Genomic DNA, 72,089 nt, shown 5'->3' with positions numbered 1-72,089 from the left:
AAGTTTTAATTACTGGACTTAAGAGATCTGTAAACAAAACTTCCTCTAGCCTGCAAGACACACTTGTCCAAGGCTGGATAAACCTAGAAGCCCCATTTGTCAAGGACAGATAACTTCCTAGAGTGCTGGGGGCTGTTCATGTAAGATAACAAATTGTGTGTTTTCACTTCTGTAAACAAGGTTGGTTGACCTGACAGCACAGGATGTGTTTGATCTCACATAGTTGAGAAATAAGTCAGGATGTACACTTTTCCCTGTTTGGATGAAGACAGGAAGGGTTTTGTCTTTGTAAGTACCAGACCAATGCAATCTGTGGCCATTCTCTGGAAATCCCTGGAGAAGGGACTTGGCCAGAATCCATCATCCTGGCCAGTATTTAGTAAAGCTTGCTTCAAATTTGGCTCAAAACCTGTGGTACTCATCTTAAGCTCACCTGGTGGGATTAACAGGAGTTATAGAATATGGAGTTTTCCCTGTCTTGCTTTGGGCCATTACTTCCTCACTATGCCTACTTAACACCATGTTGGAATAATAATGTATATTCTGCACCATGGTTTGGTAGAAGTATGTGGCATGCTTTTTAGTTTTGATTTTACAGGGAGCTAAAGCTAAAAGATTGTTTTGGACTTAAGGCTTTTAAACAGTATTGAGTTGGAAAAACCGTAAAGGCTTTTGAGTTGGACTGAATGCATTTTCCATTCTGATATGACTACAAGCCTGTGAGAGCCAGAGAGTGAAATAGGTTGGTTTGAATGAAAATGGGTCCCACAAGTTCATAGATTTGCATACTTGGTCCCTAGTTGGTGAACTGTTTAGGAAGAATTAATAGGTAGGGTCTTGGTACAGGAAGTCTTTGTTGGAAGATGTGTCATTGGTGGTAGGTTTTCGGGTTTCAAAAGCCCATGGCCTAGCGCTCTCTCTCTCTCTCTCTCTCTCTCTCTCTCTCTCTCTCTCTCTCTCTCTCTTTCTCTCTGTCTCTCTCTGTCCCTCTGTCTCCCTCTCTGTCTGTCTTTGTCTGTCTCTGTCTCTGTCTCTCTTTGTCTCTCTCTCAGTCTCTGTCTCTCTCTGTGTGTCTGTGTCTGTCTCTCTCTCTTTCTCTCTGTCTCTCTGTCTCTCTCTGTCTGTCTCTGTCTGTCTCTCTGTCTCTGTCTCTGTCTCTCTTTGTCTGTCTCTGTCTCTCTGTCTCTGTCTCTGTCTCTGTCTCTCTCTCTCTCTCTGTCTCTCTCTCTCTCTCTCTCTCTCTCTCTCTCTCTCTCTCTCTCTCTCTCTCTCTCTCTCTCATATGCTACCTGTGGATCAGGATGCAAAGCTCTCAGTCACTGCCCCAGTGCCTTGCCTGCCTCCCACCGTGACTAACCCTCTGAAACTGCAAACAAGCCCGAAGTACAATGCTTTCTCTCATAACTTGCCTTGGTCATGGTGTCGCTTCACAGCAGTAGAACTGTAACTAAGACACTATACTCATGTATTCATCTGTCTTTTTTCTCCTATTAATCTAACTTTTGGGGTTCCTCCAGACTCCATCTTCTTATTCCATCCATAGTTTCTAAGCATGTGATTCTAGGGTTGATGTATTTTCTGAGGCACAGCCTCATATGATGTATGACTTTCCAATGCCTATGTTTCAAGGATACTTGGTGCTAGGTCTGATCCTGATTTTGAATCCAAAACACTCTTTCTTTCCCTGGTATTCTGTTGCCTAGAAAACAGCATAGATCACCCAGTTTGTGCTAGAAAGATGGAAACCCCTTGGCCTTTTCTCACCTCGTTCCCTATCTATCCCCACCAGCAAATCTGGCTGTTTCTATACTGCAAATATCTCTTGAGTGTCTCTTCTGTAATCTCCTCCAGGCAAGACTCTCCCTGCCAAGCTAGTCTCACATCATCTCAATGGTGTGCAGGACCCATAAGGAGAGGGACACCACTTCAGTCCTTTGATGAAGCAGCTGATTATGCACCTGTGGTGGTTTAAATGAAAATGAACCCCACAGGCTCACAGGCAGTGGCACTATTAGGAAGTGTCTCCCTGCTGGAGAAAGTATGTCAGTGGGGGCGGGGCTTCCTGATGTCTGCCAATCCAGACGTAGAATTCTTAGCTTCTGACTGTACTGCCATCCTTACTGTCATGGCGATAACTAACTAACCCTCTGGACCTGTAATTCAGCCCAATTAAATGTTGTCCTTTACAAGAGTTGCCGTGGTCACAGTGTCTCTTCACAGAAGTGGAAACCCTAAGACAGCACCTGTCATCTACAGAGCCATCTCACCCTTTGACATTTCCTCTAGTATGTTGTCACCAGTTTGCTGCCGATGCTGTCATGGTCTACTCTCTTCTCCAAGTCTCACCAACCTTTTCTTCATAGTTCCTCTGTTCTATCAAACTAGCATTTGTCACTTGGCTTCCACACCTATGGACCCAACTGTGCATATTGAGAAACATTAAGCAGAATTGACTTCACTGAACAGCAACATGTTCCAGTCATTGTTGCCAATACAGTACAAACAGTAGGTTCTATTGGGCATTATAGGTAATGTTAAGATGAACCGAATACAGTATACAGGAAATACTTATAGGTTAATTGCAAAAAATACATAGCTGTACATAAGGGATCTGAATACTCCTACGTATGATTAGATGGGGCTATCAGAACCACTGTTTCCCTTTGTCCTGACTCATGTAATGGAATACCTCACTTTATACTATTGTATACTATTTATATTATTCTTCTTCTTGCCAATGGGATGCAGAGAAAGCAAGCTAACTACAGTTTTCCTAATGAAATAGCTGATGAGTCTTTATAGAAATGATGAGATGAAGTGAATGTTTTCACGTGGTGTGGTGATCAGGGTAGTGTGATATCGTCTCTTTGAGGATCAAGTCACAACATGCACCATTCATCAAAACTGCAGTGGTTTTGCTTTTAGAAATACTTTTTAAACTTCAAAGCCCAGGCGAAGGTTCATAAATAGTTATGCTACTCCAGACACCAATTTAAAAAACCCCAAACTAGAAAATAAAAGGCCTGAATCCCAACCAACCTGAGAAAAACATAATGATTCTGTCCAAGTTCAGTCATTTGGAATTGCTTCATTACACTCAGCCAAAACAATAGAATATTATTTAGTTTCAGAGCCCAAGCTAATGTGCTACCTGATCTCAAGTAAGTAAAAAGGATGAAGCTAAAACTATTTAGTCAATCAGTAGGACCAAGTGTTGCTTTCTTGATGTACTCAGGAGATCTGTTGATGGCTGCTTCTCTCTCTTCTACATGATGCTGTCTGTAGTCCTCATCTACATTGTTCATTCAACACACCAGCGTCATCATGTGCCACTCATTGTTTTAGCCATGATTGGTATAGAAATGAGAAAAATAGAACAGGTAAGATCCTTGCTTTGGGGGAGCTAAAGAGATAGGTAAAGGGTTAAAGGTGCTTATTGCTCGGGGCTGGGGATTTAGCTCAGTGGTAGAGCGCTTACGTAGGAAGCGCAAGGCCCTGGGTTCGGTCCCCAGCTCCGGAAAAAAAAAAAAATCCTAGCAAAGGTGCTTATTGCTCTTGCTGTAGATGAAGGTTTGGTTCCCAGCACCTACCTCAAGGTGGCCCACAGTCCCCTGTAACTCCGGTTCTAGGAGCCCTCTGCCCTGAAGTCACCTGCATACACATGGCACACATAAACTCATACAGGCACAAAGATACAGATAAACAAAAATAAATTACTGTACCTTTTAAAATATTCCTGTGTTTGTGGATCGTCAGCCTCACTAAGAAAATAACCCCAAAATATGTAGTTCTCTGCTTGCTGCCTGCAGGTCAGGATGTAAGCTCTCAGCCCCAAACCTCCCTGCCAGCCTGCTTGCTTCTTGCCATGATGGAAATGGACTAACACTCTGAAAGTATGATCAGGGTAAGGACCAAACTGCAGCACATGGAATAAACAATTCCTCCTTTACCTCCCACAATACCGGACTTGGTCGGGTATCCCGATGAGAGTTTCAGACTGGCACCAGTCGCTACAACAACAACAAAAATAACTTAGTGGCAACAGATCAGGGGTTTCTATTACTGCAAGGGAACACAATAACCAAAAAGCAAATTGGGGAGGAAAGAGTTTATTCAGCTGACACTTCCACATTGCTGTTCATCACCAAAGGAAGTCGGGACAGGAACTCAAGCAGGACAGGAACCTAGAATAAGGAGCTGATATAGAGGCCATAGAGGGATGCTGCTTACTTGCTAGCTTCCTCTGGCTTGCTCAGCCTACCTTCCTATAGGACTCACAATGGCCTGGACCTTTCCCTCATTGATCATTAAGTAAGAAAATACTCTACAACTGAGGCTCCTTTCTCTGCGATGACTTTAACTTGTGTCAACTTGACACACAAAACCAGCCAGTACAGATTGGCATCAAGAACAAAAATGAGGTAAAAGTTGGGAATTCCAGACATCATACAGAAAATAAAACACGCCCTGTACAACCAGCCAGTTAGTCTCAATGCTTACCATACCTTTATGAAAGAAGTCTTGAGATGCAGTCCACCACCACCCCTTCCATTTTTACCCTTTCTCAATCAAGGAGAAGAGTCAAAGAATCTCACAAACAAACAAAACCTTAATGGCCAAGTGCTGGGGTCAGCTGTACTTGTGGGCTATCTCTGAAATAAATGTTTGCTGGGACACATACACACAAAATGTGGTGTGAGCAGAAGTGACTAAGGCAGAAAATGGCAGAAAGGAGGCCTGAGGGGTACCTGTGAGAGGATGGTGGGTGGGGTTTCTCAGTAGGCAGTCATGGGCCTCACTGGAGCCTTAACATTTTAGAGGAAAGCTTAAGTAGGTGGGCACACCACATGGCTGGCTGTGCATGTCTTGTAGGCAAACCAGCAGGTGCACAGGCCACAAGACAGCAGCAAACAGCCATGCCATCTCCTACTGTCTGGGTCTCTATATCCCAAAATGTAAAGCCTCTGGCCTTACTGGAAGGTGCTGGGACGAGAGGAGGCAGGGTTTACTGAAAGCAAGTTAAGTCAGTGGGAAGGGACATGACAAAAAGGAGATAGTAAGACTGACTCTAGCTTCATCGTCTCTCTGCGCCTTTTGCTGCCACATGCTCCCACCGTGATGTTCTTCCTCACTACGGTCCTGTGGACAGCCAAGCCCAGTGGCCATGCACTGAAACTTCTGATGTTACAAGTCACAATAAACTTTTCCTCTTTTAAAGTAACACCTTCAGATGTCTTGTCACAGTGGGGAGAAAAAATGACTAACACATGGTGTCATGGAATCAGAGACGAGCATTGTTTAAAGGAAAAATACAAATATATTCTTGCCTAATTTTATAAGACCTGCTAGGCCATCAGGAACCAACTGCAACTCCAACTGTTACAAAGTCAGATAGCTATCTAAAGGCAAACACGCACACACACACACGTGCACACACACACCCACACACACACGTACACACACGCGCACACGCATGTGACAGACAGATGACTAATCGGTAGATAACAAATAGATGATAAAGATAGATGGTAGATGATTTATAGATTATAGATAGATAGATAGATAGATAGATAGATAGATAGAGAGATAGATAGATAGATAGATAGATAGACGGATGGACAGACAGATAGATATCACAAGGAAAACCAAACAAGTAACTTACATCCAGCAAAAGTGACCATATAGGAGTTATCTTTAACTTTTCTCTAATTGCTTCCTATAAATTCCATCTAGGAACCTAATTACTGTGAATTTCAAAAACAGAGTAATAGCTTTGCTTTTGAAAAAAAGTTTTTATGAAAGACGAACAAATTTTATTTCAGAAAGGAGTTAAATCTCAAACAACAATAACAAAAAAAATATCGTTTGAATTGAAAAGATTTTTAAAGTTATTTCTTTCCATTCCGTTCTCGGCCTGAAGCTGGAATTAGCCGGACCACAGCGGACGCTCGTCCTGGCCTTCCCGGTGTGTAGGGACTTGCAGAGCAGATGAGAACAGGACCACCGTGGCCCACACAGAGGATCCAGAGCACACCTGCTCGTGGATCTGCTCAACACCATGCAGAAACTTTTGCTTAGAGAAGAGCTAGGACTTTGCCAACAGGAAGACTAACCCACCCATTTCTCATAGACTTGTTGGTTCTCTTGAAGAGAGGTCATTCGTGGGGCGCGGAGTGGGGCGCGGAGTGGGTGAACGCTTGGCTGGTTTTATAGTCCTGTCTGGAGATAAGGAACCAGCTGCAGCTTCAACTGGCACAAGGTCAAGACTCAAAACAAAACCGAAGGGAGCAGAATATTGCAAACAAAGAGAAATGGCAAGGAAGGGGCAATCTAAAAATCTAAAAGTCAACCTGCCACCTATCTGTGCCGAAGAAGCTGTGTGGTTTCAGTTCTGTCTGGTTAGACTCCTCTGAAGTAAGTCCCCACAGCGTGTTTGTAAGTAAAGCAGGCCGTGGCGTTAGTTACGCCTCTGCATTTATTACCATCCTCTTGAGTATTATTAACTTTTACACTCCCCATAAAATATAATTTATCACTAAAATAATTTGCTTTGTGTCAGGGTTCACTGTGCTTCAGTGCCTTTGTGCTCATTAAATGAGATATTTTTACTTAATGAGCCAAGATGGCCTTTGTACTTAACATTTGAATTGATTTCTAACGCTTCGTTTTTGTAATAGTTTGTTGTATCCTTCCAAAAAAAAAAAAAAAATGTGAGTTCCTGCTTCACAATGTCAAGGAGAATCAATTCGGAAACTTGTTAATTTTGTGTGATACTTTTAAATGCTAAGAAATGGTTTATCCTTAACTAACCACTAAGATTGCGTGAAAAATTATTTATCTGTGCAACAATAAAACAAAGTTCTTATCTTTATACCCATAGATTAGAGCTTCTCCCAGCCCTCATGGGTGAAGCTTCTTTTTGCAATGGATGATGATGAATGCAGGAGCTCACCCTGATCAACGGGCAGAGAACAAGGGACTGTGGGGGTTCTTACCTGTAAATGTGACATCTATGTCACAGCCAACCCTCCTCCAAAGCTTGGGGGCCAGCATGGAAGGCAAAGTAGCAAGACTGTAAGGGCCCCAGGTAGTAAACGCCTGCAGCAAACGGTATCCGCCAGGCAGGAGAGGAGTCCTGCACGTGGGTCTCACAGCAGCTGTGGCTGCGAACACAAGACCTGCAGAGAGAATTATTTGTTTGTACTAGGGAGTAAGTAAAGACATTTTGGGATGGACGCCATCTATTGATAAACCAAACATTCATCTAAGAGAAAGTTATACTCTGATTTTAAAAAAGAAATATGAGGTCAAGGTTGCTATGCTAACTGAACAGCCATCCTGTTTCCGGCACAACGGTCACTGCTTTGTGATCTGTCACTAAGAGAAGGATGATCTCTTTAGGATGGAGAACGGAATAGTCTAATGCATGTTTTCATTTTGTAGAGTTGCGAGAATCTGAGTACTTCCCCCTATTTTCACACTCAGAACTGCTTTCTGTCCTAGATTCCCCCTCTATTCTTTCAGATTCATGAATATGGCCCATCAGTCTTATCAGCTCTGGACAGAAGTATCGAGACCTTCCAGGCTTCAGGACCCAGGTACTGCATACTCTGTCTGCAATTATTGCTAGAGTGCTAAACCTCAGAAGTAACACCCACCACAGTCCTCACTGGTAGATTCACAATGCATTTTAAAGCTACTCGAAAAGCTGGGGCTGTGGCTCAGGGGACAGCATGCTCTCCTGGCATACACAAAGCCCTAGGTTCTAACCCTAGTGTGTCACACACACACACACACACACACACACACACACACACACACACAGACACGCAAACACATGGGAGACTCTACAGAAAATAAATTTGTCTATGCCAAAGTTTCTCATGAAACTTCTTGTCTAGTCTCACTTTGCATATCACCCTTAGAAAGAGTTTTCTCAAACTGCGTCTAAGAGATAATAGGCAATCAAATTAAATACCCGTTTATTGATGAAAGATAATTTAAATAAAAAAACCTGGATTGCAGACTCAGAAGAGCCACTACTCACAACTCCATGGACTGATGCTTCTCAGAGGGAGGTTATGAGAACGGAGTCCACTGCAGCAGTCACTCTGGGAGTTAGTTGTACGACTCCCATCTCTATTTGGACTTCTCTGACTTTGAGGATTATAAGCATATAGACCATATCTGCCCTATATCTAAGGCCAACCAATTGGTTTACATATTTGATGATATACATATATATACATATTATATATTAATTAATTTTAAATTAATGTATATGAAATTCAGCTAATAATTAACACTGTTCCTCGTTTGTTGTAAGATTTTATTTTTTTAATTACATCCATAGGGGGTTGCATGTGAATGCAGGTGCCTAAAGAGGCTAAGAGCAGGCATCAAATCCCCTGGAAGTAGAGTTACAGGAGATCACAGGCCTCCTGACAGAGACAGGACAGGACACAGATCCTCTGCAAGAGGAGTACATACATAGCCTTAACCACCGAGCCTGCTGCCCTACACCCACACCTAAGTGTGATCCTCACCTTCCATCAGAGAAACTTCTCTTCTCATCAAACAGACTATAAGGGAAAACCACAGCCAGTCAAAATACAGAGTTGTGGAGCCCAGAGCCAAATGATCTATCTACAACAGAATTCCTGTACCTGACTATGGAAAAGGGAGAAGAAAGAGTCTAAGAGCCAGATACAGGGGAAGAGGAAGTTTGCGCTGAGATAGTGTCTCCTAGGAATGTCAGAAGTCTCATCAACACGACTGCTTAAACACAGGACAGACAAGGATGACCCCAACGCACATGCTAGCATGGTCGGAGTGCTGGGAGACGCTCATGAGTCCTCAGCCAAGAACGACAGGCAACTAAGGATGCCGAGAGGAGAAATAGTCTCCATCCCAAACGGTCAGCCCTGAAAACATGTATGCAAGTAATAGTATATGGACTGAGCAGGTCATAGTTATGTGTTTAGAAGTGTGTGTGTGTGTGTGTGTGTGTGTGTGTGTGTGTGTGTGTGTGTGTGTGTTTAAATATCATGTAACAACAATTAAAGAAAAAGAAGCCATAAATTTGAAAGAGATCAAGAAGGGGTATATGGGAGAGTTTGAAAGAAGAAAAGGGAGAAATGGAACAATTACATTAAAATCTTTTTTAAAAAAATGAAAATACTTGATAATAAAAACGTCCTGATTCAATTGTTTCCAAGGATTAACATGAACCAAAATGATAAAAATTTAGCAAATCTTGAGAACTTGATCCAAAACATAGGTTAAAGAAAAACAGGTCTCTTATAAATCACTTGAATCATTTTTTTAGCAAAATTGATTCTTAAGCCCTAGCTTCCTTTGATCATTGATGAATTGCTTTTCTAATATAAACAGAAGCCCCTTTCAGTGGCATACAGCAAAGCCATTCTAGAAAATGAAGATTGATTATTTTTAAAAGGAAAACTTGTAGTTATCCAACATACTTCTGTCTCGATCCTGTCAAGCTACTGCTCTGTTTCCTTCACTCCGATATATGCAGTTCCAAAACGCATTCAGAGCCTAGTGTGATGTCTATAGAAATGACTACAGGTGGTGTCACTGGGAACACGTGGGGGGGGGGTATTTCCGCAAGGGTGGGGTAGCCTCTCCTCCCTCTTTAATCCCTTTATCCTCCAGCCAAACTAGCCCAGGGGAGCCTCTGGCGAATCCTCCTGCTCTAAACTGGTCAGGCACTTATCTGCCCACCTCAGCAACGTCCCAAGCAGACTTTTCTCTTACTTCCCACATGCTACCATAATTACGTCTTTACTCATTCATCTGTGGGAGCTCAAAATTGTGGATAAATGAATGGGTAAACATATGGCCAAAGTCTCAGATGTGACATTAACATGCCATTCCCTCGATTGGGAAAGATAAAGGAACCTAGGGATGACAACTTTTTTAAAGAATGGAACAGCTTTTCAGAAAGAACATGGAAATGAGGGGTTGTTTTGGAAAATATTTCTTTGCTGTTTTTAAGAGGATGTGTATGTTATAGCCATTAATTTTTCCAGGATGGTTTATGTTTAGTTATAATTTAAATCAAATACGTGAGTTGATAATATTTTTCGTATTTCAGAAAAGATCCTTAACAGTTGATAAATCACAGTTGGACATGAGGAATAACTTCTAATGTTCTATTGAACAGTAGAATAATTATGAGTAATAGCAATTAATTGATTATTGCAAGAGAGCTAGTACATAGGATTTTTATATTCCTCATACAAAGAAGTAATACATCTAGAGGTTTCCTTGTTGTTTGATTCTGAGACATGCTCTCACTATATAGCCCACTGTGGCTTCAAAGCATGATTCTTCTGCTTCAGTCTTCCAAATGCTGGGATTATTGGTGTGTGCCACCACACCTAAATTTGCATGCATGTATTAAAATGGTAAAATATGGCTCACAAATGTATAAATTTCCATGTGATGATTAAACAACTACATCACAGTGGAAAAATACCCTCTTCAACAAATGGTGCCAAGTACATGCCTATAGGATTTAAACTAAATCTATTGTCTTTCACCCTGTACAAAAACAATTTTTTTAAAAAGAAAAATGCATCTGAAATCTTAAATAAGACAGGAAATTCCAAAACTGCCTGGAAACACCTCGAGATTTAGGAATATACAAGAACTTTCTAGAAAAGACTCCAACAGTTCCAAAAATAATTCCAGGAACTGAAAAGAGAATTTCATGAGGCTGGAGAGATGGTTCAGCAGATAAAAGCACTGGCTGCTCTTCCAGAGGTCCTGAGTTCAATTCCCAGCAACCACATGGTGGCTCACAACCATCTGTAATGGGATCTGATGCCCTCTTCTGGCCGGCAGGTGCACATGCAGATAGAGCACTCACATAAGGACGGTCGGAAGGAAGGAGTATATAAAGTGAGAAAGCTTCAACACAGCAAAGGGAAAGATAAGGCAGAGGCAGCCTTCAGTATGAGAGGAAACCTTTGCAGCTACAAATCTAGCAGGTGAGGAATATCTAGATCTATAAATAATAGACAGGAGTGGGTGCGGAGATCCATAGCTGGACATGTCCAGTGTAGAAAGACGGAGGGAGGAAGACGGAGGGAGGAAGATGATGGAGGGAGGAAGATGATGGAGGGAGGAAAATGATGGAGGGAGGAAGATGATGGAGGGATGAAGATGGAGGGATGAGGATGGAGGGAGGAAGATGATGGAGGGAGGAAGATGATGGAGGGATGAAGATGATGGAGGGATGAAGATGATGGAGGGAAGAAGATGATGGAGGGAGGAAGATGATGGAGGGATGAAGATGATGGAGGGATGAAGATGGAGGGAAGAAGATGATGGAGGGAGGAAGATGATGGAGGGATGAAGATGATGGAGGGATGAAGATGGAGGGATGAAGATGGAGGGATGAAGATGGAGGGAAGAAGATGATGGAGGGAGGAAGATGGTGGAGGGATGAAGATGATGGAGGGATGATGATGGAGGGATGATGATGGAGGGATGATGATGATGGAGGGATGATGATGGAGGGATGAAGATGGAGGGATGATGATGGAGGGATGAAGATGGAGGGATGATGATGATGGAGGGATGATGATGATGGAGGGATGATGATGGAGGGATGATGATGGAGGGATGAAGATGGAGGGATGATGATGATGGAGGGATGATGATGATGGAGGGATGATGATGGAGGGATGATGATGGAGGGATGATGATGATGGAGGGATGAAGATGATGGAGGGATGATGATGGAGGGATGAAGATGGAGGTCTTCATCAGGTCACTCCCCTAGGAGTCTGTGAAACTGGGTGGAAGAGGAGGAAGAAATATTTTAGGATCAGAGGGGATGGAGGACCAGGTCAGAGGGGATGGAGGACCAGGTCAGAGAGGATGGAGGACCAGGTCAGAGGGGATGGAGGACCAGGTCAGAGGGGATGGAGGACCAGGTCAGAGGGGATGGAGGAGGACTAGGCCTACTGAATCGACTAAGCAGGTCTCACATGGATGCTCAGAGGAGTCAGCAAGCACAGGGCCAGCATGAGTGTTTGCCAGGCTCTCTGTGAACATTATAGCTGTCAGTTTGGTGTTTTTTCCGTGGGGTGAGCCTCTGATTCTTTACCTGCTCCTGAACTCCTTTCCTCCTACTCGGTGGCCTTGCCCAGCCTCCACGGGAGGGCTTTGCCTTGTCTTACTGCATCTTATTTTGTTGTATTGGGTTGTCCTCTCTCGGAGGCCTGCTCTTTTCTGAAGGGAAACAAAGAGAGCAGATCTGGGGAGAGGGGAAGTGACTGTGAGCTGAGAGGAGGGAGAGGAAACTGTGGTCAGGATGTAATGTATGGAAAAATTCTACTTTCCATAAAAATTTAATCAATCAATTAAAAAACAAGCAAACACCAGAAAACTAAGCCATCCAATCAGTGAGTGAGCAATCGAAAGGAAGAAACTGTTCACAAAAGATGATGCATGAATGGCCAATGGATACTGGGGGGAAAAGACTCAACATCCTTTGCCATGAGGATACGGAAATCAAGACTACAGTGAGAATCTACCTTACTCCTGTCAGAATAGCTATCGTTGAAAACAACAAATGCTGGGGAGATAGGGAGTGGGTAGGGGGAGTTTGCTCCTTGCTGTGGAGAATGTGAAGTAGACCAGACACTATGAAAATCTGGATGCACATCCTTCAAAACACACAGAGAGGAACTAGGAGATTACCCAGCTGGACCACTCCTGGGCACTCCAGAGCCTCTGATTCAGCACAGCACAGAGACTGGCTCAGTCTGTGCTTCCTGCATAAAGACAGGTCCACGGGAGACAGATTACAAACTCAGCTTCAACAGATGAGTGGCTTCTTAAAGGGTGATATATAAACACGAAGGAGCTTTATTCCACCACAAGTAAGAACAAAATCATGTCGTTTACAGCAAAGTGGATGAAACCAGTGATTGTCACGCTGAGCAAAATAAGCCAGACCCAGAAACATGAACACCCTGTTTTTCCATGTATCAGAATCTAGGAAAAGGTAAATACACTTGTATGTGCACGCACACACACACACACACACACACACACACACACAGAGAGAGAGAGAGAGACAGACAGACAGACAGACAGACAGACAGACAGACATAGACAGAGAGACAGAGACAGAAATGGGAGTAAATATGGTCAAAATAGGTGACACACCTGTACAAAAATGTCACTAGGAAACCCACCACTTTGTAAAACAAATACAAATTCTTTTGAAGTAAATAACTTTATTTTAACTTCCCTGGCTCACCATGAGCCATCCTGACACTTGACTCAGTGTCCTCTCAGCACATGGAGACCTTTTCCATGACTTTAACTTTCCCAGGAGGAAGAAACATGGCGATCACTATTCTAATCCATCCCCAAGGTGACAGCCCCAGGATACTCTTTGTGGACTCCAGGTCCTCTCCTCACAGTCACTGCGAAGAGGCCCACTTAGTCAGATGGGATATAAAAACATCTATAAACTTAGTCAGCTTGGGGAGGATAGCCAACCTTGGCCCCTGGAGATCACAGGAAGCAGAGGTAGAGGAGAGGCCCATCTTTCTTAGTGATGGAATATCCTTCTCGGAACTCTCTCTCCCTTCTCAAATTCCACTAAGGAACAGTTCTGAGCCTTCCTAATGCTGCAACCCTTTAAAGCAGTTCTTCAGGTTGAAGTGATCCCCGACCTTAAAAATATTTTCGCTGCTATTTTACAACTCTAAGTTTGCTACAGTTATGAGTTGTAATGCAAATATCTGTGTTTTCTGACTGTCCTGGCAACCCCAGTGAGAAGGTTATTAGAATTGCACAAAGGGCCTGCAACCCTCAGGCAGAAAACAGCTTCACTAAGGCCTGCTGGGAATGGAGTGCCACACTGTTACCAGAGCACTGGACTGTTTCCATGAGCTCGATTTCATTGGAGTTACAGAAACAAAACTAAAAGAAAAAAGAGAAAAACAAGATATCTCTAGTCGCGTCACAGACTTTCTTCTATTAAAACTGGAATGTTACCAATACCATTTTCTGACCTCTCACAAAAAAATAAAATTAAAAATAAAAGTAAAAAACCTGAGTCTCTATAGAGTCTTGAGGTGGCAGAGGGACAATATCTGAGACATTGTGTCCGATGGATTGACTAATCGAGCCATGGCTTTGCCTCTCTGATGTGAATCTGGTGTGTTTTCAGGGTGGCCAAGAGTGTTATAATGAACTCTTGCAGCTCAGTATTTCACCTAGGGTAGAAGAAGCCATTTACCCAGCCTCACATGAAGGAAAGGACAAGGACAAAAGTATCCAAATGTATCTGAGTGAAAGTCGCTAAAAGTATCAAGGGAGGGAAGTCAGGGGCCTGGCTGCCTCTTGCTTTCAGGTGAAGCTGAATGGATGGTAGTGGGTGACTGACTGATCTTTCTACCCTACATGCCACAAACTCCTGTGCTGCTGAAACAACGTGATACAAGAACACAGTGCTCTCAGGATGCAGAGTGGACCAGCCTGGGGCAGAACCGTGCCATTTATAAGGAAGAGGTGGAGGAGACACTAAAGCAGAAAAGCTAGCCAAGGCTACCCTGGCAATCTGGTTCTGATGACTCCTTACTAGGTCTGAGATGCACAGTAGGAAATCAGGAAATTGACTATTCTAGGTCTCACAGTACTTTGTGACGTTTTTTCCTCTGCACAGATAAAAGTGGGGTTCCTAATGCTCGAAAAGAAAGGGTGCAAGTCAATGAGAGCATCCAAGAAACAGAATAGAGCTTAGGTTCCCCTGGGATAGCTCTTGTGACTTCATTCACAGAACTAGTAGGTAAGTTTAAATTGGGTATTTTATATCGTTAAAACATCCACACACAAATGTGTTTTGCATAGCAGCTGTGTAACCCTGCAGGAAGAACAGAAATTGAAGCTAATAACATCACCCGCATGATTAAAATTAATTAAACACGCATTAGTACCTTTGTGCAGTTACACACTACTGCTTTAAATCTCTGGATTGGGAAATGCTATAATTTAACTAGCCAATTGTTTTAATATTTTCCATGAATTACATATGCACCACGGCTGTGTTCGCTGATGCTGTAAACAAAAGATACCGTTGAAAAACACATGCTGTAATAATTAAACTGTTATTATGCTGACACCATCTTTCTTCTAGGGTCTTGTAACATCTGTATTGACTGTGATAAGCATTGATTATCTGGAGTGATGTAAATATTTGGGGAGTTAATGACGATCAGGAATTCAGGGGATGCTAAGACAGCAAGGATAAATCACAGGAAATCCAGATCAAAGCGGGATTGTGAATAAGCTTGTTTTTATAGTTAATGACTCACTATAAAGTGCACAGACACGTCTTTCCTCCAATGAAATGCACAAGGAAATGCCATAAAGCAGCAGCCCGCCCCGCACGGCGTTTTCTGTACATCTGTCGAATTTCCATATGTGGAGAGGAGGATGTCGACACAGAGCAGTACAAAGACGGAATTGATCCAATCCATCAAGTACTTAGCATGCACTTTCAAAATCATTACAAAGTTCTTTGAATTATTAAGACCTTTTTTCAAAAGAAAAAAAAGCCCCCAACTTATAAATCTTGCATTTCCTGAATGGTTAATTTAAGGATGCTAAGGTCAGCAGTAATCCGGTTCCAGGGAAGATTCTGACATTTCCCTTCAAATATGGCCTGATATTGAGCCACACCAAATTATATATATATGTGCACATACATGCACATATATATATATGTGTGTGTGTGTGTGTGTGTACATACATATATATACATCGTGTGTGTGTGTGTACATACATATATATACATCGTGTGTGTGTGTGTGGTGTGTGTGTGTGTGTGTGTGTGTGTGTGTGTGTGTATCAAGGGCCAACAAAATGGGTAAAGGTGCTTGCTGCCAAGACTGATAAACTCAGTTCAAAACTGGAGCAAACCAACTCCCACAAACTGTCTCTGACCTTCACACTGTGACATGAGTAGCTCTAGGTACATGCTTGCACATGCATGCCTACACACAATAAATGTAATTTAAATGTCATGAAAAGTCTTAACGTCACCAGCACCAGCCAGTAGACATACTATATTCACTGTGAACCTTCCATGAGTAAACACAGACTCATGCTGCACTGGGTTCTTCCCGACTTATCAGAATAAATACAGAAATAACTGGAAGTCTGTTCCTCACATGGACACAAATTGGTGCATAGAAACACTGAGAAATAAAAACCCTACTAAAGTCCATCACACTCCCCCTTTGACATCCTCTCCGGCTTCATCACTTATCACTGAGATTCTCAAAGCATCACCCCAGGTCTACCACTCTGGGCCCTCATGAGGGACCGTGCAACTCTGATAACTCTGACACCCTTCCTCCTCCTGCCTGCCCATTTATCTGTCCCCGAGGTCATCGCAATGGGACATCGTCTTATGGCCTCTGGAAAGTGGTTTTCAGCCTCTGCCTTGGGCCTAGGGCTATTTAAAGTCCTCTTTCATTATCTTGAGTGTGTCTCCACCAGAATGTTCTCTTCAGAACGTGCGAATGGCCATTGCTTGTCCATTTCCCTACAGTCCGAGCTCCCTAATGTATCTCTGTAACCCCAAAGCACAGGATGCAGTACCCACCACACACGTGAGCAGTGAGGGAAAAACATGTCAGTGGAATTCCCGTCCTTGTGCTGTAACTGACTGTGAGTGAGCAAGACCCAGTAAGAGGTGTCCCATATTCCAGAATGTTCTGGACAGGTCCTAACATTCAGAGAAAACCTAGACCTGCGAGCTTTGGAGGAGAGGAAAAACTAAAATAGGTTTATAGTTATACCCAAGAAGAAAACCTGACAGGCGTCACTAATATAAACTAGTGAAGTGCTTCCCAAGTCAGGTTGGTTCCTCTCCTGTTTACTTCAGAGATGGGTTCTGGGAGGGGTCTAGGGGAAGAAACCTGTCTACAATATGTTCTGTGGACGTTCACAGCAGTATTATTTATAATAGCCAGAAACTGGAAATATCCCACAGTCCCCAACAGGAAAATGGCTAAATACTGTGGCATCTTTATGAAGCAAATTAGATGAAGTTCTATAAATCCCGTGCGTCGTGAGCAAAGCCTGGATAAGCAAGTGCTACATCCATGAAGCTCAGGAACGGGCCATACGATCTAGAGTGAACGGGAAAGTCACAGCCATACTCGGCAGCTCTGGAGTAGAGCATGAGAAGCCCTTCTGGGGTACACAGTACGTACTCACCAAGATGATACACGCAGTGGCGGAGGAGATAACCCAGCTAGCACAGTGTCTGCCGCACAATCCTTAAGGCCTGAATTTGGAACCCCAGGGTCCATGTAAAAAGCCAGCTACACACCCGTAACTCTAGCGCTGGGAATTCAGAGACAGGCGGACCCTTGAAGCTCCTTGGTCAGCCAGTCTAATGGAATTGATACGATTCGGGACTCATCAACTGGGAGAGCCTGACTCAAAAATATAAAGATGGTGAGCAATACAAAAGAAGACACTGTTTACCTCTGGTCAATATACACACACTCACACACACACACACACACACACACACACACACACATATACACACACACAGACTCATACATGCATATACAAACACACAGACACACACACAGACACATATACACACACATACACACATACACACACACACGGACACACATACACATACATGCATATACACACACATATACATACACATACACTCACACACACACATACACACACACACGGACACACATACACATACATGCATATATACACACATATACATACACATACACTCACACACAGACACACATACACATACATGCATATACACACACATACACATACACACATACACTCACACACATGCATATACACATACATGCATACACATACACGGACACACACATACACACAAATGGACATACATACACACATACACATACATGCATACACACATACACGGACACACACATACACACACATGGACACACAGACACTTAAACACATATACTCACACACATGCATATACACATACACATACATGCATACACATACACGGACACACACATACACACAAATGGACATACATACACACATACACATACATGCATACACACATACACGGACACAAACATACACACATATGGACACACAGACACATAAACACATACACACACAAGCACACACACACATACACACACACATACACACACACATACACACACGTATACATACACAAGCACACACACAAATACACATACACACATACACACATATACACACACATACACACACATACACATACATACACACATACATATACACATACACACCTGCACATACATGTGCACAACACACAATATACAAATATACAAATAAATGTACACTTGACAGCTGTGCAGTTCACTGCATGTATAATTACCTTAAAATCGCAGATAAATACTGAATTTTAATTAATAGCTTATCACCCGGACTGCTTAGGGATGAAGAACTGCATTTAAACAAGCCAGATGGGTGGGCAGGTGGACACGTGACAAAGCAGACAGTGCGGTGTTAGCTGCAGACTTGACCCAGTAGGCACGCAAGCAGGTACAGAGGAATTCGCCTTTGCTCTTAACACTCTCATAATATAATAGTGAGGGTGAACTATATTCTGACTCTCCTGTTCCAGGGTTACCAGAGGGCAGCTGAGTGAAGAGCCAACCTCCCAATATGTTGTTAATTTTGCCAACTGACTTGCTGTGCTGCTTGGGTGCATATCTCGGCCTTGATAGAACATGGCACAATGTAAAAACGTTTTGAGAATCCACACTCTTCTCTCATGGTTTTTCCCCCTCAACTATCATGAACTGATGCCTGAAACTTTAGCAAACTGGTAATTCACTTGAAATCTAAAAATAGCAAAGCAGAGACCTTCCATAGCTATTGGAATGTGCTTCATAGAGAAAGTGCCAGATGGAGAACAGAACATGAGAGGCCATGCCACCCGCGCCCCAGAGAAAGAGGAATGCACAGTGCATTGACTCTCGCCGCTCTCGGCTGTGTTGAAAGGAGCTGAGGGAGAAAACCAAAGATGACAGTCATTCCTCAGAGGTGCAAACAAGTGATCTCACCACTCTGGGTGTAAATAAAGAGGGAGATTACCTGGCATCGGCGATGATTTGAAAATAGATTGGCAATGAGATACCCAGCCAAGTTTGATAAATAGTGAGTATGTCCCTGCTATTGCCTGGTACAAACTGGTGACAATCAGTCTACCCCGTTCAAATATATGCAGCCATCCTCTGTTGTTAGTGCTTGCTTGCCTGCCTGCCTGTTGCTTTGCAGGAATTAAGGTGCTATTCCAAGGAGATGCAGCCATGACAGCTTCAGCTCAGACTCACCAGGTGAAGAGTTCCTTGTGATTGAGAAGCCATGGAGACCCCTTTTGAGAAACTTTTGTGTGAAAAAGCTGCAGTGCACAACAGGAATGGGATTTTCACCTCATGAGCCATTCTGATGAATGATCCTCGCCTGTTTCAGATCTTTGTGTGATTCTCCCAAGTCTTTACGGTTCACCGCACTGAGCAGTCTAGAGGCTGGGTACTTCTATGCACTATGGAGACTGTGAGGACAGAGGTTTCCCGAGACTGAACAGAAAGTAGTGGTCTCTGGGTAACACTTTGCATGTGATTTTTCAGGATGACTTAGATCAATGCATCCACATCATACAACTCAGACAAGAAGATCTTTAACTGAGCCCAGTTCCAACCAAATGCCTCCACCCCCACTTAACACAGGGCCAAGAGGATGCTTCGCCCATGCGTGAGATACAAGTGGGCTCCAATCCGGAAGTGGTGTGTTATATTTTGTAACCTTAGGTAAAATGGCCAATGAGATTTTCATTAAGATGCTGGCTGAATCTGTTTCTCAGATAAAGGAATAAGAAGCAGAGACAGCAGAAACCTCCCTGTTTGAGCCTTCAGCTCCTGGGTGGGAGAAAGGCTAACACTGTTTCCCATCTCAAAGTTAAGACTTAACATCAGGTCTGGTAGAGGGAAGCCCCTTGGGGAGTAACCAGGCCCAGAAGGGACTTGTGTTTGGCTCATCCTCAGAAACAGATCGCTGTAAAAGGAAGTTTGAAAAGTTGAGAGAGATAAGAAGTGACTGCCAGAGAAAACCTGATCTTCAGAGTCCTCTCCAACAGTCTTCCAGGCTCCTTCTAGTGCACAGCGCAGTGGCCCAAGGGGGGTTCTGAGCCAAGGATGTTTGGCATTTTCTACCAGAGTTTCAAATCTTAACTACGCACAAGCTGAAGTCACGCCCTGAGGAAAGACACGTGTCTACCTAAGTGCAATTTCATGTCTCTACATACATCAACATACATCTCCCTTTGCACTCCCTGCAAACGTGTCCAGTCTGTTTGCCCTTTTCTTTATAACACAGGGTCTTGGGCTGTCTTACTTTCTCAGAGACGGCTCATTCCCTTCGCTTAGCTTCGTGGTTTTGTAACACCACGCTGTAACTTCTCTTGCTATAAACAGCTTTTTTTCTGTGATTATTGTAATAGTTTGTGCCAGGCGGTAGCGCCAGGATTAATTGTGTCTTCTGTCATTATCTTGTCCTTGTTTTTTTTTTTTTTTTCTCAGACTTGTGGGCTCTGAAATTTCTCATAACAGCTGGGGGACTAAAAGGACATCTTTACAGTAGCACAAACTGCTGCTCTGTAGACCCAACAATGGGTGTTTACTGCACCTTACAAAACTAATTAACTTCAGATCGCTGGCTTTCTTCAAATAGATTCAGCCTCAGCCGAAGCCACCCGTGGATCTTTACAGAGTCCTTACAATGCAGCATTCTACGGAGAGCGATTGTAGTGTTTCCTCGTGTATACCCAAAAGAAAGGGCGACGGATTCGTATTAAGTTGAAAATAAATAAAACCTTTAGGTTTTGGATGTAACAGGAAGGTTTAGTCGCTGCGTAGACTATGACTTGAAAGCCCGCTACTGGAACACTTAATTGAGTCTCAGTAAGTCCTGGCCTCCCTCCAACAGACGAGCGTGTTGCTGTACCGCATTAATACATATCAGCTGAGCTCCGGTGTACGATGACCTATTTGCTTAGACATAATAGGACATAAATGTATTCCCTTACCCTGGGCGTCAACAGAAAAGATAAGACATTTCAGAGCCTCCCCCACGTTACTTGAGCATGTATTCCACACCAAAGGAAATTAAGTGATTTGTTTCAAACATTGCACACATGAAAATCGCCATCCACACAGAAAGCATTAGAAACTCAGACAGTTGTATACTATACAAACAGCTTCATGTGTGTTATGAATTCTTCATCCTTGCAGTGCTTCTGTGAGATATTTCTATCAACCTCATTCTATAGATAAGTAACTGAAAGATTTAAGTCATTTTTTCCCCCAAAATCCTAGGAAAGGGACATAACCAGAAATCAGACTTTACAACTTTAAAAGGCAAGTGCCTTCTTTTTTATTATACTCTTTATTATATTCAATCGTATTATAAACTTGATAGATTTCATGTTATTTGATGTAACTCGACAACTGTGGGCCACAACACTATATCACAGGAATACAACACTAAAAGGTACCTCAGCCTCCTCAGAGGCCTGAAAGTCCTACGATTTTAACACTTTAGCACAGCCGGTTCTCAACCTGAGAGTCGTGACCCCTTTGGGGAAGTCAAACGACCCTTTAGGGGTTGCCTATGACCATCAGAAAACACGATTTACATTACAATTCATAACAGTAGCAAAATTTCAGTTATTAAGTAGCAACAGAAACAATTTTATGGTCGGGGGTCACAACATGAGGAACTGTATTAAAAAGTTACAGCATTCAGAAAGTTGAGAATCAATGCCCTGGCAAAAACACAATTTCTAAATAATCCACCTCGCTTTAAAAAATTTCCAGGGCTAGAGAGATAGCTCCCTTAGCTTACCACACAAACATGGGAACCTAAGTTCAGTCCCTGGGACCCACATAAAATGAAGGGAATAGTGGGGTGGCAGGCAGGGTCAGGAGGGTTCTGAGGCTCACTGGCCAACCAGCCTAGCTTAAAGGGCAAATCCCAGGTCCCAGGAAAAGATCATGCCTCAGAATACAAGGTGGATGGCTGTTCTAAGGAACAACACCCAAGGTTGATCTCCAACCTCCACACATACACACACACACCTACACATACACACCGATCACCACTTACCAACTAGGAGTCAAAATAAATTCCACCACAGGCTTAGCAGTTTACTGTGTTTGTCTAAAGGTAATATCTATGTGGTACAGTATTACCAAATGATCAATAAAGATGACAGCAATGCCTGAAAAGGCACCTCTGAGAGGGAAAGCATTGGTAAAGCTTGCGCTGACTTTTCTATCCTGCAAATGAAATCTTTCAACCTCTATCAAGATGGTAATGTGGTTTGGACATGAAATGTCTCCTACAGGCTCATGTACTTCAACACTTGGTCGCCAGTTAGCAGAGACCAGCTGTTAATGAGGTTATGAAAACTTTAGTAGGCCTTTAAACCCTGACTGGAAGAAGCAGATCCTGAGCTCAGCTTCCAGGCCCAGTCTCTCTGTGTACTGATTCACAATAACGTAAGCAAGCAGCCTCACACGCCTGCTGACACAGTGCGAAGCTATTCCAGCCGCCATACCTTCTCCTCATGATAAGCGATTCCTCCAAACTGATCCGAAATAAGTCCTTCCTCCCTCAGATTTCTCGCATCAGAAATATTGTCATAGCAGTAATGAAAGGAGCTGAAGGGACCTCTTAGAATGGTTGCAGCGGCTAATGCATGTTCAGGTAAGGATCTAACAGATGTTGATTTTCACATCTCTGGAATCACACCCCAAATTCCCTTACATTGCCTGGGCTGCTGATTCTTCCTTCCCTTTGTCAACCCCCCCCCCAAAAAAAAAACCTGAACTCCAGCTCTTGGCTGGTTTGTGATGAACCCTTTAGAAGTTATTCAAAGGGGGAAATTCTGCAGATTTTTCTGGTGTCCCCACCCTTCTTAACCTCTCCCCATCACAAGCTTCTGCAGGCTTTTCTCTTCCTACAGCACCCGGCATGCAGTTGTCCTGGGTGAATTGACCCCAGCCACTTCAGTGGTGTAGTTATTGTCACAGTAAAGGTATTTGCAATGTATTGTACATCCTGGGCAATCCACATATGGAGGGGGGATCTAGTTCCAGATAAGAAAATGTGGGGAGTTAAGAACCTTGAAATCTTCGAATCTCTCGCCCGTGTTTTACACTATTCCTGGTGGGGTCAATCTACTCACACACAAGCTGAGTTTATACCCATCACCACCGCCATGAAAATTATACAGGAAGGAAGAAATAGCTTCTGCCTTCCCGCTCTCAACTAAAACTCAAAAGCAGTGGAATTTACACAAAGTGTAAGCATTCCTTAATCAGCCTTCATTCTAGAAGTAAGGAGCCTGCCTACAATAAAAGCAAAGTTAATGAATCCCAGGACAGTGCTCTTCAGCCCTCGGGCACTCTATGTACAGTTTACATCCCTACTGCGAACTTGTAAGGTCTCGATACAGTCTTGCAGGTGTTCCTAAGAGAGGGAGGGTGTGTGTGTGTGTGTGTGTGTGTGTGTGTGTGTGTGTATCATTAGATAGATAGATAGATAGATAGATAGATAGATAGATAGATAGATAGATAGATGATAGATAGATAGATAGATAGATAGATAGATAGATAGATAGATGATAAAATATGGATTTAAGTAAGAAGATAAATGCTAATTTAATCTTATTGCCATTGGATTTGTATTGGATTTTTTCATACAGTATATTCTGACCATGCTTTTCCCTTCACTCAACTCCTCCCAGATATTACGCATCTCCACTCAACAAAACCCCATGTCCTTTCTTTCTCTAGCTCTTTTTTTTAAAAGAGATTTATTTTATGTACATGAGTACACTGTCGCTGACTTCAGACACACCAGAAGAGGGCATCAGATCTCATTACAGATGGCTGTGAGCCACCATGTGGTTGCTGGAAATTGAACTCAGGACCTCTGGAAGAGCAGTCAGTGCTCTTAACCACTGAGCCATCTTTTCAGCCCACTCTCTAGCTCTTTTTAAAAAAATAAAAAGAACTCCAGCAACAAGAAACATACATACAAGAAACAGAAACCAAAATACACAAGCAAAAGACCAATACAACAAAAAAAAAAAAAAAGGAGGAAAAAGAAAAGCCCAGTCAAAGCTGTCTGAGATAAAAGGTCTACAGAAATACCATTGAGTTCATTTTGTGTTAGGCAGCTACTCCTGGCCATGTATATAGCCTACCTTGAAGCATGGGTAATATTCCCATTGGAGAGTATTCCACATTCTCCACTGGAGAAAACTAATTGTTTTCTTTGCAAGTGGGTATCAATTGCAGATGGCTTCTTGGTTAAGGGTGGGGAACCCATGTCCACTTAACCCTCTCAGCACTGGGACCTCTTCTGTCTTTGACCTCTGCAGGCCTTGAGCATGCTGCCAAGACTCTGTGTGTTCATCTGTGCATCCATCCTGTTTTGTCTAGAAGATAATGTTTTCTTGAAGTCATTTATCCCTTCTGGCTCTTATAGTCTTTCTACCTCCTTGCCTCCTCTTCTGCATACAGCCCTGACCCCTGAGAAGAGGAATTTGGTGAAGACACCCCATTTAGGACTCAGGGCTCCAAAGTCTCTCAGGCTCTGCACCCTGTCCAGTTGTGGGTCTCTGTTCCCATTGGCTGCAGGAGGAAGCTGCTCTTACAGAGGACCTAGATTTGATTTCAGGCATCCACATGACTGATTCCCTCTTCTGGCCACCATAGGCACCAGAAATACACATGGCACATAGATGTAAATGCAGGAAAAACACTCATACATATATTTTTTAAGATGTATTCATTTATTATATATAAGTACACTGTAGCTGTCTTCAGATCTCTTTACAGATGGTTGTGAGCCACCATGTGGTTGCTGGGAATTGAACTCAGGTCCTCTGGAAGAGCAGTCAGTGCTCTTAACTGCTGAGCCATCTCTACAGCCCTCATACATATATTTTTAAAGAGCCTTTCTATGTGTTTCTAAGTGGACAGCAATAACTAACAAAGTGCTCTAATACTTTCATCCCAGCAGACGGATTTAAAGGAGCATAGAGGCCAGCAGACAGATTTAAAGAACACAGAGTAATTTCCTTTCATTTCAAAGTAATCAACTACCAGACCCACCCTTGAGCATACACCCTCTAGAACTACGCTGAGAACAAGCTGTGTTCACAGCCCTTCACTTCTTCCTTTACCACTTCCCTTTGCTCCCTTTACAAAGAACGACCCACTTCCTCTCTCTCCTAGTCTTCCTGTGCTGGCTTCCCATAAGTGGGAAGTCCTGAAGCAGCAGAGGGACAATATCTGGGATATTGTGTCCGATGGACTGGCTGATCAAGGCATGGCTTTGCCTCTCAGTTGTGAATCTGGTGTGTTTTCAGGGTGGTGGCGAGTGTTATAAAGAACTCCGAGAGCTCGGCATTACACCTAGGGTAGAAGGAGCATGTGCCAGGGTTACATTTCTGAGGCCACATACTCAGCTTCTGAGAGGAAGTGCCTTCTCGTCTCCCCTCCCCAACCCTTACCCTGGCAGAATATTTACTCCTCCCTTGTGCATATTTACTTGTGATGAACTCAACAAGACATGGTGGCTCCAAATGTGACAGCTGCTCTGAGAGGCCTCTCCAGTGCGCCCTTTGAAAGCACAGTACTTCTCTTCCTTTGATGGTGATTTTTTTTTCCTCCAATCTTGGCTCATCTAGCGATTATGATTTTTATTCACAAACACATGAGCTAATTGGAGGAGAAAACATTCATTCTTGTCTTCTAAAGCAGTACAACTGAAATAAAGTCGTATATTCCTCTGTCTGTTAATTGCCAAAAAAACTATCAAACTGTCAAAAATTAAGCTTTGAGACATGCTTGCATTTTTCCTTTGATTAAACTTACACCAACAATAGTTTCCTCTATCCCAAGATTTTTACCACTACTTTCTGATATTGCCATTTTCATAAATCCAAGCAGATGACCCCAGGCCCCAATTCCACCTGGCATTCCCTGGGATCCCACAGGCCACTCCAGCCATGGAAGCAGGTAGCCTAGCTGCAGATCCTCCCCTCTCCCTCCTCTCCTCCAAATTCAATCCCCAGTCTCATCCCTAACTCTGAAGCTGACCACCTGCTATGGCTTCTCCTTCCTCTCTGCCCGCATCTCCAGTGGATCACACCTGATCTTTTCCCCTCAACCATCTTCACCATTTACCTGTTACCCCAGCTCCCAACTCCAGCAGTCATTCTCTGAGAACCCACCCCGCCAAGCCTTCCAGAGCAGTAAGGAGGCCAGCAAAGCAGGTAGGCAAGCTTCAGATCTTCACTCTCCTTCTCCATATTCAAGCCTCAGTCTCATCCCCAGCTCTATAGCAGGCTACCTGCTGTGGCCTCTGTTTCTGCCTCCATTCCCAGGGAACAAAGCACATCTCCAGATCTCAATGTTCTCCTCAGAGTCCCCATCCCAAATCATCCTTATTCCTAAATCTTAGCTCACAATACCTAGAAACACATCGTATTTGGAACCCCCAGTAGCCACACCTATCAGGACCCCAGAAGAATTTCATACCAGGAAATACGCAGCCACCACACTCTTCTAAGAGTCAGGGAAGGCAATAGAAACCAAGGAACAAACCCCCAACCAACAAAGACCAGGTAAGATATCATCACCTAGAATCAGTCGTCCCAAACCCAGATACCTAGATATCAGCATAGACACATGACCAGCAACAGCAGAACAGTGTGTGCCCACTCCAGCCCAGCAACACTAACTACAGGAGCCCCACCATAGCTAAAACACAAGAAAGGGACCTTTAAGGGCCTTTATAAACATAATAAAGGTCCTTAAAGAAGAAATTAATAAATCCCTTTAAAAGGAGAGGGTGGGAATCTGGAAATGAAAATGTGAAGCTCAAACAGGAACCATAGAGGCGAGCTTCACCAACATAGTACACGACATGGAAGACAGAACCCCAACAGAAAAAAACTGATACACTGGTTTAAACAAAACTGTTAAATCTAAAATTTCCCTGGCACAAAACATCCAGGAATTCTGGAACACTATAAAAAGATGAAATCTAAGAATAATAGGAATAGAGGAAGGGGAAGAAAACCAGGGAAAAAAATAACAGAAAATAGTTTCAACAAAATCATAGATGACAATTTCCTTAGAGAAGGAGATAGCTATCAATATACAAGAAACATATGGAATACCAAATAGACTGGACCAAAATGGAAAGTCTCCTCTATATATTAATCAAAATAGTAAATGTACAGAACAGAGAAAGAATGTTTATTAAAAACTACAAGGGGAAAGACTAAGTAACACATAAAGGCAGACCTATTAGAATAACACCTGACTTCACAACAGAGATTCTAAAGGACCTAGACAGAAGTTCTACAGACTGTAAAAGACCATAGATGCCAGTGCAGACTACTATACCCAGCAAAACTTGCAATCACTATAAATGGAAAAAAATAAGACATTCCATGAACAAAACACAAATGTAAGCAATATCTACCTACAAATTAATCTACAAAAGATACGAAAAGAAAAACTCCAACCTAAAGAGGTCCACCTCATTCACATCTAAGAAAACACAAGAAATAAATAATCCCAGAACAGCAAATCAAAAGAGAAGAAACATACATACACAACACATACACACACACACACACACACACACACACACACACACACACACACAAAGCACCACCACAACAAAATAACAGGACCAACAATCTTTAATCATTTATATCTCTCAATTCCCCAATAAAAAGCCACAAACTAAAAGAATGGATGAAAAAACAGGATCCATACTTCTACTGCATCAAAGAAATACAACTTAATGTCAAAGGAAGATATTGCCTAGGGGTAAAAGGATAGAAAAAATATATTCCAAGCAAATGGACCTAAGAAGCAAGCCAGTGTAGCTATTTTAATATCTGACAAAATAGACTCTAAACCAAAATCAATCAGAAAAGGTAGAAAAGAACACTATCTACCCATCAAAGGAAAATTCCACCAAGAGGACATTACAACACTTCCCATTTATGAAGCAAACAACAGGGCACCCAGGTTCACAAAAGAAACTACTACAGCTCAAATCATATATTAACCCTCTCACACTGAGAGTGCAGATTTCAACACCCAAGTCTTGCCAACAGAGAGGCCATTCAGACAAAAACCAAACAGAGAAATGTTGGTGCTAACTGATGTTATGATCCAAGTGAACCTAACAGGTACTTACAGAACAGTTTGCCCTGACACAAAAGAAAACAACTTCTCAGCACCTTGTGGAACTTTCTACAAAACAAACCACAAACGCTAACTTAAATGGAGAGAAACAAAAAGCAATTCCACTAATATTAGGAACAAGGTTTCCCACACTCTGCATACCTATTCAATATAGTACTTGAAGTTTTAGCTAGAGCGATAAAACAACTGATGGAGATCAAGGGGAGACATATTTGAAAAGAGGAAATTTGAGTATTTTTATTTGCAGATATGATAGTATATGCAAGCGGCCCTAAAAATCCTACCAGGGAACTCCTACAATTGATAAACACTTTTGGCAAAGTAGCTGGATACAAAATTAACTCAAAAAAAATAAGTACCCTCTCATATACCAATGACAAGTGGACTGAGGAAAAAAATCAAAGAAACAGTATGTTTCACAATAGCCTCAGATAATGTAAAATATCTTGGGGTAACTCTAATGAAGTAAATGAAAACCCTGTCTTGTAAAAACTTAACGATATTGAAGAAAGAAACAGAAGATGATATCAGAAAGTAGAAAGCTCTACCATACTCAAGGATCAGTAGGATTAACAAAGTAAAAATGGCTGTCTTCCCAAAAACAACCTACAGATTCATTGTGATCCCCATCCAAATTCCAACACAATTCTTCAAAGATCTTGAAGGACACTTTTCAGAAAAAACCCAGGATAGCTAAATCAATACTGAGTAATAAAAGAATTGCTTTTCAATTCTTTTATTTCAAGTTGTACTACAGAGCCATAGTAATTAAAACTGCAAGGTTCTAGCACAAAGCCATACACACTGATTAATGGAATCAGATTTGAAAACCCAGGCATAAGTCTACACACCTATGAATACCTGCTTCCTTAGGAAGAAGCCAGAAATTCATACTGCATGAAAAAATAGCATCTTCAACAGATGCTGCTGTCTAACTGGACGTCCACATGTAGAAGAATACAAATATATCCACAACTTATCACCCTGCAAAATCTCAAGTCCAAGTGGATCTAACACCTCAATGTAAAACCAAATACTCTGAACCTGATAAAAGAGAAAGAGGGGAGATATCCTTGAGCACATTGGCAAAGGAGATTTCCTAACAGAACACTGCTAGCACAGGCTCTAAGATCAACAGTTAATAAATAGGACTGCAACAACTCTGGAAATCAGTCTGGAGGTTCCTCAGAAAATTGGACATTGAACTACCTGGGAACCCAGCTATACCTCTCTTGGACATATACCCAAAAGATGCTCCAACCTGTAACAAAGACATGTGCTCCACTATGTTCATAGCAGCCTTATTTATAATAGCCAGAAGCTGGAAAGAACCCAGATGCCCTTCAACAGAGGAATGGATATAGAAAATGTGGTACATCTACACAATGGAATACTACTCAGCTATCAAAAACAATGACTTCATGAAATTCATAGGCAAACATATTGAACTAGAGAATATCATCCAGAGTGAAGTAACTCAATCACAGTAAAACACACATGGTACTCACTCACTGATAAGTGGATATTAGCCCAAAAGCTTGAATTATCCAAGATACAACCTACAGACCACATGAAGTTCAAGAAGAAGGATGACCAAAGTGCAGATGCTTCAGTTCTTCTTAAAAGGAGGAACAAAAATATATATAGGAGGGGATATGGAGGCAAAGTTTGGATCGGATACTGAAGGAACAGCCATTCAGAGCCTGTCCCACAAGTGCCCCATATATACACAGCAACCAAAACTAATTAAGATTGATGAAACTAAGAAGTGCATGCTGACGGGAGCCAGATACAGATCTCTCCTGAGAGACACAACCAGAGCATGGCAAATACAGAGGCAAATGCTAGCAGCAAACCATTGAACTGAGAAAAGGACCCCCATTGGAGGAATTAGAGAAAGGATTGAAAGAACTGAAGGGGCTTGCAACCCCACAAGAACAACAATGCCAACCAACCAGAACTCCCAGGGACTAAACCACTACCCAAAGACTATACATGGATTGACCCATGGCTTCAGCTGCATATGTAGCAGTGGATGGCCTTGTTGGGCACCAAGGGAAGGAGAAGCCCTTGGTCCTGCTAAAGTTGGACCCCCAGTGTAGCAGAATAGGGGGGGGCAGAAAGGGGAGGTGGATGGGGAGGAGAACACCCTTATAGAAGAGGGGGAGGGGATGGGATAGGGGGCTTATGTCCAGGAACTGAGAAAGGGAATAACATTTGAAATGTAAATTAAAAAAATATCCAGTAAAAGAAAAATAAAACATAAACAAATAGGACCGCATGAAACTGAAAGGCTCTGTAAGGCAAAGGACACTGTTGTTCAGATAAAACAATAGCTACAGAATGAGGAAAAAAATTAACACTACACATGCCATAGAGTGTATCCAAAATATGAAAGGAACTTTTTAAAAAACTATATACAAAGAAAATATGTAACCCAATTTAAAAATGGGGCACAGATCTAAACAGAACTTGCAAAAAGAAGAAACTCAAATGGTTGAGAAATAAAGAAACGTCCAACATCCTTAGCCATCGGGGACATGCAAATCCCAACTACTTTGTGATTTCATCTTATACCCGTCAGAGTGGCTAAGATCAATAAAACAGGTGATAGCTCATACTGCTGAGGATGTAGAGTAGAGGGGACACCCATCCACTGCTGGTGGGAGTAACAATTTAAACATCCACGATGGAAATCAGTGCGACAGTTCAGGATGATAGGAATCTACCTCAAGACCCAGCTATTCCATTCTTGCTGGTAGGGGGAAGAACGGACCCCTCATCCTACCACAGAGACACTTGCTCAACTATACAAATTGCTACTCTATTCGTGGATAGAAATAAGTAGAGTACTAGAAACCAACTTGGATGGCCCTCAACAGGTGAATGGATAAAGAGAATGTGGAACATTTGCGTGGCACAATATTATTCAGTCATTAAGACAAAACGACATTTGCAGGTAGATGGGTAGAACTCGAGGGGAAAAAAGTACCATTCAGACCCAGAACAACAAATACAGTATGTGTTGGGTTATATACAGATATTACCTGTTAGGTCGACAATAACTAGGCTGCAATCCATGTAACAACAGAGGTCAGATACAAAGTAAGGGACTGGGGGAGGTGGTGCAGGTAGACCTCCCTAGGAAAATGGGATAAGATAGTTCTGGAAGGATAGGTACGCGGTGGACTGGAGTGGGAAAACCAAGAGGAGACAGGGAGGGAAGAGGGGAATGAGGGAAGGAACATGGGAGAGACGGCTAGAACTAGGGGCCATTTGAGGGATAATATGGAAACCTAATACAGTATAAGCTTCCCAAAATATATACATACATATATGAAGGTGATCTAAATGGAATCACCGGAGAATTGTGGAAACGGAGCCACGATTAGACAGCTCTTGTCACCGAAGCTTCCAGTTGGGGTTGGGTTACATCTAATTGAGTTGCTTGCCAAACATTTGCCAAAGACTACCTTATGCAAATCTGCAAATCTCCAAACAACCGAAAGCTGCCGCCAAGACTGTAGGTTGCTCTCCACAAGCTGACGGCGGGGCCCTTTGCTGAAGACGGCTCCTTGAACGTAGAGAAGTCAAACTGGTGCCTACCCAGAGCCTTCACCACTTCATGCTAGCATCTTCGATACAGAAAGGCTGTCCTCACACCATTGAAGAAGAAATGTAAACCCCAGCCCAGCCTTTTCTGTCAGTGACAAAACCCGTAGACAATTCGACCGTTTGAGAGAAGCCCTTATAGAAGTCTAAAAGGTTTACTTGGTGGGTTCAGATTTTTAAGATTTAATTTCATTTATCAAATGGATGTTTTTTCTGCATGTGTGTCTGTGCATCACACATGTTCAGTATCGATGATGTCAGAAGAGGGCCATGGAGCCCCAGGAACTACAGTCATGGACGGTTGTTAGCCGCCACGTAGACGCTAGAAACTGAAACTAGGTCCTCTGGAAAAGCAGCCAGTGCTTCTAACTGCTGACCCATCTCCACAGAACCTAGAGGTCTAAAATTTTTAAATGAAATTGTAAAAGAAACTTAGGTGCAAATGGATGCTGACTGGTTGGTCTGTGGGCAGAACATGCCTATACTTAAAAGGCAGGAAAGTGTCCTCACTGAGGGGATAAATGACGTAAGCCAACATGAGTTGCAACAAGGCCGTGGAGTTACGGGGTTGGTTGTTGTCGTAATTTCTGTAGGCTATTTTTCAATTTAAAGAATGGGACTCTATAAGGACCTGAATCCAAAGATGTGTCTGTATTTCTAAACTATCTGATGCATGGGTTTGGTGTTATTGGAAAACTATCCTTGAAGATAAAGGCTAGGAAGAAGTGACACCAGCAAGTCTCTACTTCCTATAACTTCCTTTGCTAGTCCAGGTTCAGGAACAACTGGATAAAGGAAATGCGACATGCATACCTGTGGCAGAACATTGCCCTAATGAATAAAGATTCCAGAGGACCAATCACTGGGCAAGGAGTAGGCAGGACTTCCGGGTCAGAGGAAGGAAGAGGGGAGGCTTTTGGACCGAGTTGATGGAGATGAAACTAAGTAATGGAAGTTCCCGGTTCAGGTGGCCATTCCACCGGGATCGGCTACCAGAGGATTTGTAACTTAGAATAGCTTACAAATTAGGATGCTAGTTGCTGTGCCCAGCGATTGGGTTACCTGCTGATTCTAAACGAAGTTTGTGTGGTGCTTTCCTTCACACAGCAACTCAACTGATTTCCAGAGAGAAAGGTATGGTGGCAAAGCGTGGGTTTGCGATTAGCGCATCCCAACTGTGGGGAATTTGGAAGTGTGGGGCTGGGTGGCAGTAACCCACCATGGGAACTTAATGAGTCAGCTAGAGAGATTTCAGAGCTCCGGGTCAGGGAGTCTGCCGAGATGAGAACAGGTTGGCTGGGCTGAGAACAGGCCTGCCCGCCGGTGCCTTGACGGCGGTAGCATGGGATTCTTATTTAATATTTCCCACTGCACATACCCAGTGGTAAACCAGCATTTAAAAAGAAAGAAATCCATAGCTAGAGAGATGGCTCAGTGGATTAAGAATGATTGCTGAAATGATAGTTTGAGTTCAATCCCAGCACCCATAAGAAGCCTGGTATTTGCTTATAACACCAGTCCTGAGGGGCAGCTTGCTGGTTGCCACTCTATCTTTGTGTTCTGTAAAAGACCCTGTCTCAAAGGAATAAGGCAGGGAGTGATAAAGCACAGTTAGGCGGCTGTCTGCCTAGTCTCTACAAGTGTCAATGCCACCCCTCATACACTGTACACATATATGACCACCACTGACACACGCGGAGGAAATTCCGTGATTTCCAACAATGAGAATGAACCTGGAGGACATTATACTGAGTGCAATAAGCCAGGCATGGAAAGACCAAAGTCACGTGCTTTACGAGCATGTGTAACCTGAGATAGGACCACAGAGGCTGGAGGGGCGTGGTCATTAGCAGAGGCCAGGTGGAATGGGGAGGGCAGCTAGGAGGATGGACTGTTAAGAGTTTACGGTGATGAGTAGGTTAATTAACTATAATTTATCAAAAGTTTCCGAGCAGTTTAGAACAGTTTCTGGTCTTGTACAAAGACCCCTGGGGTTCTCAAACCCTCTTAGGGGTAACAGCCTTGTGGGTACTCTGGCATTGGGCTGGCATTCCTACTGATGGTGTAAAAGCAAGTGTGTGTAGAACTGGTTCCTAGATGGGTTGAGACCGTGTGTACTTCACTGCTCAGGAAGCCAGGTGTACTTATGAATAGCCTTTGATTTATTATATTCCGAGTCTATACATCTTTGTGTTTTCATTGACGATAGGAAAAGTTCACATAATTATTTCTAGAGAAGGCATTTGTACGGTTGTTTCAGGTGAGAGATAAATTAATGATCCCCCCAAACCCCCGATAAGGAGCCTTATTTGTACATTGACCTACTGGCAGACAAACTGGCTGTTGGGACTTGGGTATTTGATAAAACCCTTTTGTTCTTCCACTTTGTGTCAGCACCAGGGAGACTGGGTTGCTTCCATGCCCCCCAGCATTGGAAGAATGCCTTTGCCTAAGTGGCATACTACTAGCCTAGTAGCCAGTGTTCCCTTTCCCCTCATCCTTGCTAACCTACTAGGTGGAGAACATGGTTATGGTTGTTTGAATGCAGTTATTTGTGTGAATGTTTTAATTTTTTATTTTCATTATCCGTCTCTTTTAGCTAAGTTTCTTCTCACATCGTCTTCTGTTATCTGATGCCCTGAATGTTATGTAAAGTTATTAGCCAAAGGGGGGAAAAAAAGACTAGAAGGAAATTCACCAAAATGAACATTACTACCTAAAACTGTGATTATTATCTATCTCCTGTTATGCTTCTCTGATTTTTGCCAAATTTAAAATAATGAGCACATCTTCAAGTAATCATCAGAATCAAATATAAATTCTTTAGGTTGTAGTCTTTCTGCTACAATAATCATAATAATCATAATACCAATACTTTGCACCTGCAGTAGAGACACTTTATAGTCTCTCATCATGCTGCCAGCCTCATGTCCAGCCGCCCAGGATTGGCACGGTGCTCTCTTCCCATGGCCTGTATCTGTCCCACTGTGTGCTGCACACAATGACCAGAACAGCATGCAGAAAGACAGTCTGCTAGTGCTCTTGGTGATGTGCGATCCTTCCAACCACAACTGCTGGCTTACCAAGGGCTATCTATCTATCGTTGATCCTTCCAGATGCCTGCAGAAGGCTTTCTTTCCTGCATAGATTCACACATCTTCAACTCACCTTTCAGGGCAGGAACTCAGGAATCAATATTCAATTACTTATGACTTTCAATTTTTAATTAGCATGTGTCTCAACTGGGTGGCTGAACGGCCCTTTGTACTTCGAGGAGTCATTATCAAGAGTATTATTTTTGGCTTCCTTAAAGACATAGATTTAATTATTTATTACGTGCCTGGTTCACATTGTGTCAGACCTCCAGGCACTCAGGAGGGGACATGTTTAAACCCATCAGAAAGAGATCAAAACTGTCCATGTATGCTTTAACCGAAGCATTGCTAGGTAAGAATAAAAGTACTTATATAAAAGAAGACTCAGGTAGAAATCAGACACAGCTGAGGATGCACCTCTGTCACACAATGGACCCTGAAACTTTTTCATTGGTGTGTGTTTAGAGCACATAAGGACATGCCTTTAGGCAAGCTTATCATGCCCTTGAGTATACCCTACACAAACTTCTTTACCTTCTCCTTCTGCCCCTCCTAGTTGTCCACTTGGTTATCCTAGACCATTTAAAATTGTGTATTTATGCACTTTTTCAATGCTAGGTCTTTAAAATGGACTACAATTACCCAGGCATTAGAGTTAAGTTACTAGTTTTTGAAAGTAGTTGAACATTTTTCAAAAAATAGCCTTTATGTGCCAAGAATAAATTTAAAAATTATGAAGTGGCCAGACAGAATGACAATGGTGACTTACTATTTCTGCCTCGAAAACTAGAATAAACTATTGTTTATGGGAGACAACACCTGCCATTGAGCAGACAGATTGCTGTCCATCCCTTATACTAAAAATTTCTATTAATGTTATCCCGGTTTCATCTTCACAATCACCATGAAAATAGGCATCGTTGGTGCTATTCTACAGATGGGGGGATTAAAACTCAGACACTTGTGTGCCTTAGGTCACCCTCATAGTAAGTAATCAAAGAGGAAATTCAAACCTGGATGGGTTGCACCCCAAAACTGATCCTCTTTAACTTCTGACCACCTCTCCAGGCCCCCATGAGAAATTTAAAATCTACAGATAGTCACAGAGTACTTTTTTTTTTTTTACCAACACCATTGTTGAATAATGTTTAAATACTCATGAATGACCGGTGTTAATTATAAAATTGTTAAAGCATAGTGATGTCAGTATAAATGAGCTTGGCTAATGGAAGGCTGCAGTCCCTTTCTTTTTATACCACACAAAAGACATCTACATAAAGAACAAGGTCTCACTGCATCGGTGCAGAAGAAATTCTTAATGTCCTAGCTCCCGTGTTAATGCTTTCTATCATTTGAAAATAGCTTTTGTAATTGCCAAAATGTCTGTGCGCGTTTGCTTGTAAATCACGGAAAGATTGTGAAGGAAGTTAAATAGGAAATTAAGCAAGAGGCAGAACACAGCCGCCTCTACGCTGCCGACCTTGATGCAGAACAAATTACTTAAAGGTAAGCACGCCTGGCCCAGCCCTTCTCCCGGCGTAATTCCTCTTTGTGTGGTACACCCTGCTCAGCTTTAACAAAGGGAAATTGGTAAGAAGATAATTAGATCTTCTCTTTAAAAATGATCTACCAGTAGCACCTTTAAAACCACCTGCATCTTCTCAGCAAACGAAATAGCACATGAATATAAATGTTTTATGCGGCTATCAAACATTGATAATAAAGGCTTGAATATTTATTGTTACCTTTGGCCAATGCCTGAGTTCACTCTTTAGCAGGAGAGACACAGCAAGGGCAGGATCGCCTTTGGGTACCACTGATTGGGATGGTGTCCGTATTAGAATATCCCTGTGGAAAATGGGGCCCAGCCTCCTTAATCTTCTTAATATGACCCTTCTCTACATTCATCTGTAATCAGCTTTCTCTCAGATTCTAATAAATTCTTCCCTTTCTCCCCCCCCCCCATATAAAGCCCCATGCTTCTTCACAATGGGGATATTCAAATGACCCCAGATCCTTCTGTAGTCCACACCAGAGGTTTTCCTGGCTGTGCCCTGGAGATTTCATGGCCCCATTAGTATTGACTCCAGGCAAAATGTTCTTCTGTGAACATCAAAGTGTTTTGACAGTTATCTGACTAACCTTACTTATGTGGAGATCACAGTTTATTTTCCATGTCTCTTCCTACCTTCTGAGAGTTAAAAGAAGGTGCAGCCAGGAAGTCATGCCCCAAATCTATGTTGCTGTAGGTGCTTTGCTTTTCCATTTGCTTTCTGTCTCTGTGATAAAACACCATTACTATGTCAACTTCCTGTATCAAGGGAAGTTAGAGCCAGAACTCAGGCAGTCACCATGATAGCTGTCCCACTCTCCGGGATCATGTTCAGTGACCTTTCTTATACTTGCCAGGACTCTCTGCCCAGAAGTAGTATTGCCCCTCCTGGCCTGGGCCCCACATCAATCGTTAATCAAGAAAATGCCCCCACAAACTTTCCTTCAGGATAGTCTGATGGAAACATTTTCTCTATTGAGGTTACCTCTTCCCAGATAGCGCTTACGTCGTAGTGACCACCAACCATAAAAATGAACTTATGAGTAGTAATGTAAATATCTGTGTTTTGAGTGGTCTTAGGTGACTCCTGTGTAAGGGTCATTACTCCCCCTCCAAGAGGTCATGACCCACAGATTGAGAACGCTGTTGTATCCCCTCACCATAATCTACAATTTCCTTAATTAAGACACTATTGTGTTGTTAGCACAGCCCAGTTGACAGTTAAAGGGAGCATGGTAAACAAACTCGGACTCCCTGAGAGAGCAGCTTCTTGCTCCCAGAAGAGAACTGGGAGGAGAAATGTCAGGAAGGCCTGGGGGCAGATATCCAAACAAGACCAACCAACAGTGGTGGAGTAGGAGAGGAGGGGTCCAGGGGTCCTATACTATACCCAAGTAAACGGAGTCTCAAGAGAGTCGGGATTCTTCCACTCAGGAGGGATAAAGCTGTTATACTTCAGCTTTCTCTTCAGTTCAGCCTTCTGTGATTTTCAATCTTTTCTCCTCCCACCTTGTGTCTCTTCCAGATGTTCATTACATTCATTCATTCATTCATTCATTCATTCATTCATTCATTCAGTTCTTCATTACTTCCGGAGAACAAGCTCAACAATCACCAGCACCAGGCGCACACTGAGCACCAGCTGACAGCCGAGGCGGGACACACTAGCTTGAGTACTACAGACCTCATTCCACCCTCTGACTCACTTCCGCCCTACAGACCCACTTCCGCCCTACAGACCCACTTCCGCCCTACAGACCCTCTTCCGCCCTACAGACCCTCTTCCGCCCTACAGATCGACTTCTGCCTTCTCTATAACGTGACACTAAGGTGGTCGCTCTTGGTTCCTCTGGAAAGCAGCTGTATGGGCTAAATGGCCTTCACTCTGCTGTCCTCTCTTCATTTCTTCCTGGTCATTCACATTCATTTAAAGAGTGGTTTACAATGAAAGTGTTTTGTGTAACACTCTGAGCCCTTATCATTCCAAGAGGAAGTCCTCAATCGATTTAACCCAGCAGCCATGTTTTCAGCCTCTAGGTCAGCATAGGCAATGTGGACCCCTCATTACATCACCTTTTCTCCATATTTGAGAATTAAGCCAGAACTTATGTTCTCTGTGTTTCAATATAAAAGAAAGCTTTTTTTCCTTCTCTCTGTGTTTCCCAAACTACCCTTATTATTGCGTGCTATCCTTCTGTCTCAAAGACAAGAATAATGAAAGGGGGGAAAAGGCAAGAGTCACATCACATAGGCCAGCAACTAAAATTGAACTAAAAAGCACAAGGAACTAATTTGTATTTTCCATTTACAAAAGTCAATTTGTTGAAACACCATGTTGCTTTGGTTTTCCTTTACAATAATAAAGCTGACTGTCTTTGACACGGGTGGATTTGCACAGGGTAATGCAGTGCCGTGTTGCCTGTTATCACCATCCTGTTTGATTTACAGAACACTAATAACAACAATAGAAAGTCTTTCTGTGGCATTGATCCATATTTTGACTGGCTGAGGTTAAGTACTAGGCACCATAAGGAGGGAATATGTAGGCATATCCTTCCTTGCTCTTAATAGTGGTGAACAGCTTCCAGACTGAAGAACCATGTCCAGACATATATGTATAAATAAAGATAACGTTCCTACTAAACCATGTCCTAAGCTTCTCATCTCCAGTCTATAAGCACAGTGACTACAGCAACTCTCTGGGTCTTATTTCCCAGCATCCTCCCCTGCGCTCACCGATGACAAATCAACAGAGTCGAAACAGTTAAAGAGAGAATAATATCATAACTCTCTCAGGTTATTTTAGGTTTCAGTTTCGTGACTCGTTTTGTCTTCAAACATCTCGTTTCTCTACCCAATAAATGCTGCTGCCTCCTTTCTGCTCAGTGGGTCCGCCAAGAGAAAGAGAAGAACATTGAATTTAGTCAAAACACATAGGCTGACAAGCGGTTGAAGAGACCTTAGAAGTCATGTAGTACATTGTCACAGTTTGAAAATGGAGAAAGCACATATCACAGTAAAGACGCTTTCCTCAGAGCACCTCATTAGCGAATTAAGAGCCCAGAGCACAAGCCCCAAAGCAGCACCTTTCCTTCTAGACTTACACCAACAGTTGCTTCCAGTAATTGCTACCGAAAACTGTAAAACAAAACATAAATCCAAATGAATACTACAGAGCTTGTTTTATATATGATTCTGAAGTTTCCAATCGATTCTACAGCGGAAGTAGCCATTAATAATTCTGGAGTTTCAGGATGTACTGCCCCATGCCTCTAATGCCAACACTTGGGAGGCAAAGGCAGGCAGATCTCTGTGAGTTCAGGGCCAGCCTGGTCTACAGAGTTGACTTCCAGGCCAGCCAGGCTTTGTAGAGTGAGACACTGTTTCAAAATTGATAATAAATGAGCAAACGAACAAACAATTCAGGAGTCGCACAAGACAATGTTTTCCTGTTCCTTCCCTCCCCTGCCCTTGAGTCTACAAATCTCATGTATATGAAATAGAGTAGCCTATAAGTAATATTTTCTTAATAATCTCTGTCTTTCCTTCAGCTTATCAGCAGGAAACATTTTAAAGGACAGGGGAAGGAAAGAAAGAGCCCAGAGTCGCTCTCTGGAACTGGATGTAGCCCAGTGATAAAGTGCTTGCCTGACATGCACAAAGCCCTGGGGTCAAATTTCAGCCTGAAGAAAGACTGACAGACAGTACACACTAAAATACACAAACTCCAGAGCTCTTCATTCTTTCTACTCTGCCCAACATATTCACCATGACGACTCGATCCATGATCTTCCCTTTCAAACACTGGGACTGCCTACACCTCAGGCTAGTGTTTGCCCTTTCCTGTCACCAGCGTGTAGGCCACCTGCTTAGCAGGCAACACTTAGGATTCCTCCTACCCTAGACAAAACAATCAAACAAACAGCCAGCTGATTATTGTCACTTTGGCACCAGCTGTATATTTTCTAGACACAAAGCAAGAATTTTAATTCTCATCTTTTCCCCGTAGGCAGCCAAAAGGAATTGTAGAATACAGCAAGAGAGACTGCAGTGTGCCTAAATAGACCCTGTGGTAAGAACTGATGAGTTAAGTCAGACCACTGTGACCCATTTGTTTCCCAAAGCACGAGGACCACTCTGTTAATTGTCTCAAAAATTAGTAGGGGAGGGAGGTGGTTCTTAAAGTTGTATTGGCCAGTCAGCAGCACACTCTACTCTTGGGATTTCATCAAAGAGGCTACACCGAATTTTCTAGCTGAGCATGTGGTGAGCGTCTATCATTGATCGCCGTCAACACCTTTTATCCACCCCACTCAAGGCAGCTCCCTTTGGCTTGCTGACATTTCTTGAGTCACAAAAGTTGAAGAGCGCAAAGCATATTAACTTGTATTATCAATGTACTTGGCCATGCTGGATAGAAGAACTAAGTTTCTAGTGTCCTACTGTATGACTACAGATGCCGGTAGATAGAAACGACTAACTTTTCCCAAAAGCTTTGAGAAGGGATTTTAAATTCTGTCACCATAATGAAATATTCAATGTTTGAGGAGATGGAAATTCTTACCTTAATTAGATATTGCATAATTATACATATATGAAAACATCATATCATAGCTTATAAACACATATATAATTTTATATGTCAACTTAAATGTTTCAAATATACTAATAAAATCATGACACTGTGATATAAAAAGGCTTTTTGTTCCACGGGGTGTGAGAGTTGCTTGATTTTCTGTGATCTTTGTGTTCCCTTCAATGTCAATAACCACTTTATTACATGTGCACTAAAGACTCATAGATGTTTAAAATGCTTGCCCTTTCAAGTTTAGTATTAAGGGGAAAACTTAAGCAAATTCCACTGCTTTATGTCTCTTATAATTTACTTTCTTAGCAACATATTTTTAAAATATATTTTAGGAATTTCCTTCCTAAAAATGATTGATAGCATTTCAACATAACGTCATACCTGCTAATCTGAAATTGGATCGTTCTCCTTAAAGTTCAGAGGGATTATCTCTTTAGGGGTATTTAGTAATTGTCTGCTTTTTCACTCATTTAAAAAAAATCATAACTCATCTACCAAAAAGAAAAGTATCACTAAAATCCCTCTGTAAATTTTCTAAATGTACTCTCTCCGATTCCTTTTGTTCTCAATCTTCTTATACTTAGAATGTTTTTTAACCTTGTGATGTAACCTTTTGTGAGTCAAAATGTTGACTAAAATAGCATTATACAATTATCTATGGCAGTTAAAATGTTCTCGCTCTTCTATTAGCTCCTGGAGGGTAAAGGAAGCTCTTGTTCCTCCGTCCTCAGCAAGAGTCCCACTGTTCAACACTTTCACGAATACACCCCTTGTAGAAATATAACTTTCAGATGCTATGAGTGGTAAAGGACATAAAGCCACATTTTCAATCAATATATTGAAGCTCTGGGAGTTTTACATGCTATTGTTCACTTTAGGGAGACCCAGAAGAGAATCCATATCTATTGTACAAGGAAATAGACAAAACAGCGTGAGCCTCGGCCATTCAACGCTGATTAAAGAATAATGGGGGAAACTTTTATGTCAATATAAAACAAATCTTCTGGGATCACTTGGGTTTTGTAATGGGAAAAACAGGCTTAGGATCAACAGCTGCAGGTTCTGTCCAGAAATTATCTCTGGAAAGTACACTCTGGTTTTTATTTGGTGTCCAATCATAATCACCCATTCATCCTTCAATCAATGGCTGTTTTTTGACTTGTGCTTTATGGCAATGATGGACACTAATGGGATAGAAATACAGAAACCAGCAACCTGGGCAACTCAGAAAGAGTCATGTGTGCACATTGGTTAAAGTTGGTCTGGACTTCTGCACAGGATACCACAGAGAGGTGAATATGTGCATCTCTGTTGTCTCTATGCCCTTTCTGAAGGCATGGGGATTTATAAACTAGGATAGCCCTGAGGAGACACACCATTCTTCATAGAAGCATTGACAACTTACCGTCTTTGGTAACATGATATGCTATGCAAGACTCTAACTCTAGCTCAGTCTCCATCATATAATAATTTTATACCAAGCTCCTTTGCTTTCAAGAATAAAACTGTCTTGAATTAAAGACTCCTTACAAATACCACCAATCGAAACCTAACTAAAGGTTTAGTACTACCACGTGTGCATCCCATGTGCATGTGATGATCATGGGACAACCTTGGGTTTTGGCTCTCACCTTGCTCCTGATGCATGCCCCAGGATAAATGGCCCCAAAGCTTCTGGGCATTATCTTGTCTCCATTTTTCTGTCGGAGTTCCATAGAAGTACTAAGATTAGAGGAATGGTCACTCCCCTTGTGCTTGGCTTTTCTGTAGGATCTGGAGAACCAAACTCAACTCCTTCATCTTCTGAGCTACCTCCTCAGGCCCCATTGAAAGATATCTTAAGGTGAGAAAAATGTGTATTTTTTTTAAATGCAAGGGATCTTTTGAATGTGAAGGTGGTGAGATCGCTTAATAGATTATCCTGATGCATCTAGCATTTTTCATGCAAACACCTATTTATTTGGGATGAGAGAATAAATGACGATAAATGCTCATGAAACCATTCGCTATCAGAGAGCAAGCTGAGACTTTCTGCCAAGGTGTTGCAGAAAGGGGAAAGCAGTACACACGTTTTAAAATCATATACATCTGGGTTCCCAATACTGAGCCTTATAAGTGTATCTATACAACGATGTTTCCACTTGTATCCCCTCTTAAATAGCAACACATTCTTAAAATCTGCAAACCAATTTGTTTTTAATGGAGAAGAAACATAAAATGGAAAAACACATTCGGAATCGGAATAGCCTGCTTTCCATGTGAAGCCATATGCTTTACTCATTAATTAACTCCGACAGCACTTCAGTGGTAGATGTCCTCTTCCTTTCACAGATGAGAAGCCTTCCCTAAAGTCACATAGCCAGCAAGAAATGGGTCAAGAGTGAAAACACATGGCCACTTGATTCTGAAAGTTATTGTCCCCCAAATGACAACTAGCATGAACTGAGGAGTTGTTCTGTGTTCCACGCCAGCCCTACTGAGAACTATGTGACATTTGGACGATCTACTTAATGTCTTTGTCACTCCATTCCTCTTATAGTAGGAGTAACGTAACTACCTACTGACTAGCAGGAACATGAACTCACAATGTTCTGGACCATATCTGCTACCTAATGAGTGCTACAGAAGGGGGACCTGCTACTGGCCTTATCATCTTTCTCACCACTACCACTACACAATGAGAGCCTCTCGGGGAAACCCGCTCCACTCTGTGTCTCTCCTCTCTGGCCACATTCCTCTTCAATGTTATGTTTATTGAACGAGATGTCTCTGCTTGTGATCCATTTTCTATCTTCCTACTCATTTGTCCATGGGTTCTTTGGCCTCTTTCCTTTAGACACTCCTCCCATTGAGCCTTCTGTGGTAGAGACTACTGTAGTTATTGAAACCCATCTACTTGGCAAGGGGCATAGCTCAGTGTCTTCCAGAGAGTTTGGTCAATCACTTCCTTCTCACGGCCTCCATGATAGCAGACCATTCTGGGTCCTCCCCTGCCTCTGTCAATCCTCTTCTGGTTTTCTTTGTGTGTGTCAGAGCCTATACTTTGTTGATCTCTAAGTCTTTTGTCTAAAATGCTAGATCAGACGTATTTTGGATTTCGTGGCAATATATATTATTATGGGTTCTTCTTTATAAGCTTTTGAAATGTAAAGAAAGAAAGCCATACAAACACAGGCCCCAGGGTCCTTTTCTCCATGGGCTATGGCATGAAGACCCTGTGGAAAGAGACCAAAAGGTGTAGAGCCAGTTGAGCCTCCTCTACCTGCCTTTCTCCACCACTCTTCCTGGAGGACCTTGTCTGATCCCATGACTTAAATACACCCCTGTATCAAAGACTCCCAGTCAGATCTGCCCAGAGATGAGCCTGCTTTCCCTTGTGAAATGAATTCTATTTACCACAATGTATTTAACAGTAGTACCCCTGGATAGCTTCTAGGACTTGCAAATACCAAACACCTGAAAGATTTTTTTTGTCTGCTTCTTCAAGCAAAGTTCCAGGTTGGTAAAAGACTCCATCATTCCCAAGTCCAAAGTCTACTCTGAATTCCTCTTTTCCTCCAATTTTTCCAAACCCTACTCATTTCAGTTCAACATGTTCTCTGGACTACATCCTCCCTCACCAATCCCATGACCTTCATTGTAACTATGCCCCCATTACCTGTCATCTGAATGCTTGCAGTTGCTTCCTTGGGCCCCCTAACTTCCACTTTTCCTCTCCATAGCAGGCAAAAGCAGATAATAATTTCATCTGATTTTGACTTAGCAATACCACATTAACTTTATCATCAGTAGTACAAGAGAGATAGTGAAACCACCTCTCTCCTGAGAACTCACACACTGGAGCGTCAGGCTGTTCTGAGCTCCAGAAGTTGAGGAGATCCTGCAACGAAGCCTGCTGAAAACAAACCTCAGAGTGGTAGAGAGGGCAGCACACCCCTGAAGAGGAATGCCTAGAGGGACACCATTGTAGAACACTCTATCCACTGTCTTCTGCTTCCAGTCCTTAGAGTGCGCAAGGGGTGCAGAGGGTTGTCTCTGTGGAACTGGAGTGACTTCACCAAATGGGAGAAGATTGTATGAACTATCAAGGCTCCCCAGAGTTCCACTCATGAATGCTGGTTTGGAACTGTAAGATTTACTGGTTGGAGCTGCATACCCATCATGCCTAGAGGCAGTGCTTTCTGAACTCCAGATTCTGATCTGTTATAGCCCTTTTCTGAGTGTCCCCTCTCTGGGTTATAAAGTAGGCACATAGACATTTCATTTCTACCGGATGTAAAGGACCAGGTTATCTTAAAGTATCTCACTTTTTTTGAAGCAGGGTCTCTCTACTGTAGCCCCTGACTGTCCTGGAACTTACTCTGTAGACCAGGTTGACCTCAAACCCACAGAGAGCCACCTGCCTCTACTTTTCCAGTTCTGGGATCAAAGGTATGTGCCACCACTCCTGGCTAGAGTATCACACTCTTAAGCGTATCTGCTTTTGAATCTGTGCCAAAGAAATGAAAGATCAATGCCTGGAGTTCAGAAGTTAGCCGTGCAGCTGTGGGAATACTTCGATGTAACTTTGAACTTTTCCATGGCTTTCTCTCTCTCTCTCTCTCTCTCTCTCTCTCTCTCTCTCTCTCTCTCTCTCTCTCTCTCTCTCTCTTTTTTAATAAAGTAGTCCGTGTAGATCGGCACTGGAGACAAAACTAGATGCGACTACGAGGTGACAGGCGATTAGTTTTCCTGATCTAGTAAATTCAGCTCGTAAATACTGATGTGAACCAGTATTTACCAAGCAAACCATGTGCCAAGGCTTGTGCCAAGTGGTATGAAAAATTATAAGAGTTCAAAGACCCCACGTGCAACCTTGGGTTCAATCACCAGAAGAAAAGAAAAGGCAAAATTAAAAAATGTGGGTAAAAGGCCTGGCCTGCTTCCTAAAAGCAAACAACCGAGCCAGGGAAAAAAGGCATGTGTTTAAATAGCTCTGATCTGAGGCTGGCTTGGGAGAGCATTTTAATGAGAGTGAAGCTGCAGAACATGGGGAAAGGAGAAGTCCCACTGGAGATGTTCTAATTCATCTAAAAATCTGCTAAGCACGGAAATATGAACACAGGCAAACCCAACAAGTGTTCAGAGAGCCACAGCACAGTACAACGCACATGGCAGGGAGAGGAAACCAGCACCATGCTCTCTCCGATGGTTTGGAAATAGCTTCCGACTTGTACAGAGACCTCTGTAGCCATCGGGTGTCTGTGAGCATAGGGGCATATGCAACAGTGTCTGACAGAACATTCTAGTTAATATATTCCTACTTATTATTATCCCCTATTTCTGAGTATTGTTCCAGTGATGATATCCAGATAACTTTTTCTCATTCTTTAGCATCTTTAATGAAAAGTAGAAATTTTGATTTAAAATTTTAATCCCTGACTTTAGAACAAGCCAAAACGCTAGGCCTCCGCGTACACCCCATACACTCTGTCACCATGCATACTCTGGAGAAGGCTGACTAGGCATAGGGAGGGAGAGTTGGAAGCATCAGCTCCAGAGAGTGAATAACCCAGGAAAGCATGGCTTCACCAAGCCATAGCAATGCACCTTTCTTTTTACTTTGGAGAGAGAGAGAGAGAGAGAGAGAGAGAGAGAGAGAGAGAGAGAGAGTGTGTGTGTGTGTGTGTGTGTGTGTGTGTGTGTGTGTGTGTGTGTGTGTGTGTGTGTTTTCTCCCAAGGAAAACACTGGGATAGACAAAAAGAACAATTTACGGACTGAATCTTTAAGGTCTAGAATCTCTCAGAGACTCATTAAGAGTTCTAATATACTATGTCACAGATTATGATCTCAGCAAAAACAGAAGACTCCGATAGCACGATACAGAATAATGAGATGGGGAAAACAGGACCAGAGCAAAAGCTTGAATTCTGAGCGTCATGAACCACGTGAAGATGTGGGAGCCACGCATTCGTTCCAAGTAGCGCACGCGCAGAGGAAACAAGGAGTGTGGAGAGGACTGGAGGGATGGCCGCTGAGGTTAGCTCTGTTTCAGATCGGTGGACGTTGTCACTGCTTCCCGTTCTATTTCAGCGGCATTTCAAAATAACTTTCAAAGACCCAATAATGTCCCAGAACTTACGCTGACACACTTTGGTTTTGTTGTTTGTTGTTTTGTTTTTTGTTTGTTTGTTATTTTGGTTTGTTGTTTGGTTTCTTTGATGATCCCCCTGAATTTAGGCAACGATATCCCCCCGACACAGAACTGGTGCCCTATATGAAATGCTTGTCTTACCAACTGTAGAGAACGTGGGACTAACTGTGGAGCAAAAGAACACAGGTTGCCTCATATCTACCCTCATTCCCACGAATTGCCAAGAGCACTTAAATTGACCTCATAGGGGGCCGTTAAAGAGTGTTTCCATCCGGCTCGCCTCCCAGTCAATACGTCCGGAACATGAGGGCTGTTCCCCTGAGTTAGAAAGTAACCCCTCAGTGAGACTAATTAGATTTCCCCCCAAAAAAAACCACACAGGTTATTGATTTGAGAATTGAAAATAGTATTGATGTACAGTAGTTGGTTATACTTGAATAAGAATTAATTACAGAATTTTTTAACTAGGTGAAATAGGAAATATCTACAAGATTTTTAATATAAAAGGATTCACATGATGTAATACCTCTTGCAAACCCAGAGCTTCCAGAATCAAACATTATTGGGATAATTTTACGAAATGCCTTAAAATTTTGATTGAATGCACCAACATATTGAAATGTTGGCCTAAGGCTACAGTAGTTTTCAGATGACATTTATTCCTTTGAAGGTTTATTATTATAATATCTACTAGTGTTAGAACTATCTACAGTCGTTCCACCGATATTCACTCATTCAACAAACATTATTGGAAGCCGCTTGTATGCCTGTGCCCATGTACAAAGACGCTTATTAGGAAAGATGGTGAACACAAACTGAGAACATACAGGGCCCTGCCCATGGGCTGGGTGGGCGCTATGCTATTGTTCATTCCCTACTTTGTTTCAGTCCCATCATCTTAGAAGCAAAGTATTGGTGTGATCTTTGTTTTCCAAAGGAACGGTACAAGAATCCAATAATCTGAGCAAGAACTCCGATCCTAGAGCAGATGACTCAAAAATAGTTGTTCGTCCTCTTCCCTCTCTCTCTCTCTTGTTGCTAAAAAGCCAAGATCCTTAGCTAGTCATGATCGTGCACACCTTTATTCTCAGCACTCAGGAGGCAGAAACAGGTGATCTATGTGAGTTCAAGACCAGCCTGGTCTACAAACCAAATTTCAGAACAGCCAGCACAGGGAAAGCCTGACTCGGAAACAAACAAACAAAAAATTAAAGATGCTCAAATTCAGTGCTCAGCCACATGTCGTTTCCTCGATCAGAAATCCCATCTGGTCTCTGATCGTCAGGGCTGAGCCAGACACAAGAAAACAGCATGGTTAGTCCATCTACCTATAAGCTACAGCTTCAAAATTATTCCCTAGCCTAAAATATGGTTTCAGATCTATTTCCTAGTTAGAAAGACAGATAACCCTCCAAACTGACACAATTACCTTGAAGGTATCTCAAACTTCAAGTAACTTACATCTAAATCTGTGGTCATCGCCTCCCTTCCTTCCTTCCTCTCTCCCTCCCTCCCTTCCTTAAAGGAACAGCACTTTCTTCTACTTGAGCTCAAATATCAGAATCCTGGGATGTATACCGGATTTCTTTTCTTCCTTGCAATTTGTATACTGTCCATTATTATAATCCATATAAACTGTCACCAGAACGCTTCACAAGTCTATCCTCTCCCATCTGCTTTAGTCCCTGGATCCACCTGTGGTGTTGCTTTCTATTTTTTCTCCCTGACATCCCCTGTGATCCCATTTCTTAATGGTTTGCAAACTGAAAAGAAAGATGGTAGCCACTGCAAGTACTTGAGAAGGTCCAGGGAAGCAACATGAGGAATATTTGAATGACAGATAAATGTCATAGTTTCTGCTGCAACTTGGCACAGCCCAGTCACCTTGAAGAGGGAACCTCAGTTGCGAAGAGACCTAGATCAGCGTGGCCTGTGTCTTTGAGATGTTTTCTTAATTCTTCCTTGACGGAGGAGGTCCCAGCCCACTGTGGGCAGCACCATCCCTAGGCAGGTGGCACTGAGCTGTATAAGAAAAGTAGCTGAACAAGTCAGTAGGCAACACTCCTCCATGGTGTCTGCCACAGTTCCTGTCTCCAAGCTCCTGCCCTGATATCCTGCCTTGACTTCCCTCAGGGAGGAACTGTTACTTTGTAAGATAAAACAAACACTTTCCTTCATAAGTTACTTTTGGTCATAGTGTTTATCACACAAGTAGAAAAGTAACTAGCGCTACAAGATAATACATAATGGTGACAAGGTAAATGTATGTGAGAAACGCAATATATTTTCAGAGAAGAGCAAAAGAAAAAAGAATGAAACAAGTACTACTGAGGGCTGAAATGTTTCTCTTACCGCTGTGAAGAGTTTAACTCATATAATTAGCTATTATTAAAAACAATTTAAGTCTACTTGCTTAAACATGGATTAGCCGATCTTCAATTTCTCAATGTTCTGCTGGGCATGGTAGTGCATGCCTTTGATCTCAGCACTTGGGAGGCAGAGGCAGGTGGATCTCAGAGTTTGAGGCCAGCCTGGTCTACAGAGTGAGTTTCAGGACAGCCAGGGCTACACCAAGACACCCTGTCTTGAAAAAGAAAAAAAAGACTATTCTGTGTGTTCAGCTCCCAGACCATCTACACAGATACTGTAAGAATGACCTTGTTTGCCTCAATTACTGTGTAGCTAAACTTCTGCACACAGCTCTTGGGAATTTTTACAGTTGCTCTAGTAATACGGTTAGTGATGAGAAGGTTAAGGATCAACTTCATCCTGTGTTAGTGCTGTAAAGGGTTGTCTTTGAATAGTGCACTCTGGCTCGAAAGACAGAGCTATTTATTTATTTACTTGTTTATTTATTTATTTATTTAGCTATCCAAGCTAGTTAGATTGCATATCACAGATTTGCTAGTGGTTATCCTCATTAATCTTTAAACTAAAAAAAAAATTATTCAAAACAGAAATGTTTCAACTCAGGCTTCAAATGTTACAGGCGATCATTTTGAAATAATGTGAAACTAAGCGCTTTCTCCCCTCTAATGTCATTAAGGACATAGCTAGTATCCTGGCTGGTTCACGGGGAGACAATGTCCAAGGAAAATCACCACATCAATCACTTTGAACACCACCTTCCTGTAACACCAATGGCCAAAAAGAAGAGACAGAAACTCCATGATAACTCCTTTATGTCCTGACGCCAGCAAAAGCGCTGATTTCCCATTGCTAAATAGGTAATGTCTCTCCCAACCCAGGCACTTTAAACAAGGAAGAAAGCTTGGAGAGAAAATGATTGTCAATATATTAAGGCCAACTGTCAATAGATTAAACTTAAAGGGGAGACAGCGAGGCTCGCTTGTAAATTACAAAGATACCGTGTCATTAAATAAATCTTCTACCTGCGTTCCCCACCCCCACCCATACATGGATCTTTCAGAGATATCAAGATACCTAGAGAACCAAGCGTTTTCTGGAATATAAATAGCTACAAAACAAGATAGCAAATGTGTTCTTGTAAACAATAAACGGGAAGCAGAGGACCAGTTTCTATCCTAGCTAAGAAATTATACTTTTGAGTTTTCTTGTGAAGAAACCCATAAGCCAGGTGCTTGACCCCTAGGCTCCAAAGTGTGTTGTACAGATTAGCAAAATAGTGTGCAGGATGTAGTTTAAGCTCCTAGAAAAAATAGATATGTAAATATATTGTTGTAGAATTGATTAGGTCGGCCAAGCAAAATTGAGACCACTTGTGGTGAATTTTAAAGAAAAACTCCCAAATGAATATTTCAGACTGAAGTGCATTTCTCTCGAAGTGTATGAATGCTATTCAACTCTGCACCCTAATGGCTCTTGAGTGCTCTGTTAGATTGTTAATAAAGATGCTAGTTCCTAACTCACTCACTGAAGAGTCACGGAGTGTTGGGAGCTCGCAGCTGGGGTTTCTAACTGTGGGTATGAATAGATGTGCAGAGTTCATGGAAGATCCTGGCAAGTGGCTTTTGAGGGAGGACCTTGCAAAGCTGAGAAAGGTGAGCTTAAACCACCATAGCAGTACCAATGTCTTAAAGCAACAACAGTATGGTAAGCCATTATCTGTGTTCAGCCACTAATAACTCAATCATAAATACATTCCCAACATAGATAAGACTAGAAGTGTTGGTAACGTTCACAGATGTGTTGACAGGTACAGTACCAAGTTGACTGCATTCTTTGGGAACTTAAAACAGCTGCAGACTATTTAGCCTCTAATCCACAATTGAGGAAACACTGATTTAGCAAAAGCCTAGAAATCCTTTGTGCTAGCCAGACTTATTTGATCTTGACACAAGATAGCACAGAGGGTTATCTGAGGGGAGGGAACTTCAATAAAGAAATGCCTCCATAAGATCCATCTGTAAGGCATTTTATTAGTTAGTGATCAGGCTATTATGGGTGGAGGGATCCCTGAGCTGGTAGTCCTTCATTCTGTAAGAAGGCAGGTAGAGCAAGCCATGAGGAGCAAGCCAGTAAGCAGCACGCCTCCATGGCCTCTGCATAAGTTCCTACCTCCAGGTTTCTACCCTGTTTGGGTTCCTGTCCTGACTTCCATTGATGATGAAGAGCAATGTGGAAGCATGAGACAAATGAATTCTTTCCTTCCCAGTGTGCTTTCGGTCATGGGTTTTCATCATAGCAATAGAAACCCTAACTGTGTCGGGAAGTGGTGACACATACACCTGTAGTCCCAGCACTCAGGAGGCAAAGGCAGGCAGATCTCTGAGAGTCTGGGGCCAACATAGTGTACAGAATGAGTTCCAGGACAACCGAGGCTACAAAAAGAAATTCCGTCTCAGTCTCAAAAAACAAACATGAAAAAGAGACACCCTAACTAAGACATCCCTTTTTACTTCTCTTTACTGCCTATGAGGAGCAGGGCGGGACACAGGTGTCACGGATTAGCTTAGGGATTTTTTGCTAAGGTTTTGTTGTTACTCTGTTCTGGTGGGTGGAACGTCAGATAATCAGATAACAAGGCCTGAGAACCACCTCCTGAGCCAACTAAATATGTGACCTGATGTAGAGAGCGGCGCGGCGAAACAAAGATGGCGCCGACATCCAGCCTTGTCTGGATATAAACGACTTACTGCGCATGTGCAGGCTTGTCCCCTTGCTAGGGCTCCCCCCTAGTGGTGAACAGCGGTACTGCACATGTGCGGTTTATGCACCAGGTGTCAGTTGACCGTTAATATGCTAATGAGGTGATTCATTCTCCGCCAATCCCTGGAGGACAAGTAGTGGGGTGATCCATGCCCCACCAATCCCTGAGAGATAATTAGCTTACTGTTGTGTATATAAGTTGAGCGACTTTGCTGCTCGAAGTCACTGTTCAAGAGAGCTGTAACACTAAGAAGAGCTGTAACACTGAGAAGAGCTGTAACACTAAGAAGAGCTGTAACACAGTAAAGGCTTGCTCGAAGAAGAATCCTGTTGCCGAGCGTCATTCTTACTGGCGGGACATTAGGCGTGCGACAACCTGATTGATTGACCTCTTTAAAAAAAAATGATGAAGCAGACATGGTCATGCATCCTTATAATCTCAGCATTTCTGAGGCTGACATAGAAATACTATGTTTCGGGTCAACCTGGGATACGTAACCTGGCCTACATAATCTAGTCTTGTCTCACAAAAGAGATTGGGATGGAATCATTCAGACTCTGTGCTATTAAAGAAAGAGAGTGGGCTTTAGACCAAGCAACACTGCATTTGTGTCTGGTGCCACCACCCACTGTGACAACAGAGAATTCCCTTCGTGTTGATGGAAGGTACTTTGTTCATCTGCAAAGCACTTGGAGCCCACTGATGGTTTGCATAGTGTATCTGCTCATTAGCTTCCTTCCTGTCTTATTCTACCAAACCACACTGGACAACAACTCTCCCACTGCAACTTTCATCAGAGCCTTGGCACTTGTTGCTTGCCCAGCTGAGAAGTTCATAATGTGCCTTCCCCACCAGCCTCTCGTCTTTCTGTCTCCTCAGCTCCAGATCGACATCTCACACTGTCCAACCATGTGTTGGAATTCAAGTGTCCCAGACCAAAGCAACCACCTTCCCTTCCTCTCTATCTTGTTAAGCACAGTCATTCTCTGCATTACAGACCCAACCTTTCCCATTAACTTGTGTTCTCCTCTCTCTACTTGCATTCTGTTGTTTTATAGTTCTCCAGCTCAGTAATGATTAAAGGCTGTTAGTTGCCCAAGATTTAAAACATGTATCTCCACTCCAAAACCTTTCCCAAATTCTCATCAGACATCCATGTCCTCTTTGATTTCTCTCCAGAGTTCATGCCTTTAATACCAGCACTTGGGAGGCAGAGGCAGGTGGATGTCTGTGAGTTCAAAGACAGCCTACACAGTGAGTTCCAGGCTAGCCAGGACTTCACAGTGAAACTCTGTCTCAAAATTCAAACAACAACAACAAAACTAACTAACAGTAAATTTACCCAGAGAGTTTAACAGGCATCTCAAACTCCACATGTGTAAAATTGGACTCTGGCTCCCATCCCAACAATCAACTCTTCCTGTGTGCTTTTCCATCTCCTCTTCCAACATTCGCCTCCCCACCCCATCCCCAGCTACCAGCCAGATGAGGACTCCGATTCATATAAAACCTCAACAAACCAACACAGCACAGCTTTGTCTCCTTTGTTCCATTGCTCACAATGTCAGTGTGTGTCTTTGTTCTTCGTTCCTTCTCAATCGCAAAACACCTTCCAACCATATTTATATCCAACTCATCCTTCAAAACCTAACACAATTGCTACACTGCCCCCACCCCACCCAGTGGCCTGTCTAATCTAGCCCTTCAATGGAGGAAGTTGGACAACTTCCTTTTAAGATTTATTTATTTTATGTGTTTTAAGTACACTGCAGCTGTCTTCAGACACACCAGAAGAAAGCATCAGATCCCATTACAGACGGTTGAGAGCTACCATGTGGTTGCTGGGAATTGAACTCAGGATCTCTGGAAGAGCAGTCAGTGCTCTTAACCAACTTCTTATTACTGATCTCATTAGCTCATTTTTATGCCCATGTGCACATATGCAAAATCAGTAGGTTGAAAGACAGGACATCAGTTATTTTTTCATTCTTTCTATTGTTAGAAATAATCTCCTTTTAGGTATCATTTCTGGCTCTTCAAGTCTGGGGGAAAGGGAAGTAGTTAAAACAGGGTCTTATTCTGTATCCTAGGTTGACCTCTAAGTTATAGAAGTTCTCTTGCATCAGCTTCCTGGGTAATGAGATTATGAATATATGGCACCTATGATACCACAGCAGGCTTCCAGATGTTTTTAGTTGTAAGAGACTATTATGAACAATTTTCTGTCAACCAATTAGACAATTGTATGTTCTGGGGGAAAGTTACAAAAAAAATTCTCAAGAATAAATAGAAAATATGAGTATGCCAATAGTAAGAAATAATTAATAATTGAAATATTCCCACTTCTGGTCTCCATCTGCGCCCAAAGCTGAGGCTGTTCCACAGCCCTTGGACACAAAATCTGCCAGCAGAGAACTGGTCTACCAGAAGCGCTCTCCCTCCTAAGCCCACAGCCCACAAGTGGAACACCACTTTCCCTCCATAGACTGTCCAAGGGGAGACACACCGGAAGCACATGGGGCACAAAAGAAACAGGACAGCCTAGGACAGGACCCTTCTGATCTCCATCTGCACCCAAAGCTGGAGTTGTCCCACAGCTTTCCAACCCAAAACTTACCCTGAGAGAGCTGATCCCCCAGGATCCCTGTCACTCCTAAGATCAAAGGCTCATAGGCCCACAGGAGGGACAAGCTCCAGTCAGAGACAGTAAGACCAACTAACATCAGAGATAATCAGATGGCAAGAGAGGCAAGCATGAGAACCTAAGCAACCAAACCAAGACTACTTGGCATCATCAGAACCCAGTTCTACCACCACAGCAAATACTGGATATCCCAACGCACCAGATAAGCAAGATTTGGATTTAAAATCACATCTCATGACGATGATGGAGGACTTTAAGAAGGACATAAATAACTCCCTTAAAGAAATACAGGACAACACAGGTAAACAGGTGAAGGAATTGAACAAAATCATCCAGGATCTAAAAATGGAAATAGAAACAATTTAAAAAATCACAAAGGGAGACAACCCTGGAGATAGAATACCTAGGAAAGAGATAAGGAGTCATAGATGCCGGGGTTGGGGATTTAGCTCAGTGGTAGAGCGCTTGCCTAGCAAGCGCAAGGCCCTGTGTTCGGTCCCCAGCTCCGAAAAAAAGAAAAAAGAAGAAAGAAAAAAAAGGAGTCATAGATGCAAGCATCACCAACAGAATACAAGAGATTGAAGAATCTCGGGGGCAGAAGATACCATAGAAAATATTGACACAGTAGGCATAGAAAGTACAAAAAGCAAAAAGGTCCTAACCAAAACATCCAAGAAATCCAGGACACAATAAAAAGACCAAACCAAAGAATAATAAGTATAGAAAAGAACAAAGATTCCCAAATTGAAGGGCCAGTAAATATCTTCAACAAAATTATGGAAGAAAACTTTCTTAACCTAAAGAAAGAGATGCCTATAAGCATACAAGAAACCTACAGAACTCCAAACAGATTGGACCAGAAAAGAAATTCCTCCTGTCACATGTAGTCAAAACACCAAATACACAAAACAAGGAAAGAATATTAAGAGCAGTAAGGGGAATGTAGGATGATGTCATTATACATATGAAGGCAAGTACAGGATACAATGAGGCCTGTCATTAGACAAGAAGGAAGGATGGGCAGGAGAAAAGTTTTAGAGAGGGAGGAGACTGGACTGAGGAGAGAGAGGCAGAGGAGAGAACATGGAGGCAGATGTTAAGATTCTTCTCTGCACATTTACAGGTTATGAATATTCTTAAGGGATGGATGTGTACGGGGCTTTGTATGTCTAGATGAACAAATTATATATTCTCAATTGGATCAGAGGTTATTGTGTTGTGTGTTTTTTCGTGTGGCAATTTAAGTTCAAGAGAGTATGTGGTGGCTAGACATGCTAGCCCACCACAAAATTGGGATGTGTATGTCTGTCATGGTGACATCCTGCCTTGGGAACTAGATAGGTAGAGATATTGTTGCTAGCCTCAGAGAGTAGCCATTGGCAGTGTCATATGGGATAGAGCAAAGTGGGTGAGACACTTTGCTGACTGAGATGAAGATATCTACCAGCTAATTTGGGGCACTATGGTGCCTGATCTAGTGCGGGATAAAAGACAGAATTTTATTTTAATTTTACAGCAACAGGGGAAAAGGTCAAGTAACATATAAAGGCAGACCTATCAGAATTACACCAGACTTCTCAACAAAGACTATGAAAGCCAGAAGATCTGGGACAGATGTCATACAGACCCTAAGAGAACACAAATGCCAACCCAGGCTACTATATCCACAGATGGAGAAACCAAGATATTCCATGACAAAAACAAATTTACACAATATCTTTCCACAAATCCAGCCCTACAAAGGATGATAGATGGAAAACTCAAACAGAAGGAGGGAAACTACAGCCTAAAAAAAGCAAGAAAGTAATCTTCCTGCAACAAACCCAAAAGAAGATAGCCACACAAACATAATTCTACCTCTAACGACAAAAATAACAGGAAACAATCACTACTCCTTAATATCTCTCAACATCAATGGACTCATTTCCCCAATAAAAAGACAGAGACTAACAGACTGGATATGTAAACTGTACTCAGCATTTTTGCTGCATAGAAGAAATGCACCTCAGTGACAAAGACAGACACTAAGAGTAAAAAGGCTGGGAAAAATTTTTCCCAAGCAAATGGTCCCAAGAAAAAAGCTGCAGTAGCCATTCCAATATCAAATAAATTCGACTTTCAACCAAAAGTTATCAAAAAAAAAGATAAGGAAAGATACTTCATACTCATCAAAGGAAAAACCTGAACATCTCTGCTCCAAATGCAAGGGCACCGACATTCATAAAAGAAACTTTACTAAAGCTCAAAGCACACATTGCACCACATACAATAATAGGGGGAGGCGTCAAGACACCACTCTCATCAATGGGTAGATCATGGAAACAGAAACTAAACAGAAACAGAAACTAACAGAACTTATAAGCCAAATGGATTTAAAAGACATCTATAGAACAGTTCATCCTAAGACAAAAGAATATACCTTCTTCTCAGCACCTCATGGTACCTTCTGCAAAATTGACCATATAAATGACACAAAACAGGCCTCAATAAATACAAGAAGATTGAAATAATCCTATACATCCTATCAGATCATCACGGACTAAGGCTAGTCTTCAAAAACAAAAAGTCCGCATACCCATGGAAGCTGAACAATGATCTACTTAATGACAACTTGTTCAAGGAAGAAATAAAGAAATTAAAGACCTTTTGGAATTGAAATGAAGTGAAAATGAAGGCACGGCATACCCAAACTTATAAAATACAAAGAAAGCAGTGCTAAGAGAAAAACTCATAGCTCTGAGTGCTTGCAAAAGGAAACTGAGGAGAGCATACACTAGCAGCTTGACAGCACACCTGAAAGACCTAGAACAGAAAGAAGCAAATTCACTCAAGAGGAGTAGAAGGCAGGAAATAATCAAATGCAGGGCTGAAATCAATCGAGTAGAAACAAAAAGAGCAACATAAAGAATCAACAAAACCAAGAGCCGGTTTTGAGAAAATCATCAAGATAAATGAACCCTTCGACAGACTAACCAGAGGGCACAGAGAGAGTATCCAAATTTACAAAATCAGAAAAGAAAAGGGAGACATAAGAACAGAAACTGAGGATATTCAAAAAATTATTGGATCCTACTACAAGGCCTAGACTCAACAAAATAGGGAAATCTGGAAGAAATGGACAATTCTCTAGACAGATAAAAATTAAACTCAGGATCAGACAAACTATCTAAACAGTCCCATAACCCCTAAAGAAATAGAACCAGTTATTAAAAATCTCCCAACCAAAAAAAAAAAAAAAACAAGGCCAGGAGCAGATGGGTTTAGTGCAGAATTCTATCAGACCGTTAAAGAAGATAATACTATCAATACTGTCAATAATATCAATACTGTCCAAACTATTCCACAAATAGAAACAGAAGGAACACTACCCAATTCATTCTTTGAAGCCACAAGTATTCTTATACCTAAACTAAACAAAGACCCTACAAATAAAGAGAATTTCAGACCACTTTCCCTTATGAATATCAGTACAAAAATGCTCAATAAAATTCTGGGAAACCTAATCCAAGAACACATCAAAATGACCATTCACCATGATCAAGTAGGCTTCATCCCAGGGATACAAAGCTGGTTCAATATATGTAAATTCATCAAAATAATTTACTATATAAACAAACTCAAAAAAAACAAAACACATGATCATTTCATTATGAGAAAGCATTTGACAAAATTCAACACCCCTTCATAATAAATGTCTTGGAAAGAATAGGAATTGAAGGCCCATACCTAAACATAGTAAAAGCAATATACAGCAAACCAGTAGCCAACATCAAACTAAATGAAGAGAAACTTGAAGCAATCCCACTAAAATCAGGGACTAGACAAGGCTGCCCACTCTATCCAATGGAAAAAAAGACAACATCATGTTGAAGAATACAAATTCAGCATGTAGAAGAATACAAATTGACCCATTCTTATCTCCTTGTTCAAAGCTCAAGTCCAAGAGGATTAAAGACCTCCACATAAAACCAGATACACTGAAACTAATAGAAGAGAAAGTGGGGAAGAGCCTGGAACACACAGACACGGGAAATTTTCCTGAACAAAACACCAATGGCTTATGCTCTAAGATCAAGAATCGACAAATAGAACCTCATAAAATTGCAAAGCTTCTGTAAGGCAAAGGACACTGTCAATAGGACAAAACAACAACCAAAAGATTGGAAAAGGTCTTTACCAATCCTACATCCAGTAGAGGGTTAATATCTAATATGTATATACAAAGAACTCAAGAAGTTAAACCCCAGAGAATCAAATAATCCTATTTAAAAATGGGGTACAGAGCTAAACAAAGAATTCTCAACTGAGGAATATTGAATGGCTGAGAAGCACCTAAAGAACTGTTCAGGGGTTGGGGATTTAGCTCAGTGGTAGAGCACTTGCCCAGCAAGCGCAAGGCCCTGGGTTCAGTCCTCAGCTCTGAAAAAAAAAAAAAAAAGAAATGTTCAACATCCTTAGTCATCAGGGAAATGCAAAGATGAGAATGGCTAAGATCAAAAACTCAGGTGACAGCAGATGCTGGCGAGGATGCGGAGAAAGAGGAACACTCCTCCATTGTTGTTGGGATTGCAGACTGGTAAAACCATCCTGGAAATCAGTCTGGGGGTTCCTCAGAAAATTGGACATTAAACTGCCTGAGGATCCAGCTATACCTCTCTTGGGCATATACCCAAAAGATGCCCCAACATATAAAAAAGACACATGCTCCACTATGTTCATTGCAGCCTTATTTATAATAGCCAGAAGCTGGAAAGAACCCAGATGCCCTTCAACAGAGGAATGGATACAGAAAATGTGGTACATCTACACAATGGAATATTACTCAGCTATCAAAAACAATGACTTTATGAAATTCGTAGGCAAATGGTTGGAACTGGAAAATATCATCCTGAGTGAGCTAACCCAATCACAGAAAAACACACATGGTATGCACTCATTGATAAGTGGCTATTAGCCCAAATGCTTGAATTACCCTAGATGCCTAGAACAAATGAAACTCAAGACGGATGATCAAAATGTGAATGCTTCACTCCTTTAAAAGGGGAACAAGAATACCCTTGGCAGGGAATAGAGAGGCAAAGATTAAAACAGACACAGAAGGAACACCCATTCTGAGCCTGCCCCACATGTGGCCCATGCATATACAGCCATCCAATTAGACAAGATGGATGAATCAAAGAAGTGCAGGCCGACAGGAGCCGGATGTAGATCGCTCCTGAGAGACACAGCCAGAATACAGCAAATACAGAGAATGCCAGCAGCAACCACTGAACTGAGAATAGGACCCCCGTTGAAGGAATCAGAGAAAGAACTGGAAGAGCTTGAAGGGGCTCAAGACCCCATATGTACAACAATGCCAAGCAACCAGAGCTTCCAGGGACTAAGCCACTACCTAAAGACTATACATGGACTGACCCTGGACTCTGACCTCATAGGTAGCAATGAATATCCTAGTAAGAGCACCAGTGGAAGGGGTAGCCCTGGGTCCTGCTAAGACTGAACCCCCTGTGAACTAGATTGTTGGGGGGAGGGTGGCAATGGGGGGAGGATGGGGAGGGGAAGACCCATAAAGAAGGGGAGGGGGAGGGATTAGGGGGATGTTTGCCCGGAAACCGGGAAAGGGAATAACACTCGAAATGTATATAAGAAATACTCAAGTTAATAAAAAAAAAAATTGGACATAGTACTACCTGAGGACCCAGCGATACCACTCCTGGGCATATACCCAAAAGATACTCCCACATACAACAAGGACACGTGCTCCACTATGTTCATAGCAGCCTTATTTATAATAGCCAGAAGCTGGAAAGAACCCAGATGTCCTTCAACAGAAGAATGGACACAGAAAATGTGGTCCATTTACACAATGGAGTACTACTCAACTATTAAAAACAATGACTTCATGAATTTTTTAGGCAAATGGATAGAACTAGAAAATATCCTGAGTCACAAAAGAACATGCATGGTATGCACTCACTGATAAGTGGATATTAGCCCAAAAGTTTGAAATACCTAAGAAAAATTTACAGATCATATGAAGCAAAAGAAGAAGGAAGATCAAAACATGGATGCTTGATTCCTAAGGGAGAACAAAATACTCATGGGAGGAAAAACCAGGACAAAGAGTGGAACAGGGACTGAAGAAAAGTTCATCCAGAGACTGCCGTACCTGGGGATCCATCCCATATGCAGCCACCAAACATAGTCACTATTGCTGATGCCAAGAAGTGCTTGCTGACAGGAGCTAGATATGGCTGTCCCCTTAGAGTTTCTGACAGAACCCTACTGATACAGATGAAGATGCTTGTAGCTAACCATTGGACTGAACAAGGGGACTCCAGTGGAGGAGTTAAAGAAAAGACCGAAGGAGCTGAAGGGTTTGCAACACCATAGGAAGAACAACAAAATCAACCAACCAGACCCCACCAGAGCTCCCAGGGAGGGACTTATCCACCAACCAATGAGTACACATGGAGGGACCCATGGCTCCAACTGCATATGTAGCAGAGGATGACATTGTCCGGCATCAGTAGGAGGAAAAGCCCTTGGTCCTGTGAAGGCTCATTTCCACAATGTAGGGGAATAACAGGGCATTGAGGTGGGAGTGGGTGGATGGGAGTGGGAGCATCCTCACAGAAGCAGGGGGGCAGGGGAGGGAGTATGGGAGAGAGGAGAAAGGAGATAACATTTGAAATGTAAATACATAAAATATTCAAGAGAATAAAATTTTTAAAAAAGATTAAAATTTTTTAAAAAAAGAAATATTCCAACAAAGCTCAGGCATCACTGGGAATTTTCTGGAACTGTATGAAGAAAACACAGCAGAAATTCCACACAAGCTGTTTAAAAAGCCAAGCTTTCGAACTCCTTCTGTTGGCACGTAACTCCATTAAAGCACAAATCCCTGGGCGAGAAAGCAGAGGCAAAGTTGCCTGGGATGGTTTAGGGAATGGTTGGTAGCAAAGGGGCATGGGAGCTCTCTTAAGAATGATAAAACCTTACAACACTAGACCATGGTGGTAGCACTTCAGCTGAAGGAATCCACTAAGGATGAAAACCGTGCACGCCCAATGAATCCTTTTAATTATGTGCAAGCGATACTCCAGGTGCAGTGCCTCACCAGTTTCCATAGATTTTCTCTGACTTAAAAGAGCTGCCAATCTGATACTCAAAATGTTTTTCTTTCATAAGCAGCTTAATTTCTTTGAATGTGTTTGTTCGGTTGTAAAAATGTAGACAGTGATATTGATTTTCATGCTTTGTTGGGTTTTTTTTTACACAACTGTGATGTAAACCTTTATTTTATTATTAAATTTATTTATTCACTTTACAACCCAATATCTGTCCTTCCTCCCCTCCCAGTACCCGCTCCCGTAAGTCCTTCCCCCATTCCCCTTAGAAGGCGAAGGCCCCCTCTGGGTGTCAACCCCCCACATACACTGTGTATCCGGTTGCTGTGGAACTAGACACACTCTCCCACTGAGGCCAGACAAGGCTGTCCATTTAGCAGTACAGGATCCACAGGGAGGCGGGCAGGCCACAGGCTCAGGGATAGCCCTGCTCCAGTTGTTTGGGAAGACCAAGCTGCTCGTCTGCTCCATGAGTGCAGGAGGTCTAGGTCCAGCCTGTGCTTGCTCTTTGGTTCATTTCTAATCCAAATAAACGTTGTACTTCTCTCCTCCAGCCTCCAAGTCTGTGGAGCACACTGTCCTGTACACCTGGTCTCTCAGTGGGGCCAGGCAGAAGGGATACCTGTCAGGTCTTCTTTGGTCTAGGTGTCGCTCCTCCCATGGTCAGCCTTCTCTCTTACTCCTGAGCAATCAGGTGCTGAGGAATGAGAAAAGTGGATGACTGTGAACCATCTTAACCGTCCACGCTTTTTCTTGTTATCAGCTCCTGGTTTTGAATCAGTTCAAGAACTGGAATCTACCTTCTTCCAAACCTCCCTGCCACCCTGCCCAAAGAGGCAGTGAGTGCCACTTAATAGGGAGACCACAGGGTAGGGTGTAGTGAGCCATATTGGATTTGGGCCTGGATAGCTCAAAGTGGCTATGTGACTCTTGGCCACACATACTCCTAAGATCCTCTCCCATGTATTTACGGCACAGGAAGAAAAGACCAAGTAGTAAACACCCAGTGTCTCCACTGCATGACCTCTGCTGAGCCCGGCTGATGCATGTGGCACCGACACACCTGGACCACACCTGGGTGGTGGGCAATTTACTTCTGCCTTTTGCTTCCTCAGCCTTTATCCTGGAGATTTAGGCTGGTCTTCTGGGATTTCTCCCTAATTAATTCAGGTCTCTTAGTCGAGAAGTCATAAGCCAGGGTTTCCCACTGTGCTTCCCAGTTATTTTCTACCTGGAGACTTGGGTATATAAGTGGTGAATAAAGCTACAGGAGTCTCTCACTCTTCTTCCTCACTCTCACTCTTCCTTCCGCTCTTTCTCTCTCTCTCTCTCTCTCTCTCTCTCTCTCTCTCTCTCTCTCTCTCTTCCTCTCTTCCTCTCTTCCTCTCTTCCTCTCCTGGCTTGACATGATAACCTCTGTGTGTGTGTGTGTGTGTGTGTGTGTGTGTGTGTGTGTGTGTGTGTGTGTTTTTCATCCTGTAGGCTTTCGCCCGATTCTCGGTACTGTGTCGGTGCTGGCGCCGACAGTAGGGACAGGAAAAAACTGAAAGAACAAACGCATGTGTCCTTTTCCACAGAAACTCCAAAAGGAGCTACCTAGCTCATCTCTCCTCAGTCACGTACTCCCTGCTTCCCCTTGTGCTCCTATCTTGTTCTTTTTTCAGGTGAAAGAAGGCTCAACTTTCTCCCCCCACTGGATCAGATGTGCGTTCTTGGTTCACTGATGAAGATCCTCCCAATCTACCGAGGAGTTCTGGGAACTGAAGACTCACGCTTTCACTAAGGAGGCAGACATGGTATGCAGAACTTGTGAGCTCTTGCATCAGATCTGAGAACAGTCAATGTAGCACGAGCACCGTACAGCATTTGGGGGGAACACTATGAGATGACACAAAACGGGACCTCAGCTTACAGGCATTAAGAAAACCCACTCCCTCTCCTACCAGGTGAGATAGCAAATTCCGAAACAGAGCAGTCTGTGCTCACCATCTCCAAAGCCATGTTGGAAGCAAGGTGAACGCATGGGTGATCTTGCCACTCTCTGTGCCTTCACACTGATCGTTCAGAGCAGAGCATCTCTTGATGATGTAGGACCACAGAAGACTAAGCAAGTTAGCAAGGTCCATTGGCCTTGTTCATCAGTCTTTTTTATTTTTAATATATGTGACATATATCTGGAATAAAAAGAACCTCCAAATGTAGCATGTGTGTGTGTGTTTATGCATATGTATGTGTGTGTTCATGCACTCATGCACATGTATGTAAAATCTGTCTGACCTAAATTCGCTGTAGTAGTTTGAATGGTGCCCCATAGTCTCTGTCATTTGAACACGCGTACCCATTTGATGACTCTGTTTGAGGAAACCTTCAACAGTTAGTGGTATCTAGGGGAAAGAGTACCACTTTCTTCGGTGCTATGGCCATTGATAAGGTGCCCCATGTTTCATCAATTCACCTCCTTTCCATGTTCAAGGGAGAAACTCTAAATGTGGTAGTTCACACACAACAAAAAGCATTTAAACTACGAGAGGGCTCAATGAGAGGAAAGGTTTTAATGAAGGGGAGAGGCAGGAAGAGAGGATGCTAAGGGATGAAAAGGACTAAAATGGATGAAACTTTCAAAGAATACAAAGTGAGTTTTAAGTAGACAAACAAGCATGGGTTATACATGGATCTCTATTGAACAGTGACTTGGTCCCTTAGGTCTATATACCCACAAGTATAATAGATGAGTCATATTGTAGTTCTGCTTTTAATCCCAGGAATCCCCCAGACTAGTTTCCATAGAGCCTGATGAAATTACATACTTCAAATTGCATACATATATATACATACATATATACATATATACATACACACATACATACATACGCACACATACACACATACATAAATACACACAAAAGGTCCTCTCCTTTTAACATATGGACATTCATGTCACCCACAGACAGAACTCGGGTTATCAGGTGTGACAAGAAAGCACTGTTACCTGGGACATCTCACTGGTCCTGCAGTTCTTTGTATATTTTAGCTACTAATCCCCTACATGGTGATACTATTTACACCACTAGATTAGTTAGCTTTTAGATACTAATTTAGATGAATAGGTGGCAAAGATTTTTTTTCCCATTCCACAGTCTGTCTTGTCAATATATTAATTGTCCCCTTTGATCTGCACAAATCTTTTAATTTCATGTGTCAAGTCTTGCTGATTTTTTTTTTCGGAGCTACTGGAGTTCCTTTCAGAAAGTCAATGCCTAGACCTGGATTTTGAAGTTCTCCCTTTGCATTTCCCTTGGATATTTTCAGTTTGTGGTGGTCTTTGATCAATTTGAATTGATTCTGCATATGGTGAAGGGTAAGATTCCCATTTTAGTTTATCCAGCACAGTTTTTTATTACTGCATATTTATTAATTCTTTAAGAATTTCATACATTTGTGCAATGTATTTTGAACCTATTCACCCTTTCTTCCTTTTTCTTTCTTTTTTTTTTTTTCAGAGCTGGGGACCGAACCCAGGGCCTTGTGCTTCCTAGGCAAGCGCTCTACCACTGAGCTAAATCCCCAACCCCCTATTCACCCTTTCTCATCCCTCTAACCCCTCCCGGATCCACCTCCCATCTTCCCACTCCCTCTAACATCCTGCCCTCCTTTTAAACAAAATTTTTTATTATTTTGTTGAATGTTTTATACAATGTGTTTTGTTTGTAGTCCCTTCCCCTCCCCAACTCATCCAACTTTGTGTGTTTTGTTCATTTTTGTAAACCCATCAAGATCAGTTTGTACTGATGTATATTCTTGGATATCAGGTCTTCCGCTGGAATGTGGTGAACTTACAGGCGTTAGACTCTCGTAGGAAACCACTCTTCCCTCTTCCAGCAGACAACAGCTCTCGATAGACTAGAGGTAGGATGCAGTGCCTAATTCTCATCTCCATGCTGAGATCTGATCTGACTTGGACTTAGACAGGCTGTGAGTGATGTTGCAGTCACTGTGATCTCATATGGGCAGCTGCCCTGCTGTGTCCAGAAGATCCTGTTTCCTTGTGGTCATCCAGTGCCTATGACTCTTGTATTCTTTCTGCTCCCTCTTCTGCAGTGACCTCTGAACCCAGGGGGTTGGGAGTGGCGGGGGGGAGGCATAGAGGTACAGGACAGATTCCAGTTAGGGCTGAGCACTCTATAGTCTCTTACTCCCTGTACTTTAGCCCGTTGTGGGTCTCTGTGTTAATCACCATCTACTGAAACTAGAAGCTTCTTAGATGAAACTCAGGGATGTATTCATTTATGGGTTTAATGTTGTCACTAGAAATCAGTTCGATACTACATCCGGTTGGCTGTGATGGCATGTGCCCTTAATCCCAGCACTCGGGAGGCAGAGGCAGGACAAAGTTTGAGGTCACCCTGGTATAAGGAGTAAATTTCAGAACATCCAAGGCTACAGAGAGAAACTCTGTCTTGAAAAAAAAACCTGTCAATTTGGCAGAATAATAGACGTAGGTTCTCCTGTAGGGCCTATAAGCTGTCTAGCCATAGGTTCTTCATCCAATAATGGTTCCAGGTATGGGCTCCTCTCCAGAAATTGACACAGAGACCCTGTGGCTTTAGGGCCTTAATCACAGAACATGGAGAAAGCAAGGTCCTGACCTGGAAGCTTCATCCCTACTAGCTAGCTTCCACAGTGCTGAAAGGTTCTCTGTATGCTACCATAGGAGGAAAGCGACCATCAGTCAATCCCAGCTGAGCTCTGGGAGCTACAATAATGGTTGGCCTGGTAAGACATCCCAAATGGTACAGTGGTGGCATGGACATCATGGCAGTAATCAACCACTTTCTAATTGGATTTGAATTCCGGTCCACAAGGTAAAACACAGCACAGGTTTAAGTGTCACTTCTCCATTGTGCGTCTTTGGCAAGGGTTAGCTAGCTGTAGTCACGTGGGCTTGTTACCGGGTCCTCTACTTCGTGTCACTGCTCCATGTGTTTATTCTCATGCCGCTACCATACTGTAGAACATTCAAAATTCCCACTAGCTTCATTGAATTTACTTTCTCTTCACAAAGTACATGTGTATATACAATGTGTGTGTGTGTGTGTGTGTGTGTGTGTGTGTGTGTGTGTGTGTGCATGTTGCAGTGACTGAATCCAGGAATATCAATTTTACTCTTAATACTTTAAAAACATTGATAGCAACAAAACTTAACAAAAGTGGCGGCTGAATTTTGTTTTTATTTTTCAGACCCAAGAAAACATAGTTCTATACCCAATTATAATATACCTTCCACTCTCTAAAGAAGAATATCCCATAACATGTTTCAAGATTTTTGTCAAAATGTCTGACTAATTCATTTTTCTTGCATGTCTAGATTGCATCTCTCTAGCTTTCTTTCTTCTTTTAATTTCAATTTTAAAGACACAACTTCTAATATGTTCAAATTATGTCCTTTCACTGTATACTTAAAATTTGGTAATAATAAATATTAATAATTCTCAATTACATACTTGTATAGATATAATACATGTGTATACTTATATACATACTCACATAAGCACACATGTGTGCAACCATGATATGCATATACTTCTTGTTACTAATTATTTATAACATTGTCATTTGGAGGAAAATCTAAGGTTGTTATTTCAAAAATTAAGCATAGTAGTATCCTAATTTGTTATATGCAAAGCCAGAAGAACTATACTTTATTCTTGGCAAATTTTGACATTTTTCCCTAAAAATTCTCCATTCCATTTTTCCAAATAGCAGTTGTAAAGGCATGTCCTGTTTCTAAGAACGTAGAACAGTCTGGAAATTGAAAAAAAAACTAAATTTTTAGTCATTAACTGGTCTCACCATTTTCATCTAGGGCTCCTAGATTCTTTGATTTTATTCTATACTCCCCCAGAAGTTTTCTCCATTAATATTAACAGCTTTTTGAATCTCATTACTCTGATTTATGCCTTTTCAATTTATTTAAGGTTGTGTCAATATTAAATCATCTGTCCCTTGCGAGCAACTTCAATAATGTTTAGTTGCAAAATACTCTTAAGCATGACGTGGCGAGCAAGAATCCATGTTATTACTTACAGTGCCATCCTCCCTCCAGAATTAACTAATAATTAATGAGGGCTATATTAGAGAACACAGAGGCAACCCAGAATACCTCAGGAAAAATATCATAAGTTATTCTGGAACTTTTATTTCATTTCGGATGTTCTTGTTCTTGTGTAAGAGAGAGTGAGGAACCACAGGGGGAAATTCTAATGTTTTGAAGCTATTATTTCCTGAATATCTAGGAGAGTTGCAATTAAAATTAAAGGAATCTTCAGACTAAAACTTCGGTTTTAGGAGACTTCCATATTGAAAATGCGGAACATATACCAGTTTCCCCGATTTCCACCAACACATACAAAGAAGTGTAACTAAGTATGAGCGTAAGCTTAAAAGAAGAGATGTGGATGTCACTCGCGCTACCCACTGCTGGATATTACATTTGGTATGAAAAACTAAACGTTTTCATGCTAAGACAAGGGACAGAAAAGGCGAAACCTATAGCCACGATGCTGAGTCTTCCTGGCACTCAAGGTCTGTGGCCCTTCAGGACAGCTAGAAAGAGAAAGAAATGACAAAAGGAAAACCATCCACATTCCTGTTGCTAAGTGATGTGATTTCCACACAGAAAGCTTCAGGGAGTCTAGGAGAAACCGAGAATGCCCGGGCAGAGCTGGAGAGATGGCTCAGTAAGAATTAAGAGTATGAACTGATCTTCCAGAGAACCAGAGTTCTGTTCCCAGCACCCACATAAGGCACCTCACAACTGCCTGTAACTCTAGCGCCAGGGAAATGTGATGCCCTCTTCTGGCCTCCTCTGGCACTGCACTCACAAACCCACACATAGATGCATATAATTTAAAAATAGGATCTTTTATAAAACAGAGAAAATGCCTATTTCAATACCATGTGAATCTACATTCACCACAAAATAAAAAATGAAATCTAGAGGCTGGAGAAATAGCTCAACAGTTAAGAGCATCTGTTATTGCTGGGGACCTGGGTTCAAATCCCATAGCTCACAAACATGTTATAACTCCAATTCCAGGGAACTGATACCTCTAAGGGCACTGGATATGCATGTGGTGCGCAGACATACATTCAAGCAAAATACAACACATAAATAAGGTCAGTGCATTTTAAAAATTAAAATAAAAAAATAAATAAAGTTTAATTCATTTCAGAGTTGGGCACATACTTGTCGTTCCAGTACTTGGGGGTAGAGGCAGGAGGATGGCAAGTTTAAGACCATCCTGGACTTCAGAGAAGAACCTGGTTTCAAATACAAAATAAAATACGCATTTCAAACAATCATAAGGCAATATTCGACTCACTAAATACACAGCAGATTTTCAAACAGAAACAAGGGTGGCTCATGGCACAGCACTTGCCTAACATATCTGAGACTGAGCCCCAGAATCATGAAATAAATAAAATAAGGGGAAATGGACAAAGATGGGCAGTAACGCAGTGCTACACGGTATTTTATAATGTAGAATTTTACGAAATTTCTAGGCTGTTTGTTTTATTTTTATCATTTCTATTTATATTAAATAATACCAGAAACTACATGACAAAACATGAAAGTTAAAATATGAACAGGATTAATCTATTTAAACTCTCACTTTCTGTGTTTGTCTTAGTCTTTTGGTTGTTTGGAGGTGGAGTTAGAGGAGATGCCGCTGCTGCGCTCCTCTCCTTATCCTTCCTTTCCTTCTCTTTTCTTTCTCCTCCTCTTCATCCTTTTCCTCTTCCTCCTCCTTCTTTTTCTTCCCCTTCTTCAAACACAATTTCATATAATCTAGACTGGCCTCAAATTTGCTATGTAGCTGACCCTGGCCCTGAACCCCTGATTCGCTTGTCTCATCTCCCAAAAGCTGGGGCTACAGGGGTGTGCCTCCATGCATGGCCAGTTTAAAAAGCCATCTCTTAAAGCCTCTCTCCTTCCCTCCCTCTCTTCTTTCCCCTCTCACTTCCCTTTTTCCAGTTACCCTTTAAAAAGAACTACTTTTTTAATCTTATCTGAGGCAAATACATAAGCACGATTTTACACTGAGAAAGAATGGTGGATAAATGAAGACCCAAAATGAGGGAAGAAGTCGGCGAAGAGAGAAAAGTGCATAGAAGAAGGAAAACCCTCTTTCACGGGTCACTCGGTAACTCAGCCCGTCCACATGACACCCTGGGAGGGAGACCTGTGCTATACGTCCTAAGGATAACAATTCGGTGTCCTCATCAGTCCGCCACCTCTGAAGAGATCCACAGCACAAATGTAAAATGAAAAGAAGGCTCCTGGCCCTGCACTGCACTGATCCTGTGGAATACTGTGGAAATACTTGAAACTGAATATTCAAAAGTGTTATAAGAAACACAAAAGGGAGGAATGAATATGATGTTGAAAAATATAAAAAAATAAAATGCTGCCTTTTATCTCCCACTAGGTCTGTCAACACAGTGCCCCAAGACATCTGCGGGATATCTTGCCAGAAGCACACATTCCAATTCCGTCCTGGCTCAGACCAGCCACCCTACACTCCCTTACACTTAAATCTGCACATGAACGAACACACAATACAATAACCTTTAACCCAATTGGTAAGATATAATTGCCCACCTAAACATACAAAGCCCAGTACCATCCATCCCTTAAGAACATTCATAACAACCTGTAAATACACAGAGTGGAATCTAAATGTCAGCCTCCATTTTCTCTCTGCCATGGCTACCCTCTCTGTCCCTCCTGTCTCTCCTCCATTTCCGTTCCAGTCTCCTCTTCCTTCAAACTTTTCTCCCGCCCATCCTTCCTTCTCATCCAATGACAGGCCTCCTTCTATCTTGTACCTGCCCCTCACCTGTTCTGGTGAAGTCACCTGAGTCCTGAGTGGTGACTAGGCAGCCCTCCTTGGGGCAGTGAAATTAGCATCAAAATACAGATAACTCCAGGGCAAACCACAACAAGAGTAAATGAGAAAAGTGTTATTTCCTGCTACTGTTTTGTTATATGACAGCATCCAAAGAACACCTAAACAGACAGGCATGCCTGTGCACCCTGCTCCATCGATCGGTCTTTACATCGATGACATCTGAGCATCATCCCCGTGATCACTCGCTGGCCAGCTTCCCTTTCCCATGGCAGCCCTTCCTTTCTGAGAACAGTCTTGGCTTCATGCTTTCGTGAACTCGGGTTATTTGAGCCAAAGAGAACTTTCTAAGAATGACCTTTGTCTCCAACAGAGCACAAGAATAATTATGTAGTAAGTTTGCAGGGGAAATAAATCTTTCTCCGCTCTTGACCTGCCCATCCCGTCTCACTGTGAATCTCGAGTCAGCACACATGGATTTTCCTTCTCAGCTCTAAGTATTAATAAACACCAGACATGCATTTGAGGGGAGAAGAAAGTACACCCCCAAATCTTTTGACCTGGGCAGAAATTGGGCAATAATCTGCATTCATCATTTGCTGTGCTCAAATGAGCTGTGTGTCCGCAGAGACCACTTGAAGCCTTTCTTGTCGTGAACGGGCAGCTTACTTTCCGGATCTCCCCGACTATTTTCAACACAAACCTAAATAGGAGAGTAAGGGAAGTTTGCCCCACAAGCGTCTAAAACAGATGTCAATTATATTGAAGTGTTCCATTAGGGGCACTAACTTTGTTATTGACTCTGTAATGGCAACAGCCGGCTGCTGTAATTAACCATCGATCTGAGTGGTATGTAGATTTGTAGGCCGACGAAAAGAACTTAGAATATAAGGTGCCCAGCCG

General features: G+C 42.3%; 1 long non-coding RNA gene across 1 annotated transcript; it reads left to right on the top strand.

Moving 5' to 3' along the window:
• Positions 1–32,912: 32,912 nt before the first annotated feature.
• On the top strand, positions 32,913–64,478 carry LOC102548181 (uncharacterized). Its single transcript, XR_015635484.1, has 4 exons — positions 32,913–33,137; positions 43,009–43,081; positions 63,942–64,073; positions 64,224–64,478. It is a non-coding gene; the product is annotated as an uncharacterized LOC102548181 (long non-coding RNA).
• The last annotated feature ends 7,611 nt before the right edge of the window (positions 64,479–72,089 follow it).

Source organism: Rattus norvegicus, chromosome 13 (assembly GCF_021556685.1).
Source record: "Rattus norvegicus strain SHRSP/BbbUtx chromosome 13, alternate assembly SHRSP_T2T, whole genome shotgun sequence".
NCBI lineage: Eukaryota > Metazoa > Chordata > Mammalia > Rodentia > Muridae > Rattus > Rattus norvegicus.
The sequence above is the reverse complement of the archived record's forward strand: the minus strand, read 5'-3'. Positions and strand labels throughout refer to the sequence as shown.